This window comes from Megalops cyprinoides, chromosome 15, assembly GCF_013368585.1.
Source record: "Megalops cyprinoides isolate fMegCyp1 chromosome 15, fMegCyp1.pri, whole genome shotgun sequence".
NCBI lineage: Eukaryota > Metazoa > Chordata > Actinopteri > Elopiformes > Megalopidae > Megalops > Megalops cyprinoides.
Genome location: NC_050597.1, coordinates 2,384,300 through 2,452,500, shown reverse-complemented (window position 1 = coordinate 2,452,500; position 68,201 = coordinate 2,384,300). Strand labels below are relative to the sequence as shown.

Sequence of the window (68,201 nt, the reverse complement as noted above, 5' to 3'; positions counted from 1 at the left end):
CGGAGGCACTGACCATTCCACAGGTGTACGGTTCATAAAGGAAGGTGCTGCACTCCGAGGGCAGGGAGCAGGAGAAGGACCGCGCCGTCAGGAAAAACTGCCATGGAAACGCATGTAAACGGAGGCACAGAAAGCTGGCTGTTTGGGCTGGAGGAGCGCCTGGCACTGAGGTGAAGGGCAGGGCAGATTAAGAGCTCTGGATGCTGTCTTGTTGGGTCTGAGAGGATACCGGCGCTGGGCTGGGCCGGGACGGGGTACCGTTCGCCACTCCAAACCCCACCGCTCAGCCGAGTGCCCCTCCCCTCCTCCCCTGGTGACCGGGACGTGATCCGTACGCATTAGAGGATATTTCCCCGCACTTGCTCTGCTGTGACCTGGCCAGCGTCCCTGCGGCAACAGCGGGACACAACCCACAATCCCCCTCTCTCTCCGCTCCCCTGCATGGAGCTTCCTCCTCTCTGAAATCAACAACCTCTTCTTCTTCTTTGAGCACAACTTTACGGATATAGCTCTGCCTGAATGAACTTTGCCATTCATCCTGTCAAATTATCACTGGTCCATTCATACCGGGAAATCACATTGCTATGACAACCCCTCAAGCTGACCCAATCAAACTTGCTACACAAGCGTTCATGTATTTGTTGGTTAACATGTTGAGTCTGGGGTTACCAGCGATGTGATTTTTTACAGTTGTTCTGATTTGGGAGTGTATTGTGTCTGTATCCTGGTGCTTCTCAAATCTGAAGGAAGACCCTTTAAAAAGCACCTGGCTGCAATACTGAGGAGAGCAGAGACAGGGCGGGGGGGGGGGGGAGACTGATGAGAGGGTCACCCTCATTTCAGCGGCTGACGCGTACGGATGTGTAAATCTAGCTGCGAGTCTCTCTTGTATCCCCCCTTTTCTTTCCACCTTCATCATCCCTCCATTTTTCTTTTTTTCCTCATTTCCTTTCCCTCCACCAGACCATCAATTTCCCCCCTGGCCCGACACTGCCTTCGCCTTCACCCCCGGACTGGTGGTCAGACGGATGGTGCTGACCTTTTCACCGATTCCCATTACGAGAGAAACTGGCATTCAAACCCACAGCCCCGAGGACAAGGGTGGCAGCAGCAGCCAATCAGACTCACTCGCCCTTCCCCAAAACTACAGGCCCCTGTCAATCACCCACCACCTCCCAGAATCCTCTGCTTCCTGCACCGGCTGAGGCTCCATGCAGGAGAGTAGAAGTAACAGCGATGACAAGTCGTAAGGAGAGCTCATGACCAAAAGGTTGCTGGTTCAAAGCCCTGGTGGCAGAGTACCTAACCCATTACATTACAATCATTTAGCAGACACCATAGCAACTTCCAGGACAAGAGAACATAAGTGTATCCATTCAAGTTGAATGAGCAACAGTGTCAGACCAGGCTAACAACACTCCCAGACCGGTGAGTCAGCATAACACTAGTGCCTCAGTATATAACCTAGAATTGCCCCAGTAAATACCCCGCTGTATAAATGGATAACATGTAAAATTGTAACCTATTGTTGCTCTGGATAAGACCATCTGCTAAATGCCAATAATGAAATGTAATATTATGATAAAAGGATGATGCTCCATGAATTTAAGAAACAGCTACAGTGTGATGTTCAGGTACTTCAGGATTAACATCCTTGTCTCTGTGTATGATGTACAATTAATCAAGTGATTGATTACAACACAGCAAGTAATTAATCACTTTAGCTTTTCTTATGCCATTCTGCAGTATTTTTTGTCAATCTTTCTTGCCCATGTTTTCAAGTAATATTTATGGGTGTGGTCTGTTGTGTTAACAAAATGACCTCATCTGGGTGGGCCCAAGACTGCGGTGCAAACACCAGTGGCACGATTGGGTAAGGTAGCAGAACTTATAAGGCAATGTTTGAGGTCGCCTGATAAACTCCTGAGAAAGATTTCATGGCTAATATGTCATAAATCCAGTTTGGACCCCTGTGCAAACACACTGTGTTCACACGCGGAAAGCATACCTCAGAAACCATTCAGCGGCCACTTCCTCGTTGCGTCGGTTTTGAAACCCTGGCGCTTGCGTGCTTGTGTCTGTGTGGTGCCACAGAGTCAGTGTGTCAGTTATGAGGAGCTGTGTGGCTGAGACAGGTCTGCCCTGAGGACAAAACAGTCTGACTGACATGAAAGATCTCCCATGATGCATTTCACTCAAACGGTACTGTCACTGTAGAAACTGGAAGGGTTTGAATGGCATGGCGTGCTCGGTGCCCCTCTGGTTCGGAATCGTTCCATTATAAATAAGGAAGGGAGGTGTTGGGGGGGAAGAATCAATAAATTAAAAATCAAGTTTGTTTGGTCTGGAGTCTTCTCATTAAATGGTCATCTTAAATTTAATGAGCTTTAAAAAAGAAGAAGAAGAAAGAAATGAGGAAAAAAGTGATTGCAGAAAAATTAAGAGAGGAAGAGAGGAAGAAATAATTTGCTGGGGGATTTTTCACAGCTCTTTTGCACCAAACTTAAGTCTCCTGTTTACAGAGAGTCCAGATGAGACACAGAGAGGTAATTTAACCAATCTGCCCATGCGGTTCACGCAATGAAAACACCGTTTCTCAAACTAATTATTTGGCCTTTGCCTTGGCAGACATCGTTTCGGTTATGATAATTTTGTTATTTTTAGGTAATTGTTTCCAGTGTGCAAGTTCGGGGACATGAAAGGCTTCCCTCTTTTTAATCTACAAGATGAATGTTTAATAGCAACATTGATGCACTCTAATGATAGGACTTCCAATCAGTTTTATTTCTTTAAACAGGAGGCTGAGGCGAAATGAATGAAAATAAACAGTTCAGCATCACTGTATTTTGCACCGAGTCCATGCAGGAGCTTGAGGAGGGCAGTGTTTACTTATCTTAGAGCCTGACAGCTCCTATGATCAAATGTCAAACACACAAAACCAGGGGACCGGGCAGGTTGAATAGGAGGTATGCAGAAGGCGTGGTCTGGCCCGCTGAACAGGTCAAGCATGTGACCGTCCCTCACAGGCAAGGGTGTGGAGCTCACGGGTTCTGAGAAACAGTCAGACGAGTCATGCCATGACCCGGGCCGACCCCGTGAGCAAACGATGCCTGCGGGAAGCAGGGCAGAAGGGAACACGCAGACCCACGGACACCTCCCAGGTGCCTCAGCAGGTGAGATCTACGCCTCCCTGCTCTGCAGTAACCTCCATGTGACTGAGGCGAGGGAGGACAGGGCGATGAGAGTAATCTCGCATCATGCCTCTGCCTCCTCTTCCCGCTGCTGGACATTTCTTGTGCATAAATTACCACGTGCTATCTTTCTTTTTTTCTTTCAATTTCCATCCAACTTTATTGCTCATTTTCAGTCTGAATTGGGTCCGACATGGGGTAGTCATTACCCTGCCGATCCGGCGGAGCAGAGTCCTCGCTGAGGTGTAATGGGGTCCTGCTCGGAGTTCATTTCCGCTGGCGGATCGGCGCGGATGTGACCGCGCTGGGGTCAGCAGGCTCGCGCTCGGCTCCGCCGCGCCGGCCGTCTGAACCCCCGTCTCCCCGGCCTAATGCGAACAAGCGAAGATAAAGAGGAGGCTCTCGCCGCACGCTGGCAGGAAATAATTAGGACATGTAGGGATTGGACTCGTAAAGTCACACCACAGAGAGGTTAAAAATGACACGCGTGCCGGCCCAGAGGCTTACCTGAGTTTAACAGGCCTCTCGAAAAATTCCGCTCAGAGAGGAGATGGAAAAGCCACCCGCACAGCCAGAAAATCAAGTTACAGCACACTAAAGCCGCAATGTAAGTTTCTGGGTATAGTATGTTAAGTATTTTCTGAAAGAGCCAGTGAGGACAGCTTCATGCTAATAGCAATTTTTTTTCTCTCTCTCTTTTTTTTCGTTCTTAATTTTCCCCCTGAGTCTCCTGTCCAGGTCTCGGAGAGTTCCGGAATGTTGACCCCCGTCACCTCAGTCATCCAGCACGGTAACCAATCAGCAGCAACCCCACCCACTGCATTCCACACCGTAAGCAAGGAACACCGCGGGCCGAAACGCACCCAGAACAGCAAAGGGGGATTCCCCACGGAGACGATCAGGAACTTCAACACGCAAACCTGAGGCTCAAGCGGTCCATTCAGGCCCCACCACAATCCTATACGGGCACACACACGCACATGCACACACGCCCGAACATGCACACACACACACACACACACACACACACGCACATGCACATGCACACATACACACACACACACACACAAACACTCTCACACACACACACACACGCGCGCACACACACACACGCGCCACACACGAACATGCACACGCACATGCACATACACACGCACACATACTCACACACACACACACACAAACACGCACGTATCCACATGCACACACACATACACTCTCACACACACTCACACACACACACACAAACACGCACGTATCCACATGCACACACACATACACTCTCACACACACTCACACACACACACACACACTCACACACACACACACACGCACATACACACACACACACACACACACACACACACACACACACACATCACTGCATCACTGCGGGGTAAGACACACTGAGAGCTTTGTGTGGAGGTCCAGAGCGGCGCCCTCTGATAGATATCTCTCACCTGTCAGCCCTCATCGCCTGCAGAGTGCCACTCGACCTTGGCCACGTCGACTGCACTCCGCTCACAGAGTGGAGCGCGCAAGACCTGTTCCAACTTTGAACAAACAGTGAACATTGAAATGAACCTCACTGCAACAAAAATACAGATCATACTTCATGTCAATAAAGCAGGTATCAGATGGATTCTCCTGCCACGGGACCATAATCATTTCTTTCGGTTAGGACCCTGTCAATTCAAAAACAGTGGATGAAAATCCATATCCATCTCCAGTGCCTGAGATAGAAGCCCTTCCCCAGTGCATTTTCTCTCTGTTTCTGCCTCTCGGTGGTTTTGAATAGTCATGTGACCCAAAGGTATCAGTAAGTAAGACTGTTTCACACAGGTGTGTGGAGTTTGACACAGTTCCAAAAAAAAATCAACTCCATCCACATTGCTGTGGGTTCCCCCTGCCCCTCTCTCCGTGAAAAGATTTGGCTGGTGGTGGAGACCCCTGAAGTATAGACACAATACACCTGTGGATTCACCTCCTCGCTTTATTTTCCCTCCCAGTGACCTGTGCTGTTTGTCTCGCCTCACGGCCCCCGCGGCAAAGCATTCATCACAGCCACCTGTCACACCTGGGAGAAGAACAAAAGGAAGGTGACCTTTGTCTCCGTATTGACTGAGCTGGGGAAATGAGGCTGTCCTGTCTCAGGGAGCACACACGCAGACAGCAGGAGAGTGGGGCCTGGGCAAAGATGGCCGCCTCGCGTCACCCGGTGCACGTCTCTGCCTCTTACAGATGGAGGCCCTGACCTCAGGTCATATGACATGTTTACACGAGCCACCATTCAGTTTCACTTCAACATGGCTGGCAGTTTTGGAGATTTGTGCGTGCGTTACCTCCAGATACACCTAGAGGGACGGCAGTGTAGCATAATGGTAAGGAGCAGGACTCGTAACCAAATGCCAGTTCAATTCCCTGCTCGGGCACTGCTGTTGTACCATTGGGCAAGGTACTTCACCCAGAATTGCCTCAGTAAATATCCAGCTGTATGAATGGGTAGCATGTAAAAAAGTGTAACCTATGTGAGTTGCTCTGGATAAGAGCGTCTGCTAAACGCCAATAATGTGATGTCATATGTACTGTACACCTCAGTCCAATCAGGGGCCGGCCCGATATGGTAATCAACGTCTCTAAAAGTGGCCCAAACAGAGGAAGACATGCACACTGCATCTCTGTGAAATGAGGAAGTGAGAATGCTTAATTTGCTCACCATGGCACCTTGTTTCCATAAACACAAATGCGAGAAAAATATGAAAGTGTGAGAAAGGTACAGAGATGCAGGAACAGATCAGATCACTGCAAACTTTATTATTCCAGAGCCATGCTGAAATGAATGGCATTTCTCTGACTGCGAGAGAATGCACATAGAGAATAATCTGCATTCACGTGGTGGAGGTGATTTCAGAAGGTATTCTGCTGTTTTACAGCCGGCAGGTAGTGAGCAGAGACAGGGACACAGAGCCAGGCCAACGAGCATTCACACAGGGCCAAGTCAAAATCTCACTGGGTAATGCATGTTGATGTTGCTCGTGACCTAACATGAAACATAACGTGAGTTCCTGTGCAGATATGTATGCATATCAAATACACGCATCGTTTCAAGACATCTCAGATATGTTGTGCCCTCAGACATCATCGTCCATCAAGACAAAACTCACAGACTGTGGGATTAGATGTTACAGGCAGTGTACTGAGTGCAAACCAGTGAACCGTCGTTCACAGGCCCAGCGTTTGGGTCCTTAAACGCGTGTCCTTGGGAGCCAGATGTGCTGCAAACATCTGGGACACTAATCAGATCCATGTGATCATGCAGCATTCAGGCTGTACCCTCGGCATCAGATGGCCAATCACGGGTAGCGAAGGCAGCAGCGGCCACGGCAACCGGACGCTGCCTCGCTTTGATTACTAATGTACACACACGGCGAGGGGCGAGGGGGCGGGGCGGGGTGGAGGTGGGGGAGAGGCGCTCTGATCCCTCCTCTAGACGCTTCCTCTCCGCCGGGCCGCCCTGACAAAGGTGCCCAGTCATGTGAGGATTAATCTGTAGCCCTAAGAATAGTGACCTTTGACCCCTGCTGCCTTTGCTCACAGACAGGGGGCCGGGCCAGGAGGCTGTCCGACAGAAACATGTCCCTAAAGTGTGTGTGAGAGAGAGAGAGAGAGAGAGAGAGAGAGAGAGGGAGAAAGAGTGCATGGTAGAAGTGTATACTTTTATTTACCTTTATAGGACCAGGATGTGCGGCTTTGTGTGTGTACATGAGAGAAAAGAAAGAGATATGGAAAATGAATGAAAGAAAGAGGGGAGAAAGAGGAAGAGTGACAATACAAGTAACCAGAAGTAATTCCTTGTATTTCCTTGTACAACATGACTGTGTGTGTGTGTGTGTGTGTGTGAGAGAGAGAGAGAGAGACACACACACACACACACACAAAGAAAAAGAAAGGAGAAAGAAGAGAGAGAAAGCAAGTGTGTGAAAGAGAGTGACAGGCTTTTCTCTCACAGGACACGGCTGTGCAGCTGTTTGTGTGTGTGTGTGTGTGTGTGTGTGTGTGTGTGTGTCAGCGCAGTCTGAGGGGCTGCAGACAGAGCGCACAGGGTCACTTCAACACAAAACACCGAGACCACAGACATAACACAGACTCTGCTCTCCGCCCGGGCCTGGGGGCTGGCCCCCTTCCCCCCTCCCCCCTCCCCCTCCCCCTCCCATTAGTAACTGTCCTGAAAAATATCTGAGGCTCAGCTTCTGCTGTCGTCCGTGATTACCGCTTTTTTTCCCGTTCAGAAGGTGACCCGGCCTGCTCGTCTCTACAGCAATTAACCTGTGCGGCCCCGCACCGATCCCAGAGCCGGGCTCCGATCCCGCAGTAACAGGCGGGCGGAGACGGGCTCACTCTCAGCAGCTCAGCCACGGTCTCAGCAGAATCGCACCGTTATCCGGCTCTGGCTCAAGGATTTTACACCGCGGCCAACACACTGAGGCACTGGGTCCCGCCAGAAGGGGCGCGCTGGACCCGGGGTGGACGGACAGCCCTGCACTTCGAGGTGCTGCTCAGGGCTGAGTGTTATGAGATGCTGTGAGGTAAACAGATGCACAAACTACACTTAGCTTCCTCAGGACTGACCAACAGAGCTCACAGAGTTTTCTATCGGTGTAGGCATGTGGGCCTAGTGTCTCATCTTCTTTTGGATATTACATTACATTACATTATTGTCGTATAAGAGGCAAATGTTGTTTCGCACGGAAAATATAGACAAATGTGACAAATTGTGCACTGACAGATGAACGCTGAACTTTCACAGAACTGGCTGAGAGAGCTCGCGGTTTTCTTTCAGCCAGTGTAGACACATGGGCCTCGTGTCTTGTTTTCTTTTGGATATAAAATTGATGTACTCTAGTGTCCTGGAGGTGACAGAGGCTCCAGACCCTTCTTAGCCCAGCTGTGGCCAACTGCGTGAGGGAGTATGGTTCTTACATGGTGGTCATGCACTGGGAATGACGCAGCTCCAAGACGGGTTTGACCAGGAAGCCTCACCGCAGAATATGCAGCAAACTCTGAGGGAAGTGTTTGAAGCCGCCGAGCTCTTTCCGCAAGGCCCCTGATTGACAAACAGAAAAGGTATGTGGAAGAAAGAGTGGAATGAGAGCAGGCTGTGCTCACAGAGCCGGCTCCACAGATAACCCTCCTCACTTCCTGTCTGGGATCTCCGGTCAGACTGTCAGGGCTGAAGGCTGTCCACACTCTCCAATTCAGAAAAAAAAGTTCCGGAAACTTCTTCTCCAAATATCCCGGCAGGGGGAAGGCCCGGGGAAATATCAGTCTGTGATACTTTTAACTTTTCACATGGGAGAGAAAGAGGGAGAGAGTGGGAGAGAGAGAGGGAGAGAGAGAGCAGGAGAAAGTGGGAGAGAGAGAGCAGGAGAGAGAGAGAGAGAGGGATAGAGAGAGAGAGAGAGGGAGAGAGAGAGTGGGAGAGAGGGAGAGAGCAGGAGAAAGTGCAGGTTATGCCGCAGATATTCCTGTTGTTTGTGACGCTGCTTGTGGTTTCATTTCTGAAACGTTATGGCCTACGTGACGTCGAAGTAGAACGAGACTTGTTTTTGTTCAGGCAGCGAACCTGACTCCCTGACCTTTAAACTCAAAACCAGGGCAGCGCACACCCCCCCCACGCCTCCCAACACCCCCCCTTGCACCCTACCCCTGCTCACACGGACTCAACTTTATCTGGGCTGTCCACACCTTACATTCCAGCCTCCTTGTCTATCTATAGACTTTAACCTTCCCCCTGCTCAGCAAACAGCGCAGGCCAGGACAAGGCCACAGATTACGCTGTCACGCCACCCTCGCAAAAAATGAGAGGAAGAAGGAGAAGAGGGATTTACGATAAAGACACGCAGATGACCAGGCAAGGCCAGCGCCGCTGATAAGGTGGTGAACTTCCACCTGCCTCGCCTGACGACTCAAATTCCGGCCTGATCTCCAGCCTCTGTGGCCCAGCCGAGCATGTTAACGTCTCCAGCAAGCGCTGCCCGAGGATGTCACTGCGGCCGTCACTTTATGCTTGCACAACACACAGTCTTCTGCTTTTGGCCTTCATAGCGTGCTTTGCCATTTCTTTTTTTTTTGCATTGCAGAAGAAAAAAAACGTGTCAGTGATAATGCATCGCAACACTCGGCTCCTGAAGAGGTTTGTTTGACGCGCACAGGAAGCTCTGGTGGTCGTCGAAACTGTGATGGTCATCGAAGAGGTGAGAATGAGGGCGAAGTGCCCCAAACAGGATGTTGAGGTCCAAGAACGCAGGTCCTCTCGCTCAGCCTGACTCGAGGGCTTTGTAACCGTCCTCTGATAACAAACCCTAAAGAGCGCAGCAGTGCACACCAACGGCATTTATCAGTGCTCTGTAAGGACTTTCACACTGCCTCAGACACATAACCCCCACGCAGATCTAATCATTAAGCATACACGGCTGCACCTACCTATCAATCCATCACAACTGCAGAACATAGCAAATAACTGCAACCTCAGAGGGCTTGCAGACGGGTTAAGGGCTTCAGAGGACCCTTCAGAGACCCGCTGTCCGTTTGTAACGACACCGCGACGGCAGCGGCCTCGTCAGAGACCGGCTGAGAGCACGAGTTTCGCCGCAGGACGGCAGGGGTCAAGCGGCACGCTCCTGGTAATGAGATGTGAGCTGTAAAGGAGGATGGCCTAATTAGAGGTGATACAGCGGACGGCCGAGGTGAAGCCGTCTCGCCAGGATCAGGGAGTGGGGGGGTCAGGGGTGGAGTGGCGGCGTGGAGCGGGCCCGGCCCTGAGTCTGTGGCCAGGGGTCAGCTGGGGTCAGGTAAACACAGATGGGCAAGTGCGCCAGGTGATGGCCGCAGGATGGCACTGACCTGGCCCAATGGGGGGGGCTGCCACCATGTGTGCACCTAATCACCTTCACACCACCAGCACCAATCACACGGTGCAGCCAGCTCACGTCGTTGAGATCTCGCCACTATCAAGGCACAGCACCAACGTGGAGACCAGCTCCAAAACTGGCACACCGTGAAGTCCCCCACAGTGTGAGCTCCCCCCCCCCCCCCCAACTCCTCTCTCTGCAGCACGCTCAGTTACACCCTGTGCTCACCTGCACCAACTCCTCCCGGTTCCTACACCTCTTCGAAAAACTCTGCACGCATCAGTCATTACAGCTACATCAGCACTGCATTACACATCATGACTGGGACAGTACAGAGCTTCAGTACAAATAAGTCAGCATATGTCACTCACAGGATCAAATTCTGTAGGAAACTATGCAGCACATCTATCGGGGCTTGCTACTGTTTCACTCTGGGGTTTCTGATTTGCACAACAAATTGCTGGCATCGCAGCGTGCTGTAACCAAGTCACATGAACAAAACAAGCTGACTCACAAATCCATGCGTACAGTGCAAACTCAGGGTGGATCCATTCTAGCCCGGGAAAACACTCCTCAGCATGCAACAGATGCACGGTTTGAGATTTTATCTGCATCTCCTTCCTGTTGAGTGAAGCTCTGGCGAATAGAAATGTCCTTGCCTTTGCTGTAGAGCAAAACAGGTAATGTGGACCATAAAGAGCAGAATCCAAGATGGCCCCTTAATATGGCTTCCTCAAATCGCCTCTTAAAAAGGACCTGAGCATTATATTGTGTGACCTTAAATTTTTGAAGTTATCAAAAAATGTTTCAACAGAAAACCATGTGGGGGGGGGGGGGGGGGGTAAAAAATCCATGCATTTACTGAGACAGTAGGTCAGGCCTGTATAGATTTTTATAACGGTGCCAAACACATTGGGGCTTTTCATATAAATGTGTTTCTGGAACGGTAGTAAACCTGAAAAGGCTTTAATGGTTGGTGGGTTTATAACACAATGAATTTATCACACTGTGAGAAAAATGCGACCCGTTTTGTTTTGCCTTCCCACTGCGCCTCACCCATGCCGCGTCGCATTGTTAACTGCAACCGTTGTGTGTACATAAAAAAAAATTTAAAATGAGGGCTAAATATAAAGTTTTGTTTTTTAAAAAAGTTTAGGTTTTCACACAGCTGCAAAGGAAGCCCAGCTCTCATTCACCTGTCGAGAACAAAATCACATCATTACAGATAGATTGAGTAGAAAATATTTAAATTTTTCCCCACATTATGCAGGTAGCAGAGACTAATCTTTAGCTGCACTCCCCTGATGCATTGCTCGGAGGGGGCCACAACCGTCATTGTCATTGTCCATTATAGTTCCAGTCCATAGAAAATTTGGTGAGCATCAAAGCTGGCAATGCTCACTGATATGTACACAGCCCCTTCATCATAGACGAGCTCTGCTCACAGGTATGAGCCACCTGTGCCATCTTTCTCAGTACCTCCAGATGGTCAGAACATAGTCATTTCTGTCAATTGTGGTAAAATGGCGTTTCTTGTTTAGGCGCTTTCTATGATTTTAAAGAAGACAGAACACCACTAGAGAGATGGAGAGGAACACAAACCCATAGTCTCACTGAAAGTAGGTAACTCGTCTGAAGGCAGAATCCATCAAAGATATGCTGCTTTCATTTAGTAAAATATGTAAAAGGACAGTCAGATTCATACCCAAAAATTCATCTACTTGAACATGTGTACATTGACATGAGAGAGATCTCATAAAACCTCAGAACAAATAATGCAGGCTCTGTGACAGAAGGACAAACAGTACATCCACTCATGCAGAACAAACACTGCTACTTCTTCTGTATGTACCACCGTAACTGCCAGAGCTGAAACCCTGACTTTTCCACTGTAACTGCCAGAGCTGAAACCCTGACTTTTCCACTGTAACTGCCAGAGCTGAAACCCTGACTTTTCCACTGTAACTGCCAGAGCTGAAACCCCTGACTGTTCCACCGTAACTGCCAGAGCTGAAACCCCTGACTTTTCCACTGTAACTGCCAGCGCTGAAACCCCTGACTTTTCCACTGTAACTGCCAGAGCTGAAACCCCTGACTTTTCCACTGTAACTGCCAGCGCTGAAACCCCTGACTTTTCCACTGTAACTGCCAGAGCTGAAACCCCTGACTTTTCCACTGTAACTGACTTTTCCACTGTAACTGCCAGAGCTGAAACCCCTGACTTTTCCACTGTAACTGCCAGCGCTGAAACCCCGACTTTTCCACTGTAACTGCCAGAGCTGAAACCCCTGACTTTTCCACTGTAACTGCCAGCGCTGAAACCCTGACTTTTCCACTGTAACTGCCAGAGCTGAAACCCCGACTTTTCCACTGTAACTGCCAGAGCTGAAACCTCTGACTTTTCCACTGTAACTGCCAGCGCTGAAACCCCGACTTTTCCACTGTAACTGCTAGCGTGGAAACCCCGACTTTTCCACTGTAAAGGTGTCACATGACCTGCTGAGAACTGTATCAGAACCAGACCCAGCCCTTCCCGACAGGCTGAGAAAAGCAAGGCGTGGGGGAGTGAAAAAGTTTAGTGACTGCAAGTGTGACACCGGGACCGATCGCCCTCACAGCAAGGAATCATGGGAGTGGACACAAACAAGGATGCAGACGTGACCAGCTCCTGAGACAAACAGCAGAGGAATTGCCTCAGTCCTCACTTCCCCCTTGTGTATGCCGGGTGTGTGTGCCCTCTGGTTATGAGAGGTATGTGTGAGCCAACACTGACCTGCAAATGCAGTGTCCCAGTTCCCATGCCTGTTCTCCTGTGACCTCTGACCCCACAGCCAGCTCCTCCACAGAAATCTACAGCCACCGAACACAAATGTACTTTGAATTTTTTATTAATTGTTTTGTTTTTTTTTCAATAAAGGGACAAAATGGGTGTGAACAGGATAATGCAGACAACTGCCAGAAAACACAGACAGTGGTATCTCCAATAGAACTCAACAGAGACCAGAAACAAATACAACAAAATAGCTAGGTTGTCAATGACCTTTGGTCATTCTTTTTTAAAAAAGGAAAACAATAATAACCAAAATTAAAAAGAAAACCAAAAAAAAAAAATCAATTTCTGTGCCTCCGTTTTGAACAGCGCACGTAAGTAATAAATAGACTCCCATTGTAAAAGACAAAGTTCAAGTTCAAGTTACAACAAACAGCTTTCAGAACAGGAATAGAAAAGGCTGATAACAAAATATTCCGCATTGCCATTTACAAAAAAGTATCAACTCAAGCGGGCTTTTCCATTATTTCCATTTCATTTTTAAATATGCTTTGCATATGAAATTCTTCCCAATCTAAATATAAAGCACCATTTATTATTTGGCAATGAAAAAAAAACCTGCAAAACATTGATTCTTTTTTTAATTCATTTATTTACTTATTTATTTACTGCATATGAAGGTTGCTTTCAGTACGATGCTGGAATGTAGTCAGGTGACAGGAGGGAAGGACAGGAAAGCGCACAACAGAACAACCCGACATCAGCTTGCATTACTGCGGACAGAATGGCAGCAGAGGAAAAAAACAAAGGAAAAAAAAGATATGTACAACCACCTGTTTCAGCTATTGTGGACATTCTGAAAGGACTCCTTGAAGATGAGGCCATTATATGGCCTCACCAATACAATGCCACATTTTTTTATTTTAATTTTAATTTTTTTTTTAAACATACAAATAATTCGCACTATATTATCCTGCCAAATTAAAAAAATATACCGTGGCAGCTTGTCTTGTTTTTTTTTTCCACTACCAAAAAAAGGTACATTGATACCTTTTTAAGAGAACAAGCAACAGTTAAAAATACAAGCCTCAATATAAATACTATAGTGCCTACACTAGGTGAACATTTAATTCAAATACCATTCTAGAAATACAGAAAAAAGTAGACCATAAATGTGTTTTAGCATAGGAATCGACATGAGTGTGCATTTTCCTATATTTAAGTTCTCTATTATATATTTATATATAATCTTAAACCTTTCCCCAATGCAAGTTTTATTCGACCTGAAGAGCTGTGAATTGCCAAGGCAAAAAAAAATTCATCACAGATTTTTTTTCCATTTTATATATATATTTATATATATATATATCGTGATCGGGTCTTGAACATCACCAAGACAAGAGAGGAAAGAGAAACAACAACAAACTTAAATACTGTTCCCCCTAAAGATAAAGAAGTGTTATTTAAAAAAGTCATTTTTAATATTTATATTTAAAAAAAATTGTACAAAAAAATTCTTGCAGTGTAAGCAGCAAGTTTCAATCGTTCATTCTCTCACAGGGAAGCCTACGCCCAAATCACAACAGATGTCCGAACGGTTCGGCTTTCTGGGGGAGGAATTGGCTGGAAAAGTTCTCTCACTCTCTATGCTAAACGACAACACCATATCCTCTCGTCAGCATTACAGCAACTTTTCCCTTAAGTGTATACCTGTAAACTGGGAAAATTGAACAGTGCACTTCTTTTGTCCTATATACGAGCAGTCTCGTTCTCAACTCAACCACGGTACCTCTGCCTCGAGAAACAGACGGCGAGCAGTAGGCAGACTGGCAAGTGCTATCAGTTGGGGCTGATGCTGTAACTCAACAATGAAAAGAAGTCTCCTGTCATGTCAACACAAATAGCACACAGTGTATGAGAAATTAAAAATCACTTGTTACTTTGTCTTTTTTTTTTTTTTCCTCTTATTTCATTTCCCATTTCTTTCCTTTTAGGAACACAGGCTTAGGTATCTGCAGCTTGTGTAAATAAAATTTTGAGGATTTAAATTCTTTCTGGAATATAGGCAATTCATAGTTAATCATCACCGGCAAGTAAAAATATGTTACGATGCTTTTGTACAGATGAAGTCTTACAGACACCCCTCTTCCTCCACACTCTCCCACTCCAGATCTCTCTCTCTCTTTTTAGCTTGTCTGGATTCAAATGCCCTCTGGGTTTCAAGTGCCATAGTCTTCACTACTGCCTGGACCTTACTCTGAAGGCCCAAGCAGTAACATAGTTTTTGTGCTACTCATAACTAGTAAAACCTATACAACCATAAAAACGAAATAAAAGTTACAAGAGCTTAAGATTGTGGATTAACGTTTAGTACCACTGTATATAGTACCACAAAAAAACAAAACCTAAAAAAAGGTAAATACCACACAATACAGCACGTACCGGGCAAGTAAACAGCTGCAATTTAAAGATACACAAATAATAGGTAGCTAAATGATGATTAACTAGAAATTTCCTTTGTTTTTTTTCTCTCAATATTATCCTTTTTCTTAAGTCACAGTTGACTGTAGCAGTCAGGTACTTGATGCAAGAACCTTGTGTGGATCGATTAGATCCAATTCCAGTATCTGGCGGAGACTCCAAGCTTATAGCAAATAGGAAGATTAACCAATGTTTCAAGATATCCAAGGCACTCTTCTTTTGTTTTACCAAATGATAGTACAAATTCAAATTTTAACGACTTCTTTCTTTTAAGAAATTCAAAGGCTGTCACTGTTTTTTTTTTTTTTAGTAATTGAGCCAATTGATATTTTTAACCCCATGTAGACAGAAAATCTTTTTGAAAGATCAGTTTTAAGTGCGATTCCCAGCTCGTCCATAGAGGGTTAAGCGATAGACTGTTTTCCTCCATGTTTTAACACAAAACTGTACATGATATGTTTTACAGAATGTATGCAGCATGGTCAATGTTTTTTTCTTTTTCTTTTTTTTTTTTTAAATAAAACATAACGAGAAAACAGCAACACATTTACTCAACAACTAACCAACCAGGGACAATTTCTTTTTAAAATTAGCCAAAACATACCATGCATGCTGTCTAATTATAAAAAAAAAGAAAAGAAAAAAAAGAAAAGTACACAACATGTAAATTATTGCACAAGAGAAAGGCTCGAAGTTTGCGTCAATGCAATAGTATTGCCCCGATACAGATCATGCATTCAACGGTAAAAGGAATCGAGTGTGCTGGCGCCAAGCACGCCGTCTTAGCTTCCATCGGACTAGTGAAACGGGGGGAAAAATCTACAGGGGGGGGTAACTGTTCGTGGGCCGGACTCTACTCCGTTTTAATGTCGTTACTCAAGGCGCGGTCACTGTGCCATTTTTTCATGTGTTTCTCCAGGGTGCTGTACACGCTAAAAGGCATCTGACAGATTTCACATTTGTAAACGTCCTTGCCCACCTGGCCGTGCGTCTTCATGTGCCGGGTGAGTTTGCTGCTCTGTGCGCAGGCGTAGTTGCACAGCTCGCATTTGTACGGCCTCTCGCCCGTGTGGCTGCGGCGGTGCACCGTCAGGTTGCTGCAGTTTTTGAACACCTTGCCGCAGAACTCGCAGGTGTCGCTGCGGCGGCCGTCCTTGGAGCTGGGCCGGCCGGGCCCGCCCAGGTGGGGAGTGCTGCCCCCGCTGCCCGTGCCGCTGCGCCCCGACACGCCCCCGTCCAGCTCGCCGGGAGGCGTGGAGAAGCGCAGGCTGCCGTTCTCCGAGGAGTGCTCCGAGGACGAGGCGAAAGGCGATTGTCTGGAATCTCCGAAATTCAGAAAGGGGTCCTTGAGCTGGCGGGAGGCGGCGTAGCCGGCCAGCCACTGGGAGTACACGTTCTCCGTGTTGGGGATGGTGGGGGTGGGGAGGTCGAAGTCCTTCTCCATCTTGATGCGCTTGGAGAAGGGGCTGAGGGATGTGGGGCTGCCCAGCAGCAGCTTCTTAGACAGGCCGACCGAGGCGGCCTCGCTGGGCGACGAGCCCCGCCCGTTGACGGCCGAGCCGCAGCCCTCCTCAACACGGTCCGACTCCAGCACCGAGTCGTCGTCACCGCACAGTTCCCGGTGCACCTCGCCGTCCGACCCCAGGACGCCCCGCTTGTGTTGGTGGAAGGCCTCGCTGTAGTGCTGCATGCTGGCGGCCAGGCCCATGCCCTGCATCACCTCGGGCAGCGAGCGGGGTATCCCGTCCTCACCCCCGCCCCCGCGCCCGCTGCTGTTCTCGTGATGCCGTGCCGCCTCCAGGCTCAGGCTGAAGTGGTAGTTACCCCTTCCCCCCTCGTTCTCCAGCTCCTCCTCTTCCCCCTCCTCCTCTTCCTCTTCCTCCTCTTCCTCCTCTTCTTCCTCCTCCTCCTCCTCCTCCTCGCCATTCTCCGGGATCATGCAGTCGTTCTCGCTCTTGAACTTGGCCACCACGGACTTGAGGGCGCTGCTGGCACTGCCCACCAGGTCGCTGGTGCCCGGCTCGGGCGAGCTGGCGGTCGACAGCCCGTCGTCCGACTTGACGGTCATGGGCGAGGACTTGTGCAGGTGGGTCTTCATGTGGCGCTTGAGCTTGCTGGCCTGGGTGCAGGCATGGTCGCACAGGTGGCACTTGTAGGGCTTCTCACCGGTGTGGCTCCGCCGGTGCACGATCAGGTTGCTCTGGAACTTGAAGGACTTCCCGCAGAACTCGCACGCCTTGGACTTGGAGGGCGTGGCCTGCTGCGTGCTGCCGGCGGCGGGCTGCGAGCCGGACGGCGACTGCATGGCGGGGAGGGGAGGGGTGGACAGGAAGGCCGGCTTGCCCCCCGGCTGGAAGGGCTGCAGCAGCCGCTGCATGGGGCTGGGCCGGCTGGGGGACAGCGGGGGCGTGGAGCCTGAGGTGTTGCCCGCCAGCTCCCGCAGCCTCCGGGAGAAGTCCATGGCGGGGGGGTCCAGGGGCAGGGGGTTGAGACGCAGCACCCTGTCAAAGGCACTCGGGTGGTGGGAGGCCAGGGCCAGCTCGTCCGGGCTCAGGTGCTCCATGCGGTGGGGGTCCAGGTGGTGGCGCGGGGGCGGGCTGAAGAGCGGGGGCGTGGGGGGGAAGCGGCCCTCGCGGAGGGACGGGCCGTCCCGCACCGACGCCGAGCCCGGGATCCGCAGCAGGTTGAAGGGGCTGCCGTCGGGCAGGTGCAGGCCGTGCAGGGGCGGCTGGGAGGCGCAGTCTGCGCCCATCCCCGCCGGGACGGCCACGCGGGGCGTGAGCGGGCTGCCGTGCTCGCTCTCCAGGTAGATCCGGAAGCCGTGGGTGTTCTGGGCGTGCTGCAGCAGGAACCAGGCGCTGCTGAATGGCTGTTTGCAGGTTGTGCAAGTGTAGCTGCTTGGCTCATCTTTACCTGCAGGAGACACAAAGACGGAGAGAGGCTGAGTCTGCCGCCGGAGGAACAACCGCCACAATCAGAGCAGCAGGGCTCATAACCGGAAGGTTGCTGGTTCGAATCCCCACAGGGTACTGCTGCTGTACCCTTGGGCAAGGTACTCAGTAAATATCCAGCTAAATGATAATAATGTAATGTAATGTAATTCTTCAGAACACCTGTCCACAGGTAGGAGAGGAGACCTGCCTGTGCTCCTCAACCAGACTGGGCACATCCAGTCAGAAGGAGTGGCGCTGAGTACAGCGCACACACACACACAGACACACACAGACACACACAGACACACACACACACACACACACTCACACAGACACACTCACACAGACACACTCACACTCACACTCACACTCACACTCACACTCACACTCACACTCACACTCACACTCACACTCACACTCACACTCACACTCACACTCACACTCACACTCACACTCACACTCACACACACACACACACACACACACACACACACACACACACACACACACACACACACACACAGACACACACACGCACACACACACACACGCACACACACACACACACACACACACACACACACACACACGCACACACACACACACGCACACACTCACACACACACACACTCACACACACACTCACACACACTCACACACACACACACTCACACACACACACTCACACACACACACACAGGACCAGAGGAAACACAGCCTCCCATATTTGGGCTCTCATTCGCACCTCTTTATTACCCACACTGCCGTGGGGTGAGGTGTCTCAGATTTGGGTTTAATCATTCATGAAGCCCCCCCGCCCCCCGAGGAACACCCCCACACGGGCACGCAGGCTTGTTTACTAATAAAAGTATCACATGGCTGTAAACGCAGCTCTTATTAAAAACACGCTCTGCAAAGCACCGCGGGCCAAAGCCCACAGGGACGAGGAGGGGTTCAAACACAAGCCGCGCCATGCTGCGCGGGGGCCTAGCTTAGCTCTGTGCTGCCAATCACAGACCCCCCCCCCCCCCCCCATGAAAGAAACAGGATCGCACTCAGAAGGGCCTGTTCAGAGCCCGTTCCAGCCTGCAACACACGAAAACACATCTCCACTGAGCCCCTCACTGAAACAGAGGCACTCACAGCCATGCATCTGTGATCCGAAACAAAATCTGTCACATGGTCATGTTAGTATACATGTTATTTTCACGCAAATAGAAAATCCCACGTATGAAATAAACATGTCAGTACACACAAGGAATGGAGACTTAAGCACTGGTGTCATCCAAATTGGCGAGCGCTGTGAAGGAGTAGTCCAGTGGAGGAGAAGCTGTTCCCCAGCCCAGTGCCTGAATTTCTCCCCCTCACTCAGGCCCACAGCTGGAACTGAAGCTGACCCCTTCCTTCCAGCCATGGCTTTTAGCGAATTAGTGCTCCACTAGTCCAAGGACCTTTTAATAATTTAGCACTGCTCGCCATTTCAGTTTATTAAATTAGTTGTGCCTTTGTGGAAAAACAAAAACGTACTCAAAAAAAAAAAAAAAAAGAACCACAAGGGCTAGCTGTGTTCTGACTGAAGTCACACGCTGGAACTGAAGAAAAATGAAGAATTCCAGCGTCTTCAGCAGCAAAAGAACATTTAAAACAATAATCGACTTTCAATGGCACTTCCACAATGACCCGTGGTTAGCTTCACAATGCGTCTGTAATCTCATTAAATGTACCCAGCTTTCCCACCAACTCATTTACAAGATAAGATTATAAAGCAGGCTGGAAATGAAGGCCCCTCTGCATTAATCAAAGGAGATGCAACCAGCCCCGCACACAGACCCCCGCACACACAGACCCCCCCGCACACACAGACCCCCCCGCACACACAGACCCCCGCACACAGACCCCCCCGCACACACAGACCCCCCCGCACACACAGACCCCCCCGCACACACAGACCCCCCCGCACACACAGACCCCCCCGCACACAGACCCCGCACACACAGACCCCCGCACACACAGACCCCCGCACACACAGACCCCCCCGCACACACAGACCCCCGCACACAGACCCCCCCGCACACACAGACCCCCCCGCACACACAGACCCCCCCGCACACACAGACCCCCCCGCACACACAGACCCCCGCACACAGACCCCGCACACACAGACCCCCGCACACACAGACCCCCGCACACAGACCCCGCACACACAGACCCCCGCACACACAGACCCCCCCGCACACACAGACCCCCCCGCACACACAGACCCCCCCGCACACACAGACCCCCCCGCACACACAGACCCCCCCGCACACACAGACACACTGATCCATCTCTCCTGTTGTTCCGTGTGTGAGGGTACAGATAGGGAAAAGTCCTCACACAGTAAACACACCAGCATCATTCCACCTGAAGCATCCAGGCAACCTGTCAACAGGTGAGCTGGGAGCTACTGGAAACCAATTACCCTGTGGCTCTAAGACGAAAAAATGTCAACCTGAACTATAGAAGAATTTGCCTTTAAATGTAGATTTTAAAATATGCTAAATTAATGCATGTTCTCTGAGCAATTTATTTCATTACATGGGAGACAACATTTTAATTTTTTTAGGGGATGACAGAGTTCATATTTTAAATTATGTTTGTTCCATATTTAAATGACAGCACTGGACCAGGAAATTACAAAAAACCCACTGAATTATCCATGAATATGCTCTGTTCCATTTACTTAAACCTCTCTCATAGACAAATTAAAATGCATTAATAAAAAAACAACAAACAATCTACGCAGTTATACACGGAAGCCCATCAAAAGCCACAGACAAACAGGAGCTAATTACACCGGATAAATTTCCTAGTGAAAAGCGTTTTAAATAAAGTGCTGTAAACTGCATTACCTCCACAGGTATGCAGGGAGAGCACAGAGTCATGTCAGATGCCCAGACCTCAGTGTTTCATTTCAGGCAGAGCTTTAAAAAAAAAAAAAAAAACCCTGGCAGTTTACCACAGCAGTAGTGAAATGGATATTTATCACTGAGTAATGACTGACAGCCTGAACTCCACAAATTAGTGCCACTGAAAGAGAACGTTAGACCAACGCCTTGCGGTTTTACGATGGCAATTTGCTCCAGCTCGGAAAAGGAGGGGTCAAACGGTCATAAAAACGTGCATTCATCGACACAAAAGTCCCAACAACAGGCGAGAAATGGACACAGGAAACACATCTGAAACAAACGCAAAAGGGAAGGGGTGCGGGAGTGGGGCACTGGTGACCTGTCTTTTCAACCCATCCTGAGAGAAAGACCGGGTGGAGCAAGACTCCCAAGGTCTGACTGGTAGTGGTGTGGCCTCTCCCCGGTTCTTCCTTGAAATGAGGTATCTCTGAGGGCCTCACAAGGACCAGCGAGACGGCTCTTTCTGGCGGTCTTTATTAGCGAGGCAGGGACAGAGACAGGCCTTTTGTGAGATAATCCTGTTAAGGCACACAAACGGAGGGGGGGGGGCAGTTCTGGAGATCTCCCGGCTGCGGAGACCGGCTCCTCCATCTCCCTCCATCCCTTTGGTGGTGTTGCTGCTGCTGCTGTTGTTGTTGTTATTGTTGTTGTGTGATTTTATTTGGCCCTTTTACACCACGACAGACTAATACAGCGCTCAGCATCTCGAGCTGACAGATAAATGGTCAGAAAGGCAACCATGGGAAGAAGCAATCATTTAGGACCAGGTCAATTGTCCTGGAAAAGTGGTTTATATATATAAATATTTACAGCTGGGTCCAGGGAAAAAATACAGTTAGTCATGGCTTTGTACACTGCAGCTTCAAAAGGAGATTTGCAGATGGCAGTGCCTTAAATGTGTTAAGTAGAAGTGAGATGTAGAACTATGCTCCCAGACTGAGCCCCACTGAAGTCGTGAGAGAGCATGCGTGAGCGTGTGTGTGTGTGTGTGTGTGTGTGTGTGTGTGTGTGTGTATGTGTCTGCATGTGTGCAGTATGTATGTGTGTGTGTGTGTGTGTATCCGTGTGTGTGTGTATCCGTGTGTGTGTGTGTATCCGTGTGTGTGTGTGTGTGTGTGTGTGTGTGTATGTATCCATGTGTGTGTGTGTGTACGTGTGAGTATGTGTGTGAGCGACTCAGGAGAAACAGGTTGAGAGAACGCAGGGAAATAGCTGTGATTCCTGTCGCCTGTCCCTGCCACCCACGACTGGCCCCTACCTCTCAGTGAAGGCAGACAGCTGAAGCCCTGTGCTGTACCAGAGCCAGAAAGCACTCTTTCAAAGCTGGGGGGGGGCTGTTGCCAAGGCCATCTTTGGTTGGTAAATTATGGATCATTACAATCTGCAAAAATTACAGTTAATTGTTGCCACCTGCACAGGGTTTAACCTACTATATATTTTTTCTATTATCATGCAAAGGATATTTCCTGCTGTCTCTCCTTGCAATAGTCCAGTAAAGGCTTCACATAAAACAGCTATGGATATTATAGGATAGGTTTTTTAGGGAAAACATTATAACTAATATTTTAAATGTTAATAAACGTTATTTATGGAGATTTTCAATAGCACTACGGGTACACAATGCCACTTCCTGTCTCTTGTTTTCATGTCTTTTCAGATGTGTCCTCAAACAGAGGTACGACTCATTAGTCATCAGAGCTTCAGTATTTTCAAGTATGTTTCATATGTCAGGTTTTCATAGTTCTTTCAGAAGGGGCAGGAAGAAGAAAATTGGTTTGTTCACATGTCAAATATCCTTTTTTCCCCTCAGAGACATGTTTTGTGTCTTTCAGCATGAGAAGAGCTTGTGATGCACAGCGTTTTGATTGACCACTGAATGAGACAGCTCTGAAGGGCAAGTTACCACAACACTACATTTAACTAGGCCCAGTTCATTTGATTATACACGGCAAGGCCTTCCGGAATATGTAATCATCTTTTTCAGATGACATTTTAAATATCCAACTAGACAAATAATTGCAGCAATAATTGATAGCCTTACGCGGGCGGAGGGATTATTGACTGGCACGGCGCTTGCTGAAACAAACGTTCCCTGTTCACGCGCCACGCTGGATTTGCGAAAATTTCGGTTTCTGCTGACAAACTGCTACAATCTGCTTTAATGGCAAGACGCAGAGACGGAACAGGCACCACAATAACCTGCTCTCAGGCTCGGAAGATTTTTATTGGAGGTGGGGTGGGGGAATTAAAGCACACTCCTGCCAAAAAAATCTCTCCTTTTATAATCCAAATTGGGTTTTTTTTTCTTCCACAGAGAAAGGGAATGCTGGATGCTGGAATTTATTTGTACTAAAAGCAGGAGCAGGGATCAGATTCACAGCCGTTTAATATGTGAGACTGGAGAACAGACGAGCCAGAGAGAGGGGTGCGGAGCATCCTCTCCGCGGTGATTCGGTCTCCTGGCACCCCCAAAGCCAGGAGTTTGGTAGATGTAAGGATAATCTGAGGCTTGACACTTTAAGCATATGGGGGAATTCACGAACCGCCTCCGATTTACACATCCTCGCGTAATTACGAAGCCAACTTTCCGCCAGTGCAGGTCGGTGCTGGACAGCGTCGCGGGAACGGCGGTTGTGATGTCTGCAGCGGTCCGTGGGGCTAACTGCTGTGGGGCCAGGTCCTCTGGAAGCATCCCAGGCAGATCCGGAGAGTACGCTACACCCTGCCAGCTTTGCGCGGGAATCGTCGGAGAGGCCTTCCAGCACCAGGTGCTCAGGACGACAGCAGCACAACACCACTGATAAACTCGACGCTGACAACACGCACACCACCACCCAGCAGGGTTCCCTACGCCGGTGAAATAATCACACGGGCCAGCCATGTACGCAGCTCTTGTATAATACTGAGTGAAAGTGAACAGTATTAGGGTGTGGCATGTCCAACCATCCCCTCTGATTCACTTTCCAAATACTGCTTTTAACCCCAAAAGAAAACTGAATACACTTTCAAGCTCTAAATATACAAACACTATAAATAAAATAACTAAAATAAAGATAAGTAAATGACTTTTTTTCCAGAGTCCAAGATGTCCTTTGAATAGTATCTTGAAAGTCCAGGTATATATACTTTAAGATTTCACTTGAAACCCACAATCCAATGAATAGATACTCTCCTATCAGAATGCTGACAAACAAAAGATTATTTCACAAAGCAAAAAGTTATAACTAAGAAAGTACCAAGTTATGTAAGCTAGCACGGGTAGGTTCAGAATTTACTGCTGGGACTTATACCATGTGCAATTAAATCACCACAGGATAAATCATCTCAAGTTAACTTTTTTCAGTTTATTCAGTTTAATTCCGCAATTATTTCTCAAAACAGTGGTATATATGAAATTGCTGTAATATGTTTATAGCTGTGTGCAGGTGTGTGTGCAGGTGTGTGTGTGTGTGTGTGTGTGTGTGTGTGTGTGTGTGTGTGTGTGTGTGTGTGTGTGTGTGTGTGTGTGTGTATGTGTGTGTGTGTGTGTGTGTGTGTGTGTGTGTGTGTGTGTGTGTGTGTGTGTTGAGTATCACAGGGCAGCATGTGGCGCAGTGTTATTGAAGGGTTAATCAGAGCTGTACGGGGTTCTGGCTCGATGGGAACAGCAGACAAAGGCAGCGTCCACATTCAGGGGCACGGGCAGCCCCACACGCCGTGGACACGCACACACCCGCATTGTTCTGCCACCTCGCCGAGCCCCCAAACACCCAACCAAAGCACAAACAACACAACTACGCTCCTCTCCGTGCACGACAGACATTCGAGCAGCTGCTCAGGTCTCTCTCCTTTCAGTTTCGCGCCCCTACCCCTTCCCAAACCGTCCGCACTCTCACGGAGCGTGGGGCTCGTCCGCTTTCTTTTGTCCTTGACAGTTCAGTCTCTGCAGCCTTTGGAGCAAACGGTAATCGAGGTGAGAGAACAATACTTTAACAGGGTTACTGAGCAGGGGGGGGGGAGAACAGCACACTACCATGGAGTATGATTCTACTACTTTATCAGCATCCTTTTACAGTTTTTTGTTTTGTCTTAATTTTTTATTTTCCACTCCAGCATCTCTCCAGAGATGTAGAATGTTGAGACATACTGAGACGTGTTTTGTGAAATTAATTTGTAATTCATGTCTGCACAAAATAAAGGAACTTAGCAGCATTCAGCTCTTAATTTCTTCTCAGTATCAGTTATATAATAACTATAATTGTATAATTGTTATTATTGGTAGTAGGTCTCTGGTCACTGCTGGGGTGGACACTGCGACCTGATTGGCCAGAGTGGGGAAGTCTGGCCGCTGTTCTCCTCTCTCCCCATGTCTCCCCTCCACAGCGGTCCTGACGCAGCTGCCGGGGTCTCGCTGAACACTCTCCCCATTGTCCTGCCCCAGACTCTGCACCGTGTGCCGACTGACTGGCCGCACACAAAGGCCTGTTTGACCAACACTCGTCCCAAGACAAAATCGAGCTCTGGAAGTCTTGTGGAAAAAAAAAGAAGCCTATCCAGTATTCTGATGAAGAATGCAAACAGGAGCTTTTTTTCCCAGCAGAAATTTATATTAATGTCTAAACAATGGCGTCTAATCTGCCCATCGACTGCAAGCTTCATGTGCCGCGGGGGGAAAACGCTGGACTTGAAAGAGATGTTTTGATAAGTGAGGATGGCCGCTCCCGGGCAGAGCTGCGGCTCTAATTAACCTGGACGTGCTGGCGAAAATCGGACTTTCACACTCGCTCACGCTCGCTTTCCTGAACCCCAGATAAAAGGGGATGTGAAATCCAGGCCCCGCTTTTACCCTGCATACAGAGCAGGAGCGGGTAAAAATAGCGGCGCATTTCATTAGCGGGTGTGCGGGTGCAGGCAGCGGCGCATCCACGCAGCAGATAAGCAGCGAGCGCAGGGGCCGCACTCAGTCCCACACGCCCAGGTAAATCCAGCCCCGCGGTGAGAACAGCACATTCACCGCTGAGCACCGAGCACGGAGACATTCCCAGGCCAGGGCTCCTTTAGTTCTGTGATGCACCACGATGCAACTTTGGTTTAAAAAAAAAATGAGAGAGAAAAGAGAAGGTACCTACGGCAGTTAACAAAAAAAAAGGGGGGGGGGGGGGGGGGTTGTGTATGAACAATTAACTTTGTATTCTCAATCATGTCTGGGCTAAGCAGGGTCAATCACAATCTGCCGAAACTGGAAGCAGAGTCTGCAGGGGAGCTGTGTCCTGCTGGGATCCCCACTCACCAACACGCATGTAATCCTGCCAATACCTGGACCCACGGCACCGAGGGAAGGCAGATTTACACACACCTGACTCCCTTTTCTTATTACATCTCACTGAGGGGAAGGAGGCTGTTAGCCATCTCCTCTCCAGTAAAATAATATACATGCATTAACCAGGGCTGGAATACCTAACGAGCACGGCCTCCAGCCACAATACCTGTACTGTACACTGTGGGGCCGAATAACGTCAGGATGAATTTACTGAACTCCGATTGGTTATTTTATAACATGTTTTTCCGTAATTGAGCAGAGGATAGAATGTTGCTTTATATCACTGATTAAATAGCTGGTAGATACTGTATTTAAAGAGACTTGTCATTGATGATACAGAAGCATGCTGGGAAGGTCCCTCCTCTCTGTCTGGGGTGTTCTCTCTTAGGGTGGAGTTATTAGGCAGTTAATGAGCAAAAAGAGGTTTTGTGGCTGCTGACAGAGACAAGTATCACCACATAACGGTCAAAACCCAAAACTTCCACAGCCATCATCAACACAATGTGAATGATTCACATTGTGCTGCGATGGTTTGTGAAGGCACAAATGTGAGTGATTTTAATGACGATGTTACACCACAGATTATCAATGAGCGAGAGAACTGGGTTTTTTGAGGGGTGGGGGACTCCCGATACAGGCACACTCACTCTCTAATAAGACGCTGTGACAGCGGACAGAGAAATATCAATACCTTCTGTTAGAGCCCCTGCTGTGTCATAGACTCTACTCTGCGCTGTCCCCTGGCGCTGAGATCACATGACAGGCAGATGTCACCGAGGCCTGCAATCCAGTCAGACTGGAGCAGGCTGGAGTGTGCTGTGGCCAGACAAGAACACTTCATAAATTAATATTAAATAAAATGTGTACTAATGAAATTTGGTTGTGTGTATGACCTGTTCCAAAAACACCCCAGCCCCCCCAGTCTGGGAAGAGTCACAGGAGTCAGCACTAGGACAACAAGGACACGTTCACCATCACTCTCACGCCATTGAACGTCACGCTCTGAACTAACACTCCTAACGCCACGTCACTGTGTCTAACTACAGCAAGGAGACTCCACCATGCTGAACCGCGTAGCCGCCACACTCAGGCTGCTACACCTGCTCTTCTCATATGCTGTGTGCAACTGTCAAAAAAAAAACCATAACCATCTAAAAAGGAATAACAGTGACCTGAGCGAATCACCAATGATTCAGTTACTTACAAGGAATTAGAAACCCACTGCTTTTTAACCATTAAATAAAGCATGTGTTAAAAGGACACATTTACTAACACTGCTGATGACACAGAGTGGTGTGGAGCAGTGGGAGTGTCCGTGTGGGGACAGGCCGTGAGAAGGGCTTGCTGAGACAGATGGTATCTACAGAGGGGTAATTCGGCGTGCACGCCCCCAAACAATGGCAGCATCGGGGTGAGGGTGTCAGAGATTACCGCCCTGTCTGCCACAGAGCGATTCCTCCACTCACTACGCGCGGCAAAGGCCCACCTGTTCGGAGCGCACCCCAGAGAGGGCCCTCCGTGTGCAGGCAGAGGGCCGGCCTGTCTGGGGCCCGCGGTGCAGAAACGTCCCCGCACTGCGGAGCCTCACAGCATCTCTCACTGACGGGGACGCAGGACTTGTCTCTGCTCCCCCCGCTGACAGACGGACACAAGCCGAAAGGAAATACTTCCGCCTTCTCTCATAAACCTAATTCTAATAATACAGCCAGAGTCTCCTAAACCGTGTTTACGACTGAAATTAAAAGCCCAAAACCGTTACATAACCGTCCGTGCGTGCGACTTTCTGTCCCTCTCCCATTCATTTGTTTCCTCTCACACAGCTGGGAAAGGCCGGGGTCTGCAGCGGCAACTGCAGCCTGCAGTAAAACCAAAACCCAAATGTAAAAAAAAAAAATAGATTACAGAGGAGAAACTCCAGGGAGGGAGGAACACGGAGCATAAAGAGAGACATCTGCAGGCGCCCGAGCAGCGAGCAGAAGGCACGGTCCGTTAAGCACACGCGCGCACGCTAACCAGTGCGTTCTCTCTTTTTCGTTCCCCCTTTCTCGCCGTGACGAATGATGACAAGGGATGCTCATGTCACAGTTTCCCGGACATGTCAGCTTCATGAGATGACATGAAAGGCAGGGAGCTGAGTGTGACAGTCATACTCATAAATACCTTAATTAATCGCCGCGCAAACGGTTGCCGTTCCTCGAGCATCAATTAATTAGGTTAAGATTCATGTATTTATGTATGAGACTAGGAGGTGATGAGAGACGCGAGGAGGAGGGGAAAAAACTTAAGCCCTTAATCATTTTAATAGGGTAAATAGGGTACGGCTAAAATAGCATTTTGGAACTGTCATCTTAATAGGGTGGGAAAAATATGGACAATTGCAGAACTGTTCGGAATGCATACGCTTGATGGGTAGACCCTAAAAAAATAAAAAATAAAAGGAGCTGTTGTGCTGGATGTCACTGTACTACAGGCATAAGCACCACTGCTACCGCAAGCCCATTTACTCATTCTCAAAAAAGTTCATGTAATTGCAACATTAGCAATCATCTCATCAGACAGAGGCACTGACGCTCATTAAAAGACAAAAACATACTCCTGAAACTCTAAATAATACATGCCCCCAAATGGCAGGAGCTCCACATGACAGAGACTGGCATTTCTGAGATTAATACAGAGCCCTGTTGCTCAGGGAGCGGGGGGAGGGGTGTGGGGGGTTTGGGGGCCGGGGGTGTTGTGTAGGGAAAGCCCGAAAGAGGCGACCGGCCCTCTCTCTGAGCGCATCCTGTGAGTGACCACTGAATCATCGTGTCTACAGAGAGCGCACGACAGAGAAGACAACGATAATCATCTCCCCAGACGTGATCTGGTCAGAGTTTTGACGAGGAAACAACTCTGCATCTAAAACTGACAAGATGACAATCCAGTCATCTCTGACTCTCTCCCTCTCTCTCTCTCCCACCCTCTCACTGTCTCGCTCTCTCTCTCACACTCACACACTCACACACACACACAGAGAGAGAGAGAGAGAGAGAGAGAGAGAGAGAGAGAGAGAGAGAGAGAGAGAGAGAGAGAGAGAGAGAGAGAGAGAGAGAGAGAGAGAGGAGGAATTCACAGCACGTTCTGCATAAGCGTATCGCAGCATCAGTGCGGGAGAGAGCTCCGCGTGGTTCGGGAGCGTTGCCTGGAGCGCGGCTTTAGACTCTGTCAAAACATTTTCAGCCATTTTAATTAGAGGACCAAAGCGGGTTCTGAGGCTCCGCGCCGGTCTTCTCTCACGTAATTGCACTTCACTCAGCGTTTTCACCCTTCCCGTCCCTGCTGCATTCAACTTCAACAATTCATATTTCCATTAGGATTTTCAAAGCTATTCAATTTGAATAGATTTTCCTTTCGGACATTTGCACGGAGCACGCTGTATAGGCCTGCGGCTCTCTGTCTGCCGTTACAGCACGCGTGTTACCCATTATTAATATTACAGAACTATTTACACACAAGCTCACGGTCCGTACGCAAAACTGCTGTGAATGCAAATCCAAACACAAAGGCAAGATCTGAGGACGCACTGACTGTACGCTCACATACACATACACTCGCATACACTCAGCACACTCAAATTCAGCAGTTTCTGTTGTATGAAGAAAAGAACGTGAAATAAGCCGTCTGAGTGGGAGGGGAGAGCAGGGGGCTCCACACGCTCGATGGGTTGGCGCGGCCGGGGGACAGCGGAGAGAGGGACCAGGACAGCGAGAGCAGCTGCAGGGTGTGGGAAATCAGTCAGGGGTGCAGAGCGATGCGTGGGATCGCTCTCAGGACTGAGCAAACGCCTCGACTGTCTGGGGCTGTTTAATATCCCCACCCACCTTCCCCTTCACACACACACACACACACACTCTCACACACACACACTCTCACACACACACACACTCTCACACACACACACACTCTCACACACACACACACTCTCACACACACACTCTCACACATTCCTCTCCTGATGTCATCCTCTGTGCGGCATACTGCATACAGGTGCTCCCTGCTCCTGCTGCTGACCCTCCCTATCTGTGGAACAGTTAACACTCAGCAGAGTGTTCTGGCTCCCGGGCGCAGCTGACTCATCCAGAGATAGTAAAACCCAGAGCAGCAGGGCCTCCCTCCGCCCCCCAGCCCTCCCGAGGAGCAGCAGCACTTCAGGAGAGAGGAGAGAAACACCCGCCGGCAGCGTGACCCGTGCCACGAGGAGACCCCTGCACCACCCCGCCTTCCTCACAGGGCGCCCAGAGAGAGCGCTCCCAAAATAACAGAAAGAGGAGAGGAGAGGGAGGAGAAGCCAGGCAGGGAGGGAGGGAAGGAGGGAGGGAGGGAGGTGAGGCCGATGATGAGAGCTTGAGTCACTGAGAACCTGCCGCTGTGAAAACATCGACCCCACTGGAGGCTCGGTCTTGGCAGCGATTCCAGTACAGCACGCAGCTGCCAGGATCTCGCCCCCCCCCCTCCTTCACCCCCCCTCCACTCGCTCACTGACTCTGCTCCTCAGCCAGCAGGGAGGGTCTCCACAGCACTCAAAGCTCCGGCTTTAGGTGGACTCAGGCCACCACCAAAATCAATACAGGATGCTTTCAATACAGATTTGTAACCGTTATCCATCAATAAAAAGAAAAAAAAATGTATTTCTCCATCCGAGAGAAAGAGTAAACAGAGAAATACCAGACGGAAATACAGAAACGGAGATTACACCCTCATTATTCTGTAAAGCCCCTCTCTGAAACAAATGTTTTCCTCTCTCACATTTTATGGCAACTGAGGTTTAGACTCTAAAGGAGTGCAGAGCGAGGCTTTGCTTTGTCTATGGACAGGTAGCATGGGGGCCGACCTCCAGAGACACCTGACTCTCTGCTAGCCCACAGCCCAAAGGCTAATTACTCCAATCGATACCCACGGCTCTTAAGGCGTCCATCATGCCAGGCATGCCAAAAATAAACATTCAAATAAACCTCTGGCTCCCATCCGCCCCTCTGCGTCCTACACAGGCCCCGTTCTGCTCGGGCTCCTCGGCCAAAGGAGCCTATCGATTTTGGTGCGTTTTTTTACTAGTGAGACGGGCAGGGTGTGTGACTGTTTTCGGGAATGCTACACGGCGTTGTTAACTCTAACCAGCTTCCGAAGGCCTGAAAGCTCGGCTGTTTTTAAATTCCTGCGAAGGCGTCAGGTCCCATTTCGAGCTACAGATACAAGCGCAGATAAGCATTTACAGAGGGTCTGAGCAAACGCACTCTGACTGATAGGTAGGTCTCAGCAGGCCGGGAGAGACTGGCGCATGCGCCTGCTTCAGAAAACGGAGAGATGCTACACCTCCAGCCCACAGCCCGTTCTAAGCATCTAAACCAACAGAACCAACAGAAGCAGAGAATGGGAAAGCAACCAAATCTTTGAAGAGCAGAGCAGACGCAGGCAGTAAGGTACTCCCCAACAACCACTAAAAAATAACAAAAAGTATCAAGGAAACAAAAGATCAATTATTCATGTCTGCATTAGTGATCTGCTAATTATTTTAGTACTTGATCTATTTTTTAGAACCTAATACAGTAAAATAAACAGAAAAACATCCCTTCCTCAGTTTTTGAATTCCAGTTACGCTTATATTAACCAAAAGAAAAGTTAGGTGACAAGCATATAATCACACACCATAACACACAAGCCAGAGCAAGACAGCAACCAAACATCACACACAACCAGATTATCCTGGAGGTTGTTGGCTGTCAAATGAGGACAACTCAGTTTAACAGTAAAAAAAACTATGCAAATGAGAAAGCGGAAGAGAGGAAAGGTGAAAGGGAAAAAAGGTTTGATCAACAGAAGAGAAAAGGCTATATTACACTGCAGGACGACCCAGACCAGATCAGCAGCAGTGCAGATCTCCATAGCCACTGCAGGGAGGTCACACAGCCAGTAACAGACACTGAATCCTAGTGACACAACTCAAACACCCACAGTGCACAGAGCTCGAAGGAACCCCACTCAGGGCTGATCAAGTGCTGTTCCAGGGGAGGGGTGGGGGCAACCGTGTCTATGGAAAACAAGAGCCCTGGCGAGAAAAGGACAGTTTCAGCTGATCACTCGTGCTCGTACTCAAGGTTTAGTTCTCACAGAGGTGGTAAATATTCAAATTCAACTGAGAGCTGGCGAAAATTCATCTGACTAAAGACTGCAATCCTTATCCATTATCTCCCAAGTTGTGAGGAGGAACCCTTTTTGTTTGGCTGGGGGGGAGGGTCAGTGATGGGCAGTGGTGAGGAGGAGGGAAAAAAAAATGATAATAATTTAAGCTCCAGAAAATATTTGTAAACCTCCCTCGTCTTTTGTGAGCCGGTTCCATTAGACCCTACTGAAAGCAGCCTAATGTGGCCAATGTTCCCATCAGCAAGCGTCTAAGTGCTGAACCACACATTTACGACCCACCCTCCTGTGCTCGCGGTGGTCGCTGGCTCCCAAACGCTTCCCTTTGAGGAGCGGCCAGTGCCTTTTAGCCGGGCCCAAAAGATCCTCTGGCCAAATTAAAGACGAGCCTCGTCACCGCCTTTATTTTTCGCAAAGTGCAACCGGTCTGCTAATTACACTGATCAAAAGGCAACAAACAACTTTTAAGGCCTATTAGAGGACAGATGCTGTGGAAGTGTTTTTTTTTTTTAATATGCCATTAATGCAAAATTATATCGCTGCTGACATAAATCTGCTCTGGACCGAAGCGGAGCAGAGACAGAGCGTCCCATTCCTGGAGGTAGGCCTCCGTGGCCGCCATCTGAACGCTCGCTCAGGCCCCGCTGAGAAGCCCGCCTTCCTGCAGAGGCTGCACACAGGTCTGTGCCGGGTTTTTAAAGAAGAGCTCCAAGTTCCACTGTGGAATGTTTTCCGTTGAGGAGACGACTCCGCGAGACTCTCGGCTCCTTCCAAGCCTCCCGTCTCCTAAATCATCCGTCGAAACGCCCCGCTCTCCAGGAGCTCCCTGACTGACACGGGGAAAAAAACGGACGGGACGGCGCTGGCCCCATCTTGAAAAGTGAAATATAATGACCCGGGTATGGAGCTATGCTGGCCTGTGACGATGCACGGGACACATTCCAGGCAATGTGGCCAGATACAGGCGTGCTAAAAACAATGAGACCTGCAGAAAACAAGCACATAATGAGGCACACGTACCGACAGCTAAATAAAGCCATGTGCCCCTGTTTTCAGGCCTTTCATGTGCACAGATATCATGCACTCCTTCCTCACTGCCAGAGAGGGCTCCATGCTGTGAAAATTCCCTGAGAAAGCCAAGAAACCAGACAAAGTCTGCCCGCTAACTAGATTAGCTTGAAACCATATTGTGTTTTCTTTATTTAGTTTTTGTTTTCCTTTTTGGGTGCATGAGAGAGGCGTCTTTCTAACGTCTTCCAAACAGGTTCAGCGAAATGTTTACCGTGCACACCTCTTTGTTTTGCATTCCCCTTCCCTCCTCTCCCCCCTCCCACGGCTCCGGGGGGGGCACACCGAGGGGCGGGTGTCAGACAGGGGTTTCAGGGCTCCGCCGGGCTGAGAACAAAGCCACATGTGATGTGGGCCAGAGCCGGAGGGAGGCGAACCCACACTGCACCGCCGTGGGTCTCGATCCCGATTCGAGGAGGAGAGGGGGCAAGGCCCGGGCTCGCCGGCCGCTACAGAGCAAGATAAATGTGCTCCATGCAGCGTGTTTCTAAAGTACACCAAACCGTGAAGAAGCCTCAGCTGTGAAACACGTACGGGGGGGGGGGGGGGGGGGGGGGGGTACGCCTAAAAAAAGGGGAAGGGGGTCATGCGTGGTGCAAGGGGGAGGTGGAGGGGGTCTCGTCTTTTACTCGGTAAACCCAGCGGGCTCTTACAAAACCCACATCAGAGAGAAGAGGCAGACAGAGAGGGAGACGAAAGGCTGGGGGAAGACAAACGCTCAGACAGTTTTACAGAGGGAAGTACCGGGGGGAGAGAAGACCCCAACCGCCTGTCAATCTCCCACGAAAGCATCTGGAGGGGAGGGGTCAAACCCAGCGCCAACACCCGACACAGCACCAAATTTAACAGAATTATTCCAGCACCTCCACTGAAATGTCCAGCGAGCCCCAGAGCACATGTGACGTTCTGCTTGTGAAGAAGGCATTATTCGGCGTGACCTTCCAGTGCACAGAACAGGAGCAGGCACAAAAAGTGGAGTGTTTTTCGAGCGCATCCAGGGACACAGTCATTTTCTGCTTCACATTTGGTGCGTCACTGTGCACAATTTACTCAAGTGTTCAAAGTTTTGCAGCACTGATTGATTACTGGACTTGTCAGACAGCTTCCAATGCAAAATCACCACCCATTCACCATTTACATTTCAGAACTTAAAAAGGTTTACAGTCATTCAATGCTGCCTTATAACAAATTATACATTCGATTAAAACTTCCACTAATGTGCCAACACATTCCTACAAAAGTACTGCAAGCCTCCGGACAAAGAAAGATTCCCTGAGAAAAAGCTGCAAAAATAAAGGTGATCTTTAAGAATGCAAAAAATCTAAAGAGACTGCCGAACAAAGACTCGGAGAATCCCAGCCTAAAACAGTTCATTTAGCGTGCTCAGCCTTCCCCACTGAGAACTTCTGTTTTTCACATACATGAACATTAAGGCCTGGAATTTGCTCCTGAGGCTTGATGAATGAGACTCTCCCTGCATCTCAGGCATCTGACTGGCAGGAAAAAATGTGTTGTGACTGGGCTGAGCCCGATCAGGAATATGGTAATTAGCATGACTTGCGCCAAACTGGAGCTAGGTACAGGGACAGGGAGACAGTGAATCTATAAGGGTGAGAGGGACAGCCCAGATGTAAAAGGAGCGTACTGCCTCGGTCGATTCGCCCGGCAATCAATCAGTCCGCTGGATGATCAAATCATAAGTGGATCGTTACAGCGGTGTGCTGGGCGAACCAGCCAGGAAGAGGAGAATGCATTAGGCTAGGCAGGGCAAGGTCCGCAGGCCATCCCTGCATCACTGCTGAGTCCCTGGGAGACTTATTCATTCAGGACATCGGGCAAATGACTCAAAGGCACTCTCCAATCCTCCTGCACTTTACTTGTATTAAAAATTCAAAATGGGGCCCCCTCGCAGATACGCCCTGTTCCAGAAGGGCCTGAGGAGCGGCATTAGCGGGGAGAGAGACCGCCCCTCTGTCTCTCTGTCATACGTACAGATGCCCGTTAGACACACCGAGCGCACCAGCACCGCACGTATCACTGTGGCTCCCACAAGATTTGATTTCCTATTTAATGCGGAGGCGAAAAGAAGCCGTTAATATCTAAATATAACGTTTACCATCAATAACGCAGCGCGAGATGGATGTTGCACATGCCCAGCTGTGGCGGGTGGCGCTTACCCTAATTCTTCATCCAGGCGCCTCTCCCTACCCTTTCCCGGTCCCAGAGATAATTTAATACAAGTGGTCTAATCCATACTGCGCCATAACGGGTCACTGCAGAAGACACAATACTGTCAACACAGGCACTGCTAAGCAGAAACCATGTGTGTACAGAAAGCTTTTATACACACACGCACACACGCATACATGCACACATTCTTAATTTGTTTCATTGCTTTCTAACAATAAATCTTGTGAATCATTTCCACAAAATACAGACACTGTAAACAGTTTCAACAAAAAAAAAAATGCTGAAATGAATCTAAATCAAACTGAACTTTTTTTTATTATTCTTTGACGGTTACACAACTGACATAAAGACACTTAATTAAGGCCGAGTACCTGCAAGCGCTTGTAGCGCTGAAGTCAGTAAATCAGGATTTAACCTGGCAAACCCCGGCCCTCGAAGCATGCTGGAACATTGCCTATGCACCCTGCCAAAAATGTGTCATGGGTCCTATAGATCAGACCACCTATAGGAATCCTCAAGAGCTCGTAAGGGAAGGGGAGGGGAGGGGAGGGGAGTGAAGGGGGCGGGGGGGTTCTTTCCATGAGGTCATCGAGGTTGAGGGAACATATCTGAGATGCTTATCTCAAGTACCCACAAAAAAAAAAAAAAAAAAAAAAACACTGCAGCGTTTTCTGAAGAAAAAAAAAAAAAGGGGCAGGAGAACAACCCCAAAACACACCGCCACGCTGTTTCAACACTCAGCACGAGACGCCTTATCTGTGAAACCACACACTTACAATAAGGTTCAAAGGTTCAGAGCACACTGGCGCTCATAAAAATGAGAGAAATTCAGAAGAAAAATAAAGACAAAGAGGAAGCTTTCTGTTGGTGGCAGGTGAGCCCCCATTCAGAGCATTGCGGGACACCTGACCAATCTGTGAGACAGGCGTCCGCAAAACCCAGACATTACGCAACAGAAACAGAAAACATACAGCGTAGTGAGTGGTGCTTTCAAAAACATGCAAGTCTGCATAGCGTTCACTGGATGACTCTTTATGCAAAGGCGTGTGGGCTTCACCCCCAGAAGGGTTTATGTTCAAGTATAACCTGGTGTTGCAGTCGAGCAGCACAATTCTCTTTATTAAAAACAGTTGCACAGACGTGTACACCATGCAAATCCCTGAGGATAACAGCAAACATTGATAAGATATACAATTCCTTGAAGCTTGTAAGAAAATGACGTTTCTGTACTTATTACTCTGTACTGAGTGTACCGTCTCACACACCCTCAGACGGCCAATGGAAATGTTGCCTTGAACAGATAAAGATCATGAATTGTGTCAGACTGGATAACTTCTGTGAAATCTGTGCCATTCCAGCAAACACTTCATTCAAGTCAGGGAAGACACCACTTAACAGAAAATGGTCTCAGATGATGTCAGACATCAATACACAACCCCCAACACCAAATATGCACACGCACACGCACACGCACACCGCTGCCATCCGCACCATGAGCAGGCCCATTTCAGGCACAACGCACAACCGCCGGTTGACTGTAAGGAAGAGGGAGGCGGGGGCGGGGTGGGCTCCAACCAATCAAACGCGCCGATATACATCACATGTAGTCACATGACACATGTCACACCCAGCCACACCGAATCCCAGAGAATCCAGCCACACAGACACACAGCACATCCACCCACACGGACAAACATCACATCCAGCCACACCCAACCAAGCATACAGAGAGAGCATGGACCCCCTGTCCCGGCCACAGACCGACATCCGTGTGTCAGAGGGCAGACCAAGGCCGCTCGCAGCATGGCATTATGGGAATGTCAGGACAGGCCCGGGCTTGTGACCAGTGAGCAAAACCCTCTGTCACTTTATGCAAAAGCCCTCAACAGTTCAGGTAGCTGCCAGGGATCACATCCAACACAGGAAAAGCAGCAGCCCAGCCCTGAAGCCTGACAACGCTCGAGAAACAGGCCCAGCAGAGTTTACAGAGCTCAATTGAGGGGCAGCAATAAATACATACATGGCAGTTTGAAGGGGAAAAAAAAAAAGAGAGCTTTGACAACCTCACTCATCACCAGGGCGGAGGCCAGAGCTGACACTCTGGGCAATGGCATTGACACAAGGAGGGAAAGGATAACTTCTCCTCAGCCTGTCAGAAGCCCGGCCTACAAGGCCTCCGAGCTGACAAAGTACTTCTGAGGAGGGGAAAAAAAAAAACCCTGAAAAACTAAGGGCACCACTTTTACAAAGCAAGGACCTAAACACTTTGTTTAAAAAAAGGTGTAAAGCTTCTGTCATGACACCCGTTCCTCACCGGGGCCAGATTACATTTCCACAACAGCTGCTGCCTTTGTTTGCCTGCAGCAGAGCCAAAAAACGCGCCTAAAATTTCATCTAATCTGCCGCGAAACCCCGGCGTCGGCCACCGAAACGCAGCTAAAAGCGCCACTCTCAGATGACTGACTGACACTAGCTAATAATAGCCTCTGAACAGAACAGAAGCCCAAGCGGACATTTTGTGTAACCAAAGAACGGGCTCCTGGGAAAAGCCGACGGTGGCCTGACCCAGTGCTTCATGGGTAGGCCTCTGCCCGCCTGCCCCCCCTTGGGTGATCAGCCCAAACTAACTCCACTTGTACCTCTCCTTCGCTTCTGACTAACCATCAGCCCACAACAATGGCTATTTGGGCTTTCTTTGCCGTTTTGTGGGTGGGAGAGGGAGAGCAGCACCTTTTACCTGAATCCTCTCGCTCTGAATCATCCACATCTGGCCCCGCCAGGCTCACAGCGGGACGGGACAGTGGGCCCGATCATGGGAAAGGGTGCTTTCAGGACAGGTTTGGCGGCTGAGGTGGTGCTGTGGTGTTACACAAGATCCCAACACACCCAGTGTGAGAATCCGAGACAAGGCCTGGCAGGTAGCCCGGCCCCAGGCCAGGAGGCACGCGAGGGTGACTAGCAGCCAGCAGCGAGCCCTGGGAGAACTGCGCTTCACAGGGGCGGGTATTTTTTACAATCGAGGAAATACCCGATGAGTAAAAGGACAGAAAACAAGTAAATAAGTTTCCACTCCAGCGACTGCACTTCTGCATCTCTCTCTCTCTCCCTCCCTCCTCTCTGCATCTCTCTCTCTCTCTCTCTCTCTCTCTGTGTCTGCTTCTCGGCTTGTTTGCTTTGCTTCACTCGAGATGTGTGAAGTTATCGCTGCGGATGCGCCTGCAGACAAACCCCCCCCCCCCCCAGCTCCTTCACAGAGTGAAAACAGAGTGTGTATGCGCACTCTGGCAGTTTAAAGATGAGAGAACCACAACAGCCCCGATAGCAGCAGCGGAGGAGCCCCACACAGAGAGGCTCGGGACACTGTACACCAGCCTGGCCTCAGCCTGACCCAAGCTCACCTCCAGAGCTGTCCCAAACAGGCCGGCTCACACACCCTACCAACCAATCCCCACGGCTGCTGCTGCCTGGCCACCAAAGCTCTGGAGAACAGGAATCTATACACACAGCAGACAAAGCACACTGTTGATGCACAGCAAAGCAACTGTATCCCACGCACAGACAGAGACACAGACAGAGACACAGAGACACAGACAGAGACACAGAGACAGAGACACAGAGACACAGACAGAGACACAGAGACACAGACAGAGACACAGAGACACAGAGACACAGAGACACAGACACAGAGACACAGAGACACAGAGACACAGACACAGAGACACAGAGACACAGAGACACAGACACACAGACACACAGACACACAGACACACAGACACACAGACACAGAGACACTGTTCCCCGTGAGGATCACAGGCCTGCTGGGATGTCTTGCATTCTGTTTGATGATTGGTGCAGGCGAGGAGGGCCGTGGGTCTGTCCGTGTGGCCCCCGTGCCTGCAGATTCCCGGGGTCTGTCCGTGTGGCCACCGTGCCTGTAGATTCCCGGGGTCTGTCCGTGTGGCCCCCGTGCCTGCAGATTCCCGGGCTTGCAGCGGGCCCTGCGCTCTGCATGTGTGCGCTTTGTTACGCCGCTCTGACCACGACAGTTTCGGATATTTATAGAATAGCAGAAGTGAGCTGGTGTTGGTGTAACCTCCTCTTGCCACTACAGTGGCCGGAGCAGAGAGCCGTGTTAAGCAAATTAACCTTTTTAATTTAAAAGAGTGTCACTTTCTTTGGACCCCGCAGTCGGTTCCAGAGCGCCGACAGACGAGGGGAGACAAATCTCAGGCCTGTTATTGGCAATCTGCCCCTCAGACTTGGCAGCATGCAGTCACGGGGGGCGGGGGGCGGGGGACGGGGGACGGGGGGGGGGGTGGGGGGGGGGGGCATGGGGGAGCACAATTTCAAATGCAGCACATGTTAAGCAATGAGGGAGCTGCAAAGTGGACTGAATGCATTAACACGTGTAATAATGTGTTAAGCTGTACATGGCAGAAAATATGCCTGACTTACATACAGCATAAAAATCACTCCACTCCCCCCAGTGCCTGCAGAAATCATGTCATACACTGAGCACAGCAGCACCAGCAATATCGTTAATATCATTATGGTCATAATGAAGGTTATTGATGAAAGTGTATGCAGATCCTTTGCGCTGAGCGTTTCTTTCGCGGGGTTATTGAGGGAAGTGTTCAGCTTGCTGAAACGGCCGTGGCGTTTGTACAGACTCACAGCTGCTTGACGGGTAGCCAGCTGAAACTGGTAATATCTCTTACAGATCAGTTCATTTCGCTGCCAGCCAAAAACCTCTTCACGTGCACCTACTCGGCCCAGAATTAATCCGAACCTATCGAGTTTAAACCAATTTAGAGCAAAACCCTCTCTCCCCTGCAAACGGCCGCACAAACACATGTCTGCCCTCCTTTCAGGTATTGAATCTTTGCTGATTTTCCTGCTGCTTCCCCCCCATTCCTCAGTAAAAACAGTAAAACGGAACTGTCGAGCAGCTGTGGGCCACAGCCTCACTCAGACAGCCAGGCCTCAGCGGAGGTCTGAGAACTGGGCCCAGATTCCACACTGTGCCCGCGTGCCCACTGTCTCCAGTGGGTCCACCACCAGCTTCAGCAGAACTCAATAAGCATGTAATAACAGCCTCAATCACCCCCACTGCCACATACCCCTAAACTCCAACCACACGACCAAGTGCAAAAAAACACCAAACTAAACACTGCCGTTCGGCTCTTTTTTTCTGATCACCAGGAAAAAAAAATTATCAATGATTAAATCTTTACGAAATGTTATGTGTTCAATACATTGAAAAAAAACGATATATATATATATATATATGTATGTATGTATTATACGCTCCATAACACATATAGATACATGTATTTTCTCTCTTTTTTATATATATGTATATATATATATAAAGATATATAGATAGAGACAGACAAGTATACTGTAGATATATTTATACACACACACATACATAATGTGGAAAAAAAAAGCAGTGAGAGAGAGTTAGTCAGTCCTGAGACTGGAGGGCAGATGATCGTCACAGGAGAGTTTCTGCTCTGCTGCTAACACCGCACTGCCTGGTCAAGTATAAAGGTGTGTTTGTGTCTGGCAACAAGGGTATTCGCTGCAACAAAAAGGCCAAGAGAACAAAACACAGGAAGAAAGCCAAAAAAAAAAAAAAACACCCGGAGAAGCACACGCAGTAGCTGAAACCCCTGTGGTCATCCAGAACCATCCGAGTGCAGTTTCAGAACAGCGTGGCTTCTACAGCGAATACATTTACGTCTGCAGTCCAAAGACGAAAAACACCGCGACGGGGGCAACGCTGGGACTTGTCCAGACAACAGCACTTCTGACGGGTCTCCAAGGCCTCGGTGTTTAAACAACTACAGCGGTCGCTGAAGAATTCAGCTAAATCTTAGACACAGAGGGAGAAGAAAGCAAAGGGCTACAGAATGTCGAACTGAGTGGGAGTGGGGAAATAAAAAAAAAAAAAAAAAAAAACACACACACACACACACACACAAACACGATACTTAAGATCGAATTTTCGATGCTCTCGCTTCAGCTTGTATAGACAAACGTGAAAAGACTCATGTGACGTTCGGTAAAAAAAAAAAAAAGAAGAAAGTGTAGCAGCATTGAGTGTCAGTTTCTCTTTCTTTCAAAGCAAGGCTTTTAGCTCTGAGCTCGCCGCCACCACAGAAAGACCCTACTGTGACCAGTTGGCCTTTCATGATATGAAGGAGTCTAGTATCGCTCCCGCCACCCCATTCAGCGAAAAGGACATGATCAAACAGCAAGCTCAGATGGAAGAGGGAGTCTGCAGCATGAAGGTTCCGCAGTGATACCGGTCCGCCCCGGCTCCGCCGCAGTGATACCAGTCCCGCCCCGGCTACGCCGCAGTGATACCGGTCCCGCCCCGGCTACGCCGCAGTGATACCGGTCCCGCCCCGGCTCCGCCGCAGTGATACCGGTCCCCCCCGGCTCCGCCGCAGTGATACCGGTCCCCCCCCGGCTCTGCCGCAGTGATACCGGTCCCCCCCGGCTCCGCCGCAGTGATACCGGTCCCCCGGCTACGCTGCATATTCAGGTAGGCCCTCCGCAGCCACCGTGACCCATGATGGGAGCATGATGTGCAACTTATCAAAGCCCCCACAGCTTTATTTAAAAGGCTAGAAAGAGCAAGTAGATCACAGTGCAGGTGGTCATCTCTAACACTCAGCACGACACAGCTTACTGAATGTGTGGAACGCCTTTTGCAGGAGGGTTACAGAAACAAAATGCTATAGAGAATACACGTGCTTGCAAGTGTATAAAGTGTACACACACACACACACACACACACACACACACACACACAGGCTTCTGAGAGGGCAGAGCTGAACTGTGAAATATCCAACAAAGAGAGCAAAGACTAGCATGTTGTGCACAAGGAAACATTTGCCTGCGGCACGAGGAGATGTCAAAGCTGTCTACGCAGCTGCAGAAGGCACAGACAAAGGAGAGAGTCGGTTTACAGGTGCCGTTCATATTGATTAATGTTCACTGCTTCAGCGGGACGACCGTGTGGCAGGACTGAGCTCAAGCAGAAATAACTCTCGATTGAGCGCACCAGAAAACGGCACAAAGACGTTCGCCAAGCCTTAAAACTTCAGTGCTGAAGAGTTTTACACGATCCCACGATTACATGTTTTTTAGAGAGGTAGATTAGAAAAGCGTGGTGAACAAAGAAACAGATTCACTGCTTTCAATCAGGCCGAGGCGATTTCATTTTTCAAACCCAGAAAATGCCACAGCGCACGCATATCACTTTCACAGAAAATACACTCAACACCGACTTACTAGCAGAGTTTTTAGAGACAATACACTCCACGCACTCCACACGTACAGTACAGCGCACCGCGCTCCGCGCTAAAACCGATTACATAAAACTATTAAAGCTCCAACTAATTTAATGTCTGGGGTCACGTTCTCTCCGGCGGAGAGCTTGAGCGATCACTTGCGGATCGGGCTCCATTAGAGAGGCCGGCCCGGCTTCGGATGGCCCTCCTGTGCAGAGGTAATGGCTGTGGAACAGCAATCACAGCGAGAGTCACCCCGTCAGAGCGCTCTCATCCAGGGAAGGCACTTTAAAAAGACACCGCGCAGCCCAAAGCAAACATTACGGACACTCTGCCCTCAGATGCTTTCCAAACGAGGCCTGCGGCTGACACTTCAGCCGGTCCCCAGACCTACCCAGGCCAGCACACTCTGTCAATAAACGAACACAGACTCTACACTAATTAATTAATAAACATATCTGGCTTTGGCACTCTCCCTGGCACAGGTTCAGGATAAAGAAATCCTCCTCACGTGGTTTGCTTGTAAAGAAAATATTAGAGTTTATGGTTTAAATATTTCCAAACATTGGGCGTCCAACAACAGAGCCCCGACATGAATAATTCATGCCGCTCCAGTAGGGGATGGAAGGCAGGTCAGACCACTCCAACTTTCAGCCTAAAAAAAAAAAGAAGAGAGAAACTTCTTTTTTTATTTGAGCCAATTATATTCCCATAAATACTGGTCCATTACGGAGAGAGGCCTTTCTTGCAGCTCTGCCCGGGAGAGCGGGCGACCACAGGAGCTCGCGTGAATCTGGACGACATCTTCATCTATCACCCACACCGATCTCTCAGCCCAGCTCACAAACAAAATATGCCACAGCAAACATAATCCATACATCAGAGCCTGACACCCCGACCCCATTATCCGGGGAGGGCCTAGCGGGAGCTTCCTGCCGTACATTACCGACACAAAGGATGAGACATTCGGACAATGTGCCGGAAATGGCAGACGGTGCCAGAACACTCATCTCTCTCCCTCTCCGGCTGGAGGCACACACAAGCTCCCTGGCTTCGGTGGGGTGGTACAGCGGACTACGGAGAAAAACAGCAAGAGGCTGGCTCGCAGCTCAGGAGAGAGGGGACCAGACTGATGTCAGCGGTTGTTTCGGAGCGTAACCAGACGTACGCTAAAACGCAATATTGCAATCAGATAGCGTGGGTCAAAGGTGAACAAAAGCATCAGCCTGAATAATGCACATTGAAATTAAGAACTAAAAAGGTGAGGAAATTTCTTTAATCGGCATTATTTATTTTTCCTGGCTGTAGATGAAGGGCTTTTTAGCGTCTGTTGCTATGGACACCTTCATTCTAAAATTTACAGAGATTACTTACAAATGCAAAATTAAAGGAATACATAGACGTGCAACAGACCATAGCTCACAGCTCATAGCTCACAGCTCACCGAAACCCCATATTCAAATGCAGCTCACGTCACCACAAACAGCCAACAGGCAGGGTGCGAGAAGCAGGCGGCGGCATGGTCAGTACGCCACCCTCCTACCGCCGAGCCGCGCCGAGCGCCACAAAGACCGAATGCTTTTAACCCCCTGCTGTCTGGTCAGGACTGAGGGGCAGCCTCCCGCACAGATGGCCAATGGCCAATGGCCTCATACGCTGAGACAGAGGAAAGACAGAATTTACTGTAAAGCACTCCGAGTCCTGCACAAGAATAACATACCACTGATTCCAGGGGCAGGGCGTCCAAACCCACCCTCTGTAAATGCTAACGTTTGCACTGCGATTGTATTATTGTTATAGGTGGATGGTCTGGATGCAGGCCGGGAGAATAAGATGAGTGATCCAAGCGATTTTAAGGCAGGTTAGTGTTTGGCAGATTCTAATCTGCATTAATGGACACATTAATGAAAAATAATAAATCAAATCGCTGTGGCCCTGCTGGCCAAGCGCAGACTCAATGGGAGACCGCCTCAGAGCGTGTCCACTTTGTGTGAATGTGCAGGGTGCGAGTCCAGCGCATGTCCAGTATGTAACCCACGGCAGCATGGCGTCAGCGAGCAGGGACCATCTCCATGTGCGCTTTTGTCTGGAGATGAGCACAAAAGCACCCTGACTGCCACTGCCACCCCCCCCCTCCCCCCCCTTCCATACGAGGCCGTTTCACAAACAATCTGCACATACATATGCTAATATGCCGGCTTCATCGCCGGCCCATCTCTGAGCCGCGGGACATATTTATCCGCTTCCTTGTAGAATATTTTAAAGGACGCAGCGTATAGGCCACACCGCGCCAAAGCAGGCTGAGTGATGAAGCTGTATGTAACAACATATCTGCATATATATACATACACACAAACGGTTAAGCACTCCAAACGCAAGTGTTTTTCACAAAAAACTATTGAATAAATGAATGAAAATGTACATACAATCAAAGTATGAATGTGCCCTTCGGCCATCGAGACGTTCCGCCTGCCATGATTCTCTTTGGCCTGCTGCTGTAAGCTTCAGGGGGGGTTTTAGCTTTCAGTGTTTGCTGTGACAGTCTCATTCCTGAGGTTTGAAAAGAGGCTGGTTTAAAGATGAGGAACTGATTACCGAAGCGGCCTCTGTGTGAGAGTTAGGGGGTAAAACCACAGGCCGACATGTGGACGTCTGAGGCATTTTGGACTGGAGGCCTGGCAGCAGAGAGAAACACAGAAAAGATTGGCCTGAGCTCACCCACGCTGCTGTGTGGGTCTCATTCCCGGCCTTTCCAGTACAGGCTGAACCCGGCACAGACTGGACCCACCAACATCAGCACAGACTGGACCGGACCCACCCACACCAGCACCTGCCCGTCTGAGAGAACCACTCACTGGATGACACCTTCTCAGACTTCATCAGCTCATTACCACAAAAGGATTAAAGACTTATTCTGCAGGAAGTGAGCTCAGAACATCTGAGAAGCTTAGCTGTGGGCTCCTTATGTAACACAAAAGCATGTCTTACTGTAGGAAAATGGAAAAAAAAAATAGACCAAACATTATAACCTAGAGCCAACAAAGGAAATATTCATAATGGCCACAACACTGTCTTCCATCTATGGTGCAGTCTGATTCATTCATAGATCTAAAGACACCAGAGAAGCATGTTATTCTCCAACATGAGAAACCAAATGGAGTCAGGTGGCTTTAGAAGAAATTAATAATAATAGTCCGGGAGAGCATTTAATGGCAGAGGTTTGTCTGTTTTGGTACATCTGTCAGAGCATCACCTTTTTAAAGAGCATGATATTCACTGGCACAGCACCTAAACAGATACTTGGACACATTTGGACAGCGGCACTTCCTTCAGCTGCCATTAAGGGGACAGCCACATTCACGCCGATTCTGCATGTGACCTTTGACCTCAGAGCAAGGTGGAGACCTGGGGCGTGACTAAGACAACAGAAAATTCCAGAGACTCCTCCAGAGAGTCCCTGCAGAGGAAAAGCCAAACTCCACTAGAACACTGACTTGCCCTTTTGGTGTCTGGGAGGAAAATGTGGATACTATCCAGGTGTAATGGCAGGAATTAGGGTACAGTTCTCTGGAGTTGACTGACTAGGCACAGCAACCCAGGGCGGGGCAGAAAAACCTCACAGAGACTGGGAACAGAGCCATCTCTGCAAGGAGAGCAAGGAGAACCAATTAGATTCCAGAGGTGATGGGCAGCTGGAACTCCAAAACCGAGGCTTTCATTTCCTGAAGACCTCCACAGCACAAAAAACATGATCAGCACCACACTCAGGCCCAGAAAGAGGAGTACACCGAAATCAGGTGACATCTTTACAGCACATGTACTACACAATGAGATCCCACAGATCAAGCACAGATCGAGCAAGGTTCTTTTCAGGAACTTTCAGGTTCCCCAGTTGTTCCGGAAGGAGTCTAGGAGGTGGGCCAAGAGACTCACTGAATTAAATACAATTCTGAACCCAGGCCTCTAAACACAAAACACAAACCCTGAAGAGGAGCGGGGTCACTCTGGTTTAAAAGGAAGCAGAAATCGCTAGCTTGAGGTTCCAGTGTTCTCATGAGTGCAGGGGGTCAGGGTCTCTGCTCTCCGCCAGCCCCGAGGCCTTGCTTGTAAAATCCGTTAAACAATCTGCTTATTAAAAAGCCTCTGCATTGGCACAGGCCTCCGTGATGAATGGAGCGTCCCGAGCCTGCATCAGACACAGGTTCGATAGCCATTCTTCAGAAGGGATATGGAGAAATCAATGCCATCCACCATCCACAGCGGGTAACAAGTTCATATATCAGGGCTGTGCGGGCCTGACTGGCGGGTCTGCATGTGTCACCCGGGGGGGCGGAGTGGGCCGGCACGCGGGCACTGACACACAGGTAATAAAGACAGTGTGAGGGGCGGGACAGTCCCGCCGGGGAGCTCTCCACACACAGCTGCCCCCTGCAAACAAAAGGCCCTCATGCATCCGTCCCAGGAACTGCCTGATAGAACCTGCAGCTTCGTCATTCCATGTGCTGCTGAAAACCAGGGTCACTTTAAGCAAGCTCACTTTGCCACGACGCCCCAACAACACATTTCACCAGCACAGCTTCAACTTTTGTGCAAGTTTATGCAAAGCCTTACTATTTTTTTTCCTTTCTTTTTTTCTGCTGCTTGTCTTAGACCCTCAGGTTACTTGTGTTATCAGAATGTTTTCTCTTTTTTTCCTCTAGAAATCCTCCAAGCCAGACAAGATGACAGAGCCCAGCAACAAGGCCAGCTAGCCGGTCTGAACTGGTTCTGACATGGGGGGGGCAGAGGGGGGTGAGCCGAATCGTTTTTCGCCTTTAGCCAAAAAAATAACCTGGAAGCATTTGATGTACAGTCAGCAGGTACAGAGGGAGAGACAGAGAGAGAAGGGGGGAGAGAAGGCTCGAGAAAAAAAAGAGGGGTAGAAAGAAAGAAAGAAAGAAAAACTGAAAAGGGTAGAATGAGCACAGGCTAAGACACTGCCTCATCAAACGTCTGGACCTCAGCCAAGTTCATCTGTTAATGGACAACCACAGAACAGCCCCACCCCTCCCCCTCCTGCCAACCCCCCCCCCGACCACCCCTCACTCCTTCCTCCACCCCCACGCCCCATCCCCCCTCTCTTTCTCGCCCAGGCCACTGAAAGCTAGACATAGATTATTCCCGCGCCTTTCCCTTTCTATTCAAGATAAACAAAGTGCTTCAAGTTCAGGGCACACCCTGGGACCCTTGACAAAGCAATCTATCATCCTGTCTGGCTGAACTAGTCTGGCCACACTGAGGCTGCGGAGACTAATGGTTCCAGTGCACAATTTTCCCTTTGTGCGCCTGCCCCTCCGCACTGCCCCGAGGCCCCCAAAACCTCTGCCCCCTTCCCCAGCACAGATGTGCCTGACCGGCCCGTCCAAAACCACCCCCCAGCACACACCACCCCCAAGGCCCCAAAACCACCCCCCCCCCCTCCGCGGGATGACGGCACGCAAAAATCAACTGCACCAAACACTGTCTGAAAAATTAAATAAATAAGCAGAGAGCAGCAGCAGCTCCCAGCTCACGGCGTGTTCAGACACATTCTGCTGAATCTTCAGAGAGAGTGACACACAGCAAAGCAGGGCAGAGAAACGCAAAGACAAAAAAAAGCAAAAAGAGAGAGAGAGAAAATGGGTTTAAGAGCATTTCAGCCCCTGCTGAGAGATATTTTAAAAGCGAGGGATGGTTTTTGTTTACTTAATTTTGTCTGGCACCTACGCACTACATTAAGGATTCCTTTCATGGTCACCCCTGTGTCTGAAAGTATGACAGTCCCCTTATTGCGGCCTGCAATCATTTTTTCGCTTTGGAAAGTGGATTGTGGTAGCACAAAAAAAATAATAATAATAAAAAGGAAACAACGGCTCTCAGTCTTACTCTGTACAGGTTCCCCAAGAGCTGCGGAGTACAGACTGAACGAGAAGACTCAGAAAGCTTTAAAAAAAAAAAAAAAAAGTTCATAATTCACCCTCAAAAGGCAGCGATTCACAGCAGGAGGTGCTGACAGAGAGCCAGTCCCGCACTGCAATGCCCACTGCCCTGGAACACAGGGACGCTGATACAGCAGCAGACTGGCACCCTAAAACTTTACATCACATTATTGTCATTAATCAGATGCTCTTATCCAGAGTGACTTACAATTTTAACCATTTACACCGCTGAATATTTACTGAGGCAACATTTAATGAATCGAGCTCAATTTAATCAGTACCTTGCCCAAGAACTGAATCAGCAACCTTGTGATTATAAGCCCTGCACCTTACCACTATGCCACACTGCTGCCCAACAACATAAGACATATAAGACATAAGAGAGCTTTATTGTCATTGTTCAGGACAATGAAATTACAATGCACCACCTTCCAGCACTGCCCCTGACAGACCGTGTGTAACGATGGCTAGGCAGTATTAGGACACACGTACAGCTTAGCATTGAACTGAGCTGCTTTAGGAAGTGGGAAGGTAACCAGACGGTGGCAGGTTCTCGGCTCAGATGCAACACTGCCAGTGAAGCTTTGAGTGCAGTGCTTAAGCAGAAGTGTTTCGGTAACGTCTCCAGCTGCATTAAATACATACAGAGTAAACTATGCATGTCACCCCGGATAACGGTGTCAGGCAAGCAAAAATTTCATAATACAAAAATATTAACAATATTAAATAATTATTACCATCATTATAATCATTATCATAACCACAGGATGCACAGTCAGTGCTTGACTTTAACCACAGTTATTTTACTATGAATGATGCCATCAGCAGTAGATAAAACAAACACTCACTCACACACACACACACACACACACACACACACACACACACACACACACACAGACCATCACAGCACCTCATGGCACAGCGGTAAAACTCTGTGCGAAACAGAAGCCGCTGGGGAAGAATCAGGCCTGACCGCTCACTCAGGACACAAACAAGCCCATTGTCTCGTCTCAGCATAAGAACCGCTCTCCATAACACCGCACACCTCTGCCCTGTCAGGATCAGGATATTTCCTTTTCTCAAGCTTAGATGCCTCTGAATACTCAGAGCTTAGGGGAGGAAGAGAGGGAAACAGAGGGAGAGACACAGAGAGAGATATGTGTGTTTTTCTACTCAACTGACCATGTGAAAGAGCCGGCTAATAAACTCCTAACGCAGAGATGTCTCTCTGAGAGAAGGCCTGCAGCAATACCAGTACTGTGGATAAATTCTCCAGCCAAATTATCATTATAACTTTACCCCTCCAATACAGTGGGGGGTGGGATTGGGGTGGGGGGGGGGGGGTCCCCCAACATTTGCCATTTCCTCTGCCCGTTTTTCAGCATTAAATTATCCATTAGATTTCATCATATCTTACTAAAGCAATTACATCAAGAAAATGATAGCGCATGTGGAATCAATTATGCATGCCCCTGGCCAGAGACCAGAGGCAGGGAGGACAGAACACACACACGCACGCGCGCACGCATGCATGCACACACACACACACACACATGCACACAGACACATGCACGCACGCACGCACGCACGCACGCACGCACGCACGCACGCACGCACGCACGCACGCACGCACGCACACGCTTATTTACAGACAGACACACTCACTCACTCATATACACACACACACACACACCCACACACACATAAACACTTATTTACAGACACACATACACACATGCTCATAAACACACACACACGCACACACGCACGCATAAAAAAGACCCTGGATCTCACAGATGTGCCCCATCAGTTCATCTTACTGCCTAAAAAGTTCACGCTCTTAATAATTTATCTGTGTTCTGGATAGAGTTTCCCAGATGAATATTAACCGCTTTGATGGCTGCCTAAAGCCAACGCAGGGCCAGAGTGTTCCGGGGAAAACGGGCGCGCTCGCTTCCTCCTGGGGCGGAGTCTTCCCCTCCCTCCGCCCCTCCCACTCCCTCACCAACACTTCCATTAGAGAACAATTTTCGACAACTTATTTCTCAGTCATTAAGAATTCCTTTTCATCCCGATGTAGGTTTCAGCATTCCCTTGAAGCATGTGCACAAACTGGTAAGAAAAAACAACTGAAGAACCAAAGGGGAGAGAATGTTACCCCTTGTGGAAACTGGCATATTTTATTTATTTTTTATTTTTGTTTTCTTTTGTTTTGTTTTTAATTGTCTGGGCTCATTATCACTTGCTAATGTATTTGTTTGATTGATTTATTCTCTTTTAATAACTTCCTTCTGAAGCACACACATACTGTCCCTCGGTCTCTCTCACAAATGTATGAAATTCAAATCATTTTCCACGGGGAACTGAAAACCTCTATACTACAAGAACACAGCTGCATGTGTGTGTGTGTGTGTGTGTGTGCGTGCATGCACGCATGTCCTTGCTGACAATGCCACATACACCCTGGCATCAGGCCGATAGGCCTTTCTGTGTTTACAGATCATACTGGAGCTGTTTTTTTGGGGTCTAGACCATGTCTGTTTTCAGCATGTTCACAGAGTGACAGCCTCGGTGAGGCACAGCACCTCCTGGCATTCAGAGCCGGAGTGCCAGGCTGCAGCTTCTGCCAAACACACGGAGAGAGAGAGAGTGGCAAACGGCAGGCCACGTCTGCTTGTACTCCACCACGTGCTCAACGTCTACACAAAAAACTCAACGCTCTGAAAATCAATCGAGGGATACGCAAAGGAGTCACACATAAGCAGGCTAAATAATGGCAGGCATCTGGTGACAAACACCCAGAACGCCCAAACACCCCGAACGTTGAACACCCGAATGCTCAAATACCCAAGCCCCCAAACACCCGTGCACCGAACATCCGCCGCCTCGTGTTGGAGAGCAGGACCAGCCTCCGCGGCTCAGGACGAGGGCGTGATCAGAAGTGATTAATCACAGCCTCCTGTGCAAAAGCGCATTAACGAAGGAATGCGCAGTCATCATGTAAATTAAATATGTCAAATCTTCGGCTGAACTTTCAATCTTCAGACGAGAAAGCCCCACTTTAATTTACATCATCAATTTTCCACATTCTGAAACACAGAACTCTAAAGCAATGAAAACAATGCTCACCTTTTCCACCACACACACACACACACACACGCAGACACACACACACACACACACGCAGACACACACACACACACACACACACACACACACATGCAGACGCACACACACACACACACGCAGACACACACACACACACACACACACGCAGACACACACACACACACACACACACACACACACACACACACAACCCCTCATACCACAAGCTGACAGTGCTGGTGTGTTGAGAATGCACATGGTAATAGGCCAATCAAAAATGCAAAACAATTGGCAATTACTGAGAGGACCTAATGGTCATTAGAATTTACAACTAGGTAATGAACTAAAGTCTGCCCACACCATGCATATTCATAAAGCAATTTAGGCTTTGAAGATTAAAGAAGTGCTTAAAATTCAAATGAGCCTCAGCAAATTATCAGTAAGACTCAGTCAGGAAGTAGAGGCTTTTTGTGTGAGCGTGTGTCTGTGTGTGTGCGTGTGCGTATGTGAGAGCATGTGTGTGAGAGCTTATTTGCACATGGATGGGTTAACATGTGTCTATATGTTTGTGTGGACATGTGATTCTATGTATATGTATTTGTGTGTGTATGTGTGTGTGTCACTGTGTGTGACTGTATGTACATGTATTTGTGTGAGTATGTCATTGTCTTCAGGTTTGTTAGTATGCAAATAACAGGCCATCCCATCTTTTCCCATCATCCTCCAGGCTTGGGGTCAGGCTAGAGGGGCAGAGAATATTTAGCAAAAGAGCATCTGAAATATGGATTGTATTTCACATCAGTAAAGGGCCTCTGTCTTGTTTCCCACTATTATTATTAATATTATAAATACTAAATAATGCATTAAAAGGTTTTAATTATCATTAGGCTGATATTATCATCATCATCATCATCACCATCTTGTTAAGGGAAAAAAAACAAACTTTATGCTTCATACTAATGCTCCAGGGATGTGAGTTCTAAAATGAGGGAACATTTCAATACATTAAGGAGACACAACCCTTCACAAAGAGCCTCCAAACTAATAGTAACTTGCACAGGAAGCACCAGCATTATCGACCAGAACCCTGTGATTATCATTTCTTTTATCAAGAGGTGCAAAAATGCTTGGCCCAAGTCTTTCAAAAATGAGCCCCTTCTTGACCTTCATTTCATTACAAACAGGCCAGCACACATTCGCACACCCAGACAGGCATAAACTGCACGCATACAAGCAAGACACACAGAGAGGACTGATACTGTTAAAAAAGGGAGGGGCTTCACAGGTTATTAAAGTCCCGCTTAGACAGGCCACTTGTTTTGCCGTGCAGAGGAAGCGAACGCTCGTGACTTTTTTCGCCACTCTGCACAGGCTGCAGCTGTGTGTCAGCTCTCTCCTCTCCCCACATGCGTCTAAAAATAAAGCAATTAACTTATTGCTGTGCTGAAGAGAGCCAGGGTGACGGGGTGACAGGCCAGCCGGCCGGCGCGGGACAGCGAGGGCCTGCTCTCAGACCCCCGGTCAGCACAGAACCGCCAGAGTGCCAGCTGACAGGGGGAGGATTACTCCACTCCGAGGAAGCGTCTGTGCAAACAAGCGCCTCTCCGCCGACTCGTTAGAGCAACGCGCTGTTAGACAGCAGAGAGAAGGGACACGGCAGGCTGCGGTGCTTCAAACGCGCTCTCCTGCGCGCGAGGGTGCAGACACGGCAGAGTCCACACGCACCTCTGTAACCGGGGGAGACGGAAGGCGGACAGAACCGGTGCAGACGCTTAACATCCTGCATTTGCTTCCCAGCTCTGGCCAACACGCATGCATAAACACATCACAGTTATCATGAATTTAATTCAAAGCGACAGCGCCAATAACATTTATTATCAGAATCATTTATCATAAACAAAAATCTGTTTGGTAATGTGTGTCTGAAGGTGGCGTAAAAATGCTGCTGAAATCCGCAGGCCTCGGAAGTGTGTGGCTCTCGACCATCTCCAGTCATTAATCTCCCCCTAAACTGTCAATTACAGCGTTTCACCCGCCGTCAAAATCACTTTGGAGAGCGAGACGCGGTGCCTGCTCCGAGCAGTGCAGGACCACACACACACCACACACACGCACACCAAACACACCACACACACCTCCACACACACACGCACACCACACACACCTCCACACACACACGCACACCACACACACCACACACACCACACACACCACACACACCACACACACACACACCAAACGCATCTCCACACACACCACACGCATCTCCACACACACCACACGCATCTCCACACACACACACCACGCATCTCCACACACACACCACGCATCTCCACACACACACCACGCACCTCACGCATCTCCACACACACACCACACACCTCACACACACCACAGAGCACACCTCCACACACACACACACACACACACACACACACACACACACACACACACACACACACACAGCACACAGCACACAGCACACAGCACACAGCACACAGCACACAGCACACCCCTTCCACAGTTCAGTATCAGCTGAAACACTTCCGGCCAGAGAGGAGAGCTGCATATGTGTGCTGTTACACCCCAATCAAGCTCTATTTATCCTGCTCCTTTAATGATTCCCATTCACATGCACACATGCACACATCCCCCCCCCCGCGCCACGGCTAACGTCGCTCTCATCACTCCTCCGTCTTTTCTAAAAGTCGGCCTTCGCGGGCTTTGATCTGATGGAGACTTGTTGATGGCACCGGCGTAACGGTGAGCTGTGAGGCGCTCATTCAGGCCCGACTCGCCACCGTCGCTGAAAGGAACCAAATTACGCCGCTGCGGGATCTTATGACATGCAAAAGGAACAGAACAGAAGAGTGTCAAAGGGATTTACAGGTGTCAGTGGGAGATGATTTCACCAGTTATTTGTAACTAGCAGAGCCCGGGGTAATTGAATGTCTTAAGTGTCCTGCCTGGCAGAATTCAAAAGCAAGAGCTTGCAGCCTCAGTCACAGTGAATCATTTCTGAACCCGATTTCCGCCTTTGAAAAGCTCGTATGCCGTGTATGTATATGAGAGCGCGCTGAAATGATGGTTGATTAGCAAGGCTGACTGGCTCAGGGTAGCAGTGACATGCAGATCATGTGGTACAGACAAAACCCGTCCCTGCGACTCTCCTGCCAAACTGCACCTCCATTACACTCAAAAACAGAGGAGGGGCTAATGTCTACACCACCCTGTGTGTGTGTGTGTGTGTGTGTGTGTATGTGTGTGTGTGAGTATGTATCTCTACCTGTGTATATTTGTGTGGGTGTGTGTGTGTACATGTGTGCCCACCTCTTTGTGCATGTGTGTATGTGTGTGTGGGTAAGTGTGTTTGATTTACTATGTGTGCATGATTGAGTATGCACATGTATGTACATGCATTTATGAGTGTGTGCGAGTGTATGTGATTGAGTGTGTGTGTGTGTGTGAGTGTGTGTGAGTGTGTGTGAGTGTGTGTGAGTGTGTGTGAGTGTGTGTGAGTGAGTGAGTGAGGGTGAGTATGTGTGAGTGAGTGTATCTGTGTGTGTGTGTGTAGCCTGTGTGTGTCTGTCTATGAGTGTGTGTGTGTGTGTGTGTGTGTGTGTGTGTATGCGGCAGGACATTTCCCCGCGCCCCTGAGGGCTCCCAGCAGAGCGGCCGGCCGCAGCGCTGCAGTTGTAAAGGCAAACGCAGAACAGGAAAGCCCAGCGAGGAGCCAGGCCCAGCGCAGCCCACCCCACGCCTCCAGCTGCTGCTGCCAGCTCTCCCCTGGCAGGGATGTCCTCCCACTGCGCTGCCAAGTACCAGACCCTTTCATGTTCTGCTGCTCCAGAGCGGAGCCCCGCTCGCTAACGCTAGCGCGCGCGCACACACACACACACACACACACACACACACGTACGCACGCACACACACACGCACACACACACGCACACACACACACACACACACACACACACACACACACACACACACACACACACACACACACACACACACACACACACACACACACAGATACACACAATCACACACACACATAAACTCACACACAGTCACACACAGTCATGCACGCATACACAACACAAATTTTCACACACTCCATACACACACACACACAAATACACACACTCTTTTTCTCACACCCTCTGTATTACACACAGACACGCAAGCACGCATACAAACACACATTCATTCTCATATGCACAAACGTGTAAACACAAACATATACTCACGCAAGCGCACACACATTCGCACGCGCGCAAACACAAAGCTAACCATCCCTGCACTGTATTCCCTGTTTATGTAACAGCAGCCTGTAATCCACCGGGATTTATAAATAAGCTTTGTAGTATATAAACATTTTTATAGACACGTTTTATAAAACATCTGACATACTTTGAGAGCTGTGGTGAGACAGGACCCGGTGGGCCTCTGAATTCAGGGCGGCACAAACACTCGTTTCCAGCAGACAGGGAGAGAGAAGAGCCACCTATAAAATCTCTCCTGAAATCATCACCACTGCTCTTCTCTGCACCAACAGCGGTGTCCACGTATCAATCACACACCCCACCACGCCAACGCTTCCTGCTTCCCAACACTGCTGCCGCGATTCACCACCTGGGAATACCTGCTTTGTGGTAAGAAAGAAAAAAAAAAACACCACCTTCTGGGAGAAGAGGCAATCATTTCTGCAAAATCCTGAAGAAAAACTTGGCTCACAACGAAGGAAAATTCTTTTTTTTTCCCTGTACACATCAATCTCTCTCAACTACCTAAAATTACAAACAAAATATTGATATACGCGGCAAGCTGGCAATTATCCGGGAGCCGTCTCTCTTCAGCGGGCCGGCGGAGAGCCGTGAGTCCCGCCGCGCACCCACGGCCCTTGCTCCTCACGGCAAGGAAAGATGGCGGTGTAGTGGGAGGCTGAGCAGCAGGCGCCCGATGGCGGGGGCTCACAGAGGGCCGGTGGCACCGTGCCAGCAAGGGGGGGGACGTCTGGCTGTTAAACAGCTTTGTTCCAGCACGGCAGAATCCGTCCCATTCAGGTGCGGAGAACGGGCACGTCCCGAGCCCCGTCTGGGGGCCGCAAACAAATAAAACACATAAAATAAATTCCCCCCGGGTCGCCTTTCACATACAGACAACAACGCATCGCCACGGAGTATGGATTTATTTCTCCAAAGCAGGGCGGATCGTGCAGGCTGGACAAAGACTCTCACACTGAGGGGAAAAAGACATTTATAAAACACATTAAATAGAATTGTGTAAGGTTTTTTTTTATATCCCCCCCACTTTACACAAACAAAAATGTTAAGAACATGAGGCTGATACAAAAAAATCCTCCAGCAATATTTCATGCTCGAATGGAGAATTTGTTCCAGTTTAAAATGAAAGCAAACTATAATTTTCAAAACTGTAAACGTACACAAGACAGGCCGCTTCACAAAAACTCTCAGCAGAAATAATCTCCTGCCGGCCCACGCAGGCCTGTATCATGCAAATCAAATTGTCATGTTGAATATTAGACTCCGCCGCTGACTGACGGCCATGGGCTGCTAACGGCACAGAACATGCAGCCCGTGAAGCGCCGGCCTGGCGGTGCGGGGCGCAGATTGGTGAATTCTACGCCATCCGGGGATAACGGGTGAACGGGAAAGTCATGAAGGAGTGCACAGACACACAGATCATCCTCATGTGAGATGCACAGAGAGAAAGAGTGCGCAGCGCTAACGCAATGTGCATTTTTTAACTGCGCAGCACACTCCCGCATGGAGTGGACTCCCACAAGCTCGCAGACAAAGAGGAAAGCGGCACGGAGGCCGCTGGCACCCCCCATACCCCCCCACACCCCCCGCCTTGCGCTGAGCAGCCTGGGGCCTCTACAGCATGTGACACCCAAAATGACTGGCCAGGGTGTGCCTCCGGTGTAGGCCTGACGCTGATGAGGGAGGCAGGCCCTCGCCACAGCACCAGGAACACCACACAACACAGAGTCCAGGCCCCATGACAGACCAGAAACCCCCCACACAAACAGCGAAGGAGTGAGTCACCTCAGGGTCGGAAGAAGCACAGCGACCAAATAAAAAGGATAAAGCCCTGGCTTTCATGAGGGCTGGCTCTAGATTCTGCACTGCTGTAACTGTTACATACAGAACACCAGCATGCTCATTCAGCAACACTGCCACACTCCAGACAGCTCCCCGTCTGTCCGATTAGTATACTGCGTATATCCTGTTTCCCAGAATGCACTGCTGGCTCACACGTTTTAGCCACATGTCTGACAACACCAGTGAACACCAAAGCAAACACACCATCCTTTTCAGTGTCCCAAAAAACACTGGGCCACGTAATGCCAAAATAATTTTGTATTATCAGTGGTTTTTTTTCCCCCCCCACTTACAATTCCATCAGTCCCTTAATTTCATCCCAGCACCCCCCCCCCACCCCCGCCCCCCCAAACACACACACACACACACACACACACACACACACATCCGTGCATGTGCCCACAGCCGTGATCCCAGAGTGATGACGGGGGGACGTTCTGCTTAACGCTGCTGCTTCCTGATTCCATACTGAAAAACGCAGCTTTATCCAAACCATGCAACATATACCATTCATTTGCGGTCGGGCGTCTGGAGTTTCGGCGATAGCCCTGGCTTAACATCACAGCAGACTTCTCACCCATTCAAAAACGCCGCCTCTGCAGGGCATGAGCCCGGACGAAGGCATGTTTCCCAAGTCCAAATACTTTCACGATAACAAGACCCGCTGTGGCCTTTCACTCCTTACACAGAGTGCGATTTAAATAAAGGGCCTAACATGACAACACACATCAAACAAAACTGCAAAAAAAAAAAAAAAAAGGCAATGGCCTCCTTAGCCATTTAACAAAGCAACACAACGGTACCCAAACTAACACACTTCTCATAAGGCAGGTTACGGCACAGTGTAATTGATTCAATATTAATAGGACAGCACCTGATTCACTCTGAATACTGCTGCCATAGCAGTGCTGGGGTGGGGGGGGTGGGGGGGGGGGACGAGAGAGAGAGAGAGAGAGAGAGAGAGAGAGAGCTTGCTTCAGAAGCTCAACAAAGCATTTAAAAAACAATTATCTGTATTGAGGCCTGTTACGCGTGGTGGCTGTGCTGGTCTGAACTAATCGGCTAGTCTATTTCAGGACATTCATAATTTTAAAAGGGCCGCCCCTGTGGCAGACATCTTGAAATATTGTTTGTTATGTAAATCAAAGTTCATTGTTCCAGCCAACACGCGCGCTTACGGCCAATGCAAATTCGATCTGTCATGTAGACATATTTTTGGACGTTATGTTTCAAACGGGAGATCGCAGACAGTTGCTTTCGAGTGTCGTTTTGAGACCTCATTGAAAAATCGCTCTGAGAAAACAGATTCCGTCACTGCCACACAATTGCCCTGATTACGCCCGCGTTGCTTTGCGTACTGTTTTGGCAAAGAGCAGACTGCCGAAGACTGATCCCCCCCCCCCGCCAGTGGTCTCAGTCACTGATTTACATTAATTCCGGTTTACTATAACAAAAACACTACATTTAAAAAGAAAATTAACAGCCCTCCACCTCCCCATCTGAGGAGCTCCGAGGAGCACGGGGGGGGCTGAGGGGTGAGGTGGAGGTGGTGGGGGGTGCAGGCTGCAGAGCGGATTACCCCCGAACCCCGGGACGGGGGCCCCTGCGTTTCAGGGCCTATTTGGGGCAGCGTGAGCAATGAGCTCTCCCTCCATTCCAGTCTGACAGGTACTGCATTTCGTCTGTTCAAACACAGCGGCCCCGTATGTAAATAGGATGTTACATCACCCCGGCGGCCGCTCCGTATTTGGACACGCGAGACGGTCCGGGGACCTCTGAGGACTGTCACCCCCCCCCCCCCCCCCCCCCCCCCCCACTCAACCCCCCCCCCCCCCCCCCCCCCCCCGGCCCAGCCTCAGCCTGGCCTCAGCCCGACACCAGCCACACTTCCAGTCCAATTACCACTGCCCTCACAGTAACAATGGCAATAAAAAGAGGAAGAGTACTGCACCTCTTCCTCAGACTCCCTGCTGTTACCCCGGACAGGGCCATAGTAGGGGCCTCACTGCTAAGAGCTGGGTGAGAAAACGATCAAACAGCCGCATACTGTCTCCCTACAGCAGGAGGAGAACGTTAACATCTCCTGTACAGTATTTCTCAATCCCAAACCCACATTCACCTCAGAAAACATACACTTTCTACCAGCAGGGGAAAAAAAAAAAAAGCCTATCAGTGTCAGTCCTCATTCCTAATGTGACCGGTTCACCTCGTCGTTCTTTTCGGCCTGCAGTTGAAATCAAGCATTCAGAAGCTGCAGCGCAAGTTCCCCCACCGAATTATTTTAATACGAAAAAACAAAAAAAACAAAAACAACAACCCATAATACCAGTGACCCAACGCTCTGAGCTGAACCCTCGTACATTATGATGCAAATGAGTTTAATAACCCAGTTTAGCTGCTGACAGAAGGAAGACGAGGAAGTGTGATGGTAAGCCTGGATAAATGGGTTGCATAATTTGTGCTGAAAACGCAGCAGCATCTTTAAAACAAAGGGGGTTAAGCAGACAAACACGACCCCAGTTAGTGGTGTAGCCATTTAAGCTGGAGCTAACCGAATCGAACCTGAACACCGGGTCTGCAAATCGGAGCAGGGCACATGTCAGCTCTGTGTCCCTTCTGCCATAGGTTACCTGTGACTCACTCTCCGCATATCACAAAAAGGACTCTGAAAAGTACTGCAGTCACAGTGATCTCAGTAAGCAAGCATCATCTCAAACAAAGGTCAAGCACAGAGCATTTCTGACTCCACAGACCAAACCCTCAGAATAGGAATTAAAGCAGGCCAGAAAACTACTGGAAGAAAATGCAAGCCTGATAATCAGACACTTTCCCCTACACTGCAAACTTTACACCAGGATACGGACTGGACTGGACTGAAGCCACATGTTTTAGATACACACAGAAGAGCAGAAGACTTATAGCTACTTTGGGTCAAGCTTTAACCCCATGGATTCCAAAGATTTTTCAAAGTTGTTTACAGCAAAGTGATAAATGGTTTTGTTTTATGTCTTTTTAACTTAATTCAGACTTTTGTAGACCTAATTTAGCGCTGAAAGTCAAGCCTAGATTCTGTGCCTAATTCAAATCAAAAGAAAGTAAACTACAAAAAGTAATTTGTGGCATAACAATCTTTCAATTGGCTCACTCTCCCTCAATAACCAAAAATAACTGAACCCCTTTCTTCTTTTTTCCTCATTTTGGTAAGAAAGTGAAAACCTGCAGCCATACATTTCTACGGATAAGATGTGGCCGAGCAAAACCACAAAGAAATCAAGATACATCTGTCAAAACCACATCAGAGTCAAACTGGGGCAGGCCTGCGCGTCTCAGAGGCCAAAGCTGGGATGCCCTCCCCTGCCACACCAACCCTCTCAAACCTCCCCTTCAGTCCACACATCTTTCTCCATTTTTTCCTGGGACAAGGCCACTTACACACAAATCCTAACACATCCACTCCACTCAGCTCTGACCACGACAGTCACAAAAAGCAACTTAAAGTCAAGGTCGCTGATGTCACTTTGCCATTGGGCTATATTTGATTACTGTGGAAAAAACACCCTGTCAAACTCTATGGATCCTGGGACAACGGCTGGACTGGGTTAACTGTTTCCCCCCTGCTGACTGGGGGAGGACTGGCACTCAACTGGAGAGCAACTGTTTTTGGTGAACTGAGAAACTAGAAGATGCAACATGTGTAGAAGCCTGTAGTAAGCAGACTGCCAATGGTGTTTTGGAGTTTTACCAGAAATCATGTTCAGACTAACAGCAAAGTGAACACAAATCCTACCAATCCAGTAATAAAGTGAGATTTAAAGGCTACAGGAAGTATCACATTACTTTTGATGTATAGGTGTGGGTTTTCACTTTGTGGATAGATTGAACAGGCCCATAAAATTAAACAGGCAGACAGCTCTTTCCTATTCCAGTGCAAGACAAGAAAACCCTCAAAGAGATGTCATGTGCGTAGACAGGTGGCATACACCACTTACATATGTGGAGCCGGTGTGTGTGTGTGTGTGTATGTGTGTGTGTGTGTGTGTGTGTGTGTGTGTGTGTGTGTGTGTGTGTGTGTGTGTGTGTGTGTGCGTGCGAGCGCATGAGTGTCTGTGCAAAGTGCACCATTCCACCACACATGTCCCATATGTATTGTACGTTGTTGCTACTGTTGTTGTCATTACCTGTTATGTTTTCCTGTTTAGGGCAAATTCCTCGGGAGGATGTGGACAAGCAGTCGTCATCCTCGGGCGTGACTTGGACGCCCACTTCCACGGGGACGGCGGGCCTGCGCTGCTCACCCCGCGAGGGCGAGGTGGAGGGCGGCTTATCCACAGCCTTGTCCATGCAGAGGCTGCCGCTGCATTGCTTCCGTTTGTGCTCAATAAAAACGAGGATATCCCCCAGAGGGAAGTTCATCTGACACTGGCCGCAAGTCAGGAGGTCCTGCTCCGCTTCCGCAACTACCTGCACCAGCCCACGCTGCTCCTGCTGTTCCTCTGGGAGAATGGCAGCAAGGGGCTCGGCTACACACAGGAGGGGTGCAAAACAAGAGAGGGAGAGAAGGAGGGAGAGAGGGAGAGAGAGGGAGAGAGGGAGAGAGAGAAATCAGAGACCGAAATGTTCCACTACACAGCGCCAAAACTGAGCAGCAAAATCTCATGATCTTTCCAAACAACAATTTTTGGTTTGTTGTTGCGCGTTTTTCTTCTTGTTACCATTTTAGTTTTCCATTTTCTTTTTTGTTTTGTTTTTTAACCAAGCTTTAACAGAAGACTGTGTTTTCACACATAAACATACATTAAATGTAGAAGGGCATGTGGTCCTCTTGCTGTCATTTATTTTTTTGTGCGTGTTCAGCACTTGCTGTTTACACATTTGGAGGTTTTATGCAATTTAAAATAATATAAGTGCCTGTCTTTTTGAACAGAAGAATGCATTAACAAATACTTGCATGCTGACCTACACTTAAATTCACATCGGTGAGCAGACATACAATTATTCAATAGGTCATTAAAATCTAAAGACATTTAATGTGCTCTACGAGCAAGGATAACAACTTAAGTTAGAAGCATTTAATAATAATGTAACTGCCTGCCCTTGGTTTGCATCAATAAGCACCTCGTCGTACTGCCTGCACTGGACAGTGTGGATCTGTGCATGAATTTATATAGCCCGGGTAAGAACTGTTTGGGGGAGGGGGGGGAGTTTATCTCTAAAATATCCCATGTCAAAATACTGACAGGCAGCTGGTGGTAGAACAAGAAGCCGGTGAAGAAAGCTACAATTTAGTGTTAAACATGGGCGTGCAATATGTGCGTTGAAAGAAACTGTTTGCGACCCCCCAATTTTATATTTAAACGACCTTTTGAACGTAAAAAGGGAATGCCGTTTAAAATGTGCCCAACACATGTGCAAGCTGGAGAGAAAACCAAAATAGTACCGCGAATCCGTTTCGGGCGTCTGACTTCTATTTCCTTGATAACCGCTTTGGCGGCCGGAAATCGGTATTGAGAAACGCACTAGCAAGTGCTTGGCATAGATTCGGGAATATTTGGATTTAAATGGTTGCGCAGTTTTCTCTCGTTTGACTGTTCCTTATAAGTCTGTTAAAGGAAATTAAAAAGAAAACTGAGAATTGGAGTCAGTGCCCACAGTATCTGAAATCTTTGCACAGAGGTGAAAGCACTCTGCTAGCCTCCTAATGGTTAAGTATCTTGACCTTCTTTGCTAAGCTGCCAATTTCACATTTTAATGAACTTAAAACCACTGAGAATCAAAAAATAGATTTTAATTTGAGTATGGAATGATTGGAACAGATTTTGATAAAAGTGCTGGGATCTTGTGAACTGAGGTTAAATTTATTTCAGCCCAACCTACACCAGATACTGAGGGGCGTATGTGGAGTAGCTCCCAGACGTGCTTCTGAGAAAATATCATTTGAAAGATGCGATCGTACACGACATCTGCGCTCGAACTAGGACATTGAGATAACGTGATAAATTCCTGCTGCCGGTACTACCCTTAATTTTATTTCGGGTCAGAAACGGGAATTGTTTGGGGGGGAGGGAGGGTAGTTACACAACATTCCAGCGCATTTAGATGTATTAGATAATAATAATTGAAAGAATAGTCTGCCGCTTTGCGTGCGGAAGCTCGGAGATGACCCCAGCACTGACCACATCGGTAACAACAGAATCAGACCTTTTTTTATCCCGGCAGACTCCAAACAGATGCCTGTCTGTTGGTATTCGTTTCAGCCATGCTCTCTATTTTATGATTGCTGTTTGTTTGTGTCCGTCAAATGTATGTAAGGAAAATATAATTGTTTCTTGAAATGATGAATATTTTATTTTTATTTGCATAAAGCGTCTGAAAATATGTATTTTGTAAAGCATACAGTTTTCCTCCACAGGAGGAACAGAAATGTGTAGAGGAATGAATCGGTTCTTACACTGAATAATATACAGGCAAATCGTAAATGTTGTACCATAACGTGTCGTTTAACGTATATTGTTTTGACAATGTACAGTTTAAGCAGAGAACAAACATATATGCAAAATCGATAAATTGAAAGGCTCCTGATTTTATTATCAAAATTGTCTTGGATGCAACTCGCATTTTACAAAAGAAACTATATTTCCCGAGTATATTTGTGAGACGTAGATTTTGCTAGAGTGTTTTAAGCGTACTTACGAAAAAGGAAGAACATTATACTCCAGAGATGTTAGATCACAACTGCAGTACATTTAACAACACTAATGAAATAATACCTATGCAACTGACCATGAGGGGTTACAGTAAAGAAACATTACTGTGATCATTTATCCTTTAGAAAAACACTACATTTTAACGAAAACACACTTTTCTACTAAACACAAGTGGATTAAATCCGAGCATCTATTTCAGTGCTGTTTTCCTCTCTTTCGGTTGCAATGCATTTCGAAGATTAATAAGAAAACCGAGGTGCAGATATCATAGCCTGTCTTGTAGGGGAAAAAAATAGAAAAATATTTTAACTTAATAGTTTACCGAAGTTTGAAACTACACAAGCTCGACATCGTATTTAAAAATATAAGCTTTTGTAGTTTATTAATTCCGAAATGGAGGAATGTAATAAAATCAGAAATACTAACCTTAAGTTAAGAGCCTCCATACCCAGTCCCTGTGCATATTGTAAGATGCTAATTGTTTGTTGTATAACACAATCATATTAAGATACGTACAAGTCTACCCTTATAGTGTTGTTTTGATTAGGAGCTGATAATAAAGAATAAACACACAAAGATCCACTTAAAACGGTTAAGGATGATTTAAAATGACATTGTCCATAAGCACGTTGACAATTTTATATGAATTCGTTTAACTTAAATAGTCATGGAAAGACAGAGGATTTGAGGCGGGGGTAGCAAAGAGGAGGAGGACGAAAGGAGCCATAACCTCGTATTATGCGTTTCCCTTTATTCCAAACATATCGTCAGAATATGTAGATTGAGGTGGCGGTGAAATTGATCAGGTTCAAGTTCATTTCCAGTTTATTATCGTCTTCTGCCTCCTAGCGACAAAACGCAGACGCGCAGCAGCGACTTCGATTCAACTTGCAAAGACGCCTTTGAGCCGCCAGCAACCTTTCCAACCATGGGCAGAGTGCGAGATGTCAAAACGTAGCACACGCTTTATGATTTTAGAATGATTCGGGATCTGTCTGGATCGTTTGTCCAAAAGACACAACATAAGAAACTCAGGGTAACCCGTCTGTTCGTTACTTACACCGGAGGGTTACATTGTTTTCTTCGCCAGCAAACTGTTCCTCAAGATAGCCCTCTATTATTTAATTTTAAATAGAACATTTCCATATAATTCAAATACACTATCTGAATTAAAAGCTACAATTAATTCAGCGCATTTGTGGATTCGTTAGTGTGTTTTAGGCAAGAGTCTGTCAAATTCAAATTGAAATGTGTATCTTTGTCTTTTCCTTGCTGTTTCTTACTGAATACGCACGAGCTAACCAGCATCACGAATAGATGTTTCCCTTACCTGGGTAGTTGCTTAATATGATACATTAAAATGCATTTACACGACGATCCAGAAATGTGTGGAAACGGACAACTGGAAGAACAAACCGTGGAGTAAAGCCGTGTTCCTGTTGCTCTTTATGAAGCTCGCCCCCCATTATCTCAAGAGTCGCTCCTGAACACATTTTGAAATCTCTTTCAATAAAACCACAAAACGAAGATTTATATTCATAATATCCACCCATCTGGCTGTAGTCTAGGCAGATACATCAGGAAAATTAAGCGATTATTATTCTTTTTCCCCCTCTCTCTGCTTTCGTCTCTGCTGGCACTGGCTTACGCACACGCGGTACTTGTAAACAGTCGGACACGAGATTTTTCCCAATCAAAATCCACTTCGACTTTTTTGAAAATCTTCCAAAAAATAGTGCGAGAGGAGGGAAATCCTCTGCACAACATAAAGGGCCTGTTACGGGATATTCCAGTAGGTATACCGAATAACTCTGATAAAGCATGCATACCTAGACCAGTCGCCTACCTTAGCATATGCACTTAAGTGGCTAAAGCAGCGGGGGCACGCAAGCCGCAGCATATGCACGTTACAAAATTCTTATGCAAAGAACTCCGATTGCAAAAGACTGTACGTTGGAGAAAAGCAAAACTTTTTCCCTTGTTTTTTGGACAGGAGTGAACTCGCATAGGTATTTCTTGGATGAAAATGAATTTTCGCCACGCTTCTCAGTCAAGTCCACTTGACCACGATCCTCGCCGTCCAGTGTCCAGTATGCCTTCACCAAGAATAACGCTCGCCGCTACTATTTTTCTTCTTTTCTACATACATTAGGCTGTGAGCTGAGAGAAAGTAAGGGAGAGGAGTGTAAATTACAATTTTGGTGTACTTACGCGAAAAATCCCGTTTGCTTAAGTGCTGGGGCTTGCCTTGCTTGCGGCGAGACATGGTGGTTGGCGGTGGCTTTCAGCTCGGTTCACATCGGGAGAGCCGGGTTAGAAGGGAGACTCCAGAGAAAATATCTTCATCAATGCCTTTGACATCCAAAATAAATTAGAAATAATACAAAGATGGCGCAGGGAAGATGGATTGTGGGATAGCCGTCATGGCTTTTTTGAAAAGAGAGAGAGAGAGATGAAAAAATGGCAAAAGCCCCCCTGAGCTGCAAGTTCAAGTGCGGACGTGACGTCCCTGCGAACTTGAACGTCAGGAGATGGATGGACACAGACATACAAAACATGGGCAGGGCAAAGCCGGGGAGTGGGAGGAGGGAATGGAAATAACAAAACCAATGGACACTCATTAGGGGCTGGACATGAAATGTAGACCCGAAGAAGCCAATGGACAGAAAGATCAGGGGGCCGGACAAGAGGCACCGGAGAGAGAGCGCGCGGGAGAGAGAGAGAGAGTGAAAAAAATGTATAATGAAAGCAATGTGTAAAGCGCGCGGGCGGGGGGGGGGGCGGTGGACATAGAAAAACAGAGTGAGAAAAGCCAATGGACAGGAGATTCAAGGGGGCTGGACATACGACATAGGAGGGGAGGGGGAGAGAAACGTTTAATATAAGCCGTGGTAGTGGACACTGATCGGGGATCCTGAGCAGTGAAAACACCCGCGTGGTGGTCAGGCTGTGGCGTCCGCGTGCGTGCAGGCTGAAAAGGTGAAGCTGCTTCGAAGCGAAACTGAGCGCGAGGAGCGATCGGGTTGCGC

General features: G+C 48.5%; 1 protein-coding gene across 1 annotated transcript; it reads right to left on the bottom strand.

Annotated features, from left to right (window-relative positions):
• Positions 1-14,321: 14,321 nt before the first annotated feature.
• bcl11aa (BAF chromatin remodeling complex subunit BCL11A a) lies at positions 14,322-67,862 on the bottom strand. The gene is made up of 3 exons (XM_036546957.1): positions 67,384-67,862; positions 62,647-62,988; positions 14,322-18,266 (listed from the first exon to the last, which is right to left on the bottom strand). The coding sequence occupies exons 1-3, from the start codon at positions 67,436-67,438 to the stop codon at positions 16,207-16,209; spliced, it is 2,457 nt and encodes an 818-aa protein (XP_036402850.1). The 5' UTR covers positions 67,439-67,862; the 3' UTR covers positions 14,322-16,206.
• Between the last annotated feature and the right edge of the window lie 339 nt (positions 67,863-68,201).

Coding starts and splice junctions, on each gene's coding strand:
- bcl11aa (XM_036546957.1), bottom strand. CDS start 67,438: ATGTCTCGCCGCAAGCAAGGCAAGCCCCAGCACTTAAGCAAACGGGAT. Junction 62,989..67,383: donor AAGCAAACGGGATTTTTCGC/GTAAGTACACCA, acceptor TCCTGTGTGTAG/CCGAGCCCCTTGCTGCCATT. Junction 18,267..62,646: donor TAAACAGGAAAACATAACAG/GTAATGACAACA, acceptor TGTCTCCTGCAG/GTAAAGATGAGCCAAGCAGC.